The sequence below is a fragment of the Xyrauchen texanus genome, chromosome 25, assembly GCF_025860055.1.
Source record: "Xyrauchen texanus isolate HMW12.3.18 chromosome 25, RBS_HiC_50CHRs, whole genome shotgun sequence".
NCBI lineage: Eukaryota > Metazoa > Chordata > Actinopteri > Cypriniformes > Catostomidae > Xyrauchen > Xyrauchen texanus.
In genome coordinates this window covers 27,795,480-27,867,568 of record NC_068300.1, presented here as the reverse complement: position 1 = coordinate 27,867,568, position 72,089 = coordinate 27,795,480, and the positions used below count along the sequence as shown (strand labels likewise).

The 72,089-nt window shown below is 38.4% G+C and overlaps 1 protein-coding gene across 1 annotated transcript; it reads left to right on the top strand.

The window, feature by feature from the left end:
• The first annotated feature begins 19,561 nt into the window (after positions 1-19,561).
• On the top strand, positions 19,562-62,622 carry LOC127619120 (solute carrier organic anion transporter family member 4A1-like). Its single transcript, XM_052091884.1, has 11 exons — positions 19,562-20,073; positions 21,903-22,275; positions 29,131-29,221; positions 50,543-50,664; positions 50,771-50,882; positions 51,562-51,716; positions 54,362-54,577; positions 55,535-55,689; positions 57,221-57,396; positions 58,007-58,220; positions 58,475-62,622. The coding sequence occupies exons 1-11, from the start codon at positions 19,666-19,668 to the stop codon at positions 58,565-58,567; spliced, it is 2,115 nt and encodes a 704-aa protein (XP_051947844.1). The 5' UTR covers positions 19,562-19,665; the 3' UTR covers positions 58,568-62,622.
• Positions 62,623-72,089: the final 9,467 nt, after the last annotated feature.

Below are 72,089 nucleotides of genomic sequence, written 5' to 3'. Positions count from 1 at the left end.
TCAAACAAACACAGAATACAAGTTTACTTTCCATATACATACACTGTGTATTTGCGGAAAAACTCACCAAACCTGCTGTTGTGCTGCTGCTGCAATGGAGAGAGAGACTGGCTAAGTGCTTGTCATTTATGTCTAAAATACCTGTTCAGTCTTTTCAAACACATGATAAAATAAATGTATGTAACAGGCATTCAAATAAACACAGAGGTATTAGAATACAAGTTGCAAATCACATGAAAGCAGCAAAAATAATTGAGAAAAACGATCACCTTTCAAACGTAATGTTTTATTCACATGAAACTAATATTATGTTTACATGCTCTGGACACTGAAATCTGCATTGCAATGTAAACAAACATAGCCATGTTCACAGCCTATCAATAATTACATTTATCTCGATAATAATATGATCATTATAAAAGTTCTATAAACACACGCTTGACATATTTGAGAATCTAATAATTTTTTTTTTATGTAAATAAGATGTTTTGTATAAAAACTAAGAATCTGAAATAAAGGGTTGACATCAGTAATGCTTCATAGTTTTCGGGGTTTTTTTATGCTTCGTAGTCTTCCTTTTCCCCCAAGTGACAAGTGTCACAGCATGCCACTTTTACCTCAAATTTGCATTGACGCTCATCACAGATTTTAACATCAATTCCTTCACTAATTGCATTTACAGTTTTATTTACACAATACTGAAAAAGAGGTCTGCTTTTATAAAAAAAACAATTAACAGATTAGATCAGAGAAATATATATTTTTTTAATTCTGAAGATGTCTCAGCCACTGGTTCATTGCCTGCACACACCACACCAAAGAAGGTGGAGGACGTACGCTCTTCCTGCTGGAGGGTTACCAGCAATTTTACCCCCTCCTGGACCTCAAAGTCAGACCCCACCTGCATCTCCCACAGAGGTCTAATGATGAGGAGATCAGGAAACAAACTGCTATTCCGCAGAACAGCTGGAGAAAACACCACCTGGAGTGAAAGGAAAGTGGCAAAGTGGGTTCTGACTAATATAAATGAGAAATGAGAAATAGGATGAGAATGACCATGATCACCTGAAAAATGACCAAAGAGAAAGCATTGTAAAGTAGTAAGGTACTCACTGAGTACATGAGAGCTGTGCAACACTTCCTTTTGTGTTAGCCCATGTTTTGAGGACCACACACTGAAGCATTACTGAGAACTGTAAAATAAAATAAGCATTAGTTATGGGTATTTCCCCATTGTTATGTATTGTAAATTGTGTATTTTGTCCTTGTAATTGGTTTATAATCTATCAAATGTGTGCATTGTGGGCTTTTATTTACCACAAATAGAATGTAATTGAATGTTATGAATGCTATTTAGTAGTTGTTATGTTTGTTGCTCTTATTTTTTTAAATATTGATATTGTTACTCATTATATTTATATTTATTTAAAAAAGTTGTATTATCTATAAAGAAATGCATATAAAAAGCATAGATAAATATACAATTAAATGAAATCTAATTTTAAGAATAATTGTAATACAGAACGTATCTCTTGTCTCTCACAGAGCAAAGATATATTTTTTTTCTCTATATTCCCTATATATTCTAGTAACACATTTGAGCATCTAATGGCGATGGAAGGAAACGGTGTGACTATACTGCATTGCAAAAGTCAAAAATAGTAACTTTGCCAACACAGAAACAAAAACAAAAATGGCTTCAAACTTTCTTTTAATTGCCCAGCCAATTGTCATACTCTGTTTGTTGGAAAATGAGCATTGTTGAGCCAAACCCATCTGACACAAGACAGATCATAATCCAAGAGACCCGATTTCAGTCATAACTCAATTTTGTAAAATGTGTATTTTGCCTTTGCAGAAGAGTTTATTGCTGATGAATTATATATCATGCTAATTGCAATTGAAACCATTCCTAATACTAGCATTAGAATATAGGCTATACCTCACACAATAGCATTTGATCAAAGTGAACACAAAACATTAGATATGTGCAATATGCCCACAACATTACACAAGAAGTGAACAGCATGCGCATTACATAAACTACATCAAAGTACGATAAATACAGATCATAAACATTCATGCATTTATCATGGTCTACACATGTTTGCAAACAATTTTCAACAATTCTCCATTGAAAAAGACTTGAAATGTACTCACCAGTAGCAATCCTGAAATGCGTAGGCATAAACGTTGCATGTGGGAGCGAAATTCAAAGCACGAGAAAATAAAATAAATAAATGTCAATATAACCGTTGGTTAAAACATTTATTATAGTTTATGCACGTTTTAAACCAACGAGGAATGTTTTAAAGAGAAGAAAAAAGCTAAATATGACTTGCAATGCTTACCTATAATCCGTCCTTCAGCTCCAAGCGAGACGAGTCAGCGGTGAACCGTCATGTGACTGCCCAGAGTGTCACGTGACACGCTTGGTACGTCACACTGGAGTTTAAAATTTGATACATTGTAAAATAACTGCCGGAAAAAATAATAAAGCTAGGGGATCAGTTAAATCATTTAGAATTTATGTGAGAAAGGGTTAAAGGGGCAGGGCTCAAACACCATTGCCAATCATAAGATTGGCATTATTATACAAGGGCTTCAACTAGGTCGTGGGAGAAGAAATTCCCCAAAAGCATTTACCGCAATGTCGAGTGAACTGAATCGATAGGGAACCATCCAATCTTTCCCACTCCTCAATACAAACTAGATTATCAACAGAATAGAAATATACCCAGAACATTTGTTCAAACAAGTCAGACGTGCACCTGCTTGCCTCAAGTCATAAAGTACTTAGTAGTCAGCTTATCAGCACTGAGAATAGCTCACTTGCTGAGAAAAGAAATGTCTCACATGTAGAGATAGAAGCAGTCAAACCACTAAAGTGGATAGATGTCTCTCTTGCACTACATAAACTGGGCCATAGACAACCACAAATTGAGCAACAGCTATTTGAGTTACATTGTTTACTGTACAAATAAAATAAAAATAAAATATTTACTGAAATCATCAAACATTCAAATCAACAGAAACCAGAGAACACTTTATATGACACAGGTGGAAAATAATACTACCCTCACAAAAAATGACCATGCAATCATAATAGTTACTACTGCACATTTATTGCTGCTGTCATAAAATCTCCTTCAAACAGAGTATATTTACATTAATTTATTTATACTTTTTTTTTTTTTGTCCAAATATACCATAGGTTATCTCTATTCTTAAATATAAGAATACTTTAGGAAGGTTTTTTTTTTATATATACATAATAAAAAAGTTGTGTATTGAGAGTGCAATAAAGAGGTAGTTCATCTAAAATGCAAAATTATGTCATCATTCACTCCCCCTCATGTCGTTCCAAACCTCTATGACTTTCTTTTGTGGAACACAAAATTAGATGTTAGATTAACAGCCTCAGTCACCATTCACTTACATTGCATCTTTTACCAAACAATGAAAGTGAATGGCGACTGAGACTATCAGTCAGTAACATTCAGCCTAATATCTCATTAAGCCCATTTACATGCAGACCAAAATGCTGTTAACTATCAAAAATCGTATTTAAAAAATCTGACAAAAGTTTTCTCTGCTTTTAATGTCAAACCGTGTAGAGATATGCGAACAACACTTGCATACATAGAATAAGTCAGTAAGAATGCTGGTAAAGGTGTTTACACGCAACGTGAAATAGTGGTAATTGCCAAAAATCTACCCGCATCGTTCAATTTATTCTTAAGCATTTACTACTGTACACCGATAAAGGAACAACATTTAATGCGTTTACATTGTCACAGACATTGTCGGCTTATGAAGAATAATCAGAGTAAGAACGTGCATGTAAACGCACTCAGTGTGTTCCACAAAAGAATAAGAAAGTCATACAGGTTTGGAGCAACATAAGGGTGAGTGAATGATGACACCAATTTTTTGAGGGAACTATCCCTTTAAAAATGTAGTCAAATTCTCACTTTTTGTTATGAGTGACATCTGATACATTTACAACATTTAAATGTAGTAACAATAACTGTAATATCTGGTAAATTGGCGGCAACTATGTTTTCCATGGTACATTATTGTAAGGGTTTTACTTATAAGACATAAATGAAATGAGGAACAAGAGATACGGAGAGGAGAGGATCACAACCCATACCAAACCCTTCTGATTGAGGATGCTGGTTGTCAAAGCGTAAAAAAAGTGGTCATGCAGCCGCTAGTAACAAGGTTTAGTACGGATGACACCTATTGGTTCAGCAGCATAGCGCCATGGGGGGCGGACTCTCATTGGGTGACAGCTGCTTAAGCTGAACGATGAGCATCTTACAACATCTACAGCCTAAGCGTTTATTCATGGGTCCACGGATATAAACAACGTGTAGAGAAAAGCACAGCAACCCGAAATGCATTAAAGACCTGTCTGGACTGGAGGACTCGTCTGAATCCTCGGTAGCGTGAAAACGTGAGTAGCTTTCATGACATTTCCATGTTGAGACAGCGATGAACGCAGTGAAGGTAGTAAACTCTACAGTAAAGCAGCACTTGACAGACAATATCTCAAAGACAGCGAGCCATATGGTTGTACAGCTAGGCCAGACTGATGCAGTCTATCCATTTATGTCTGTTTATTATGTATCACAAAATCCTTTTTAGTCGTGAGCAATGCAGACGACAAAGATTAATAAATGAGTCTGTAGTGCGTGTTTCCTCCACCTGTTTGCAGCATGTTCCTGAACACACATGCTCAGTTCACTTCATAACACACATGTGCGTCCCATCCGAGAAAAAAAAAGATTCCGATAGCGTTTGTGTTTTAATCGAGCAGCGTTTTTTTATTTTTAGGTATTTATGTGCTGTATCATGCATTCGAGATACAATATCAATTACGTTATGTTTAATAATCAACAAGTTGAAGTAAAGGCGTGTCATTTTAAACCGTAGATTTAAGCGCTTTGTTCCTCTGAACAGCATATTCGTTATACACAATCGCACAACACCGTTTGGTTTCCAATAATACGTTCATATTGAGTATGTTCTGTTATTGTAAAGGTTCTCGCGCAAAGCTACCATAAAAACCTTCGCGTCCTCACGAGTTTCTTTTGTTCTGCAATTGTATCTATATTATTTAATACGATTAGCACTCTTGCGCAGTCCATGACTGCTATTTAGGATGGGATAATATCATAATTGGTATTCTCAAATCCACGTGCAACTGTGGCCCGCAGGCAGGAGGTGCTGAATGCTAAGCAGTTATGTTTTTTGAAGTCTACATTATTCAAAGTATCAATTAGGCCTACCTAAAGTTTCAGGTTAATGCAATGGTTATGTGTGAAAAATAAAACCTAAAAATGAACGTTATGTATGCATTCTGTATGGGTTTGTCACTCAAAACCTCTCTGCAATGCTATGGGAATGTTTGTTAATGGTTATTAAAACTAATAAAGAAAGTTCCTAGAACATTAAGAATTACTTCCCCAAAAATGGAAGATCAAGTGTTAGCCTAATAAGCATACAGTATGATGGATCCTTGTCACTCATTTAAGATTTATGTGGCTGTTATACACTCACCTAAAGGATTATTAGGAACACCATACTAATACTGTGTTTGACCCCCTTTCGCCTTCAGAACTGCCTTAATTCTACGTGGCGTTGATTCAACAAGGTGCTGAAAGCATTCTTTAGAAATGTTGGCCCATATTGATAGGATAGCATCTTGCAGTTGATGGAGATTTGTGGGATGCACATCCAGGGCACGAAGCTCCCGTTCCACCACATCCCAAAGATGCTGTATTGGGTTGAGATCTGGTGACTGTGGGGGCCATTTTAGTACAGTGAACTCATTGTCATGTTCAAGAAACCAATTTGAAATGATTTGAGCTTTGTGACATGGTGCATTATCCTGCTGGAAGTAGCCATCAGAGGATGGGTACATGGTGGCCATAAAGGGATGGACATGGTCAGAAACAATGCTCAGGTAGGCCGTGGCATTTAAACGATGCCCAATTGGCACTAAGGGGCCTAAAGTGTGCCAAGAAAACATCCCCCACACCATTACACCACCACCACCAGCCTGCACAGTGGTAACAAGGCATGATGGATCCATGTTCTCATTCTGTTTATGCCAAATTCTGACTCTACAATCTGAATGTCTCAACAGAAATCGAGACTCATCAGACCAGGCAAAATTTTTCCAGTCTTCAACTGTCCAATTTTGGTGAGCTCTTGCAAATTGTAGCCTCTTTTTCCTATTTGTAGTGGAGATGAGTGGTACCCGGTGGGGTCTTCTGCTGTTGTAGCCCATCCGCCTCAAGGTTGTGCGTGTTGTGGCTTCACAAATGCTTTGCTGCATACCTCGGTTGTAATGAGTGGTTATTTCAGGCAAAGTTGCTCTTCTATCAGCTTGAATCAGTCGGCCCATTCTCCTCTTGACCTCTAGCATCAACAAGGCATTTTCGCCCACAGGACTGCCGCATACTGGATGTTTTTCCCTTTTCACACCATTCTTTGTAAACCCTAGAAATGGTTGTGCATGAAAATCCCAGTAACTGAGCAGATTGTGAAATACTCAGGCCGGCCCGTCTGGCACCAACAACCATGCCACGCTCAAAATTGCTTAAATCACCTTTCTTTCCCATTCTGAAATTCAGTTTGGAGTTCAGGAGATTGTCTTGACCAGGACCACACCCCTAAATACATTGAAGCAACTGCCATGTGATTGGTTGATTAGATAATTGCATTAATGAGAAATTGAACAGGTGTTCCTAATAATCCTTTAGGTGAGTGTATATGTTCTTGCTCTCTGGAAAGTTTTTGACTTTAATATACTCTTTTCCCCCAGAGACCATTCAACGTATATCATTGCATGAAATATAAATAACCTGACATATTACACAGGTGATGCAAGAGATTAAATCAACTGACAATCCCTACAGACTCTTTCTGCCCCACCTCCTCCCACTAAAACCTCCTCTGCTAATCTAAAAGCAAGACCAGAGTTTATACGTGATCACTGTTAATAAGATTATTATTATTATTATAATTATTACCTTTTGGCATTTTTTTACAGATTATTTGAATCTAAGCCCCATTATTTTTGCCATCTAATAATAATACAATTAAAAAAAATGATATATACATTATCTTATATTGAAAGATCCATAAGCTTTATTATTATTTCTGTGGTACTACTTTTATTCACAAACCTTGCTGAAAATGTGAAATTTCTGTAGTTCCATACAGTACCTAGCAGATACAGTTTGAGAGTCTGTATGCAGGCTATTAGATTTCCAATGAAAATCTTTATGGTCAATGGGCCCTATTTTAAGTGTGCTAGTGCTAAGCACAGCGCTATGCATAAGTCATACATGTAAAGTCAATGGGCATGGCCATGAATTTTTGGTATTTTCGTGCAAGGATGGAAAAATCTAGTGGCAAGTGAGTTTGGTGAAAATGCGCACGCAAACGCTAATGCAATTTAATAATAGTGTCCTATTATATAGCCCATTCCCTATCAAGCACCAGCAATATAAACAAAGACAGCACATTTTAAGAAGTTGGTTGTGTAAATGGACTGTATGCAAATAATTAGAAGAATGGAAATATGGAATTACGTTCTTTTGTGCATTAACTGCATTCCTGTTGAATATTCAGGCATACTTCTATGATAGTGACGCATACATTTGTTTTTATTTACTCGCTCAATTATTTAATTACGAACCAAAAAATAAATAATTATAATTTTCCATAGTGCAGCTTTTCTCTATAGTTTTTTTTCCTCATTTAAAAACTTTTCTAATTAAATACATTTTAATTTTGTAATATATATGTTGTTTTATTTTACATGAAGAGGATCCCCTCAGGGGGGTTGCCATGTTATGGTCACATTACAAACAGCATACTACTTGCTTAATCTCAGTAACCACCCTATTATTGGACACTTTCACTCATGGAATAAATTAATCATGGTTGACTGTGAATGGTGAATTCCTAAAATGGCAACGATAAGTGAAACTATTGCATTTGAATGATGCTGCATCCAGGACCCTAGGTGTCAATGCAAGTCCAAGACAACATATTCAAGAAATCACTGAAATGTGAGTGTTCCTAGATTTTTATATAATTCTAATATATAAATATGTATTCGATTAAAGGCTGGCATCGAATGTGCTCAAAGGGCAATACGAGTGGCTGTATTTTATGACACTCAATGTTAACCCACATTTCCAGTGCCAGAGGCGAAACCTGGTGTGCAGGGAATCTGATTGGCTGCGTGTCTAGGTCATTCATTCCACTTGGTTACATCTACGTGCAGACAAGTTTAAAGATGAGAAAAGCCGCTGGAGATATAGGACACATGGTCTGCACACATGGCCCTAAGAAAACATCTAACAGCAAACACATAATAAATGATATGGTTGGAGTCCAACTATTCATCTGAGCAGGTACAGGTCAGAAGAGGTTGCCATGTCACCTACTGTACATTAGTATAGTCAAAAGGATAAAAGTCAACAGTCTAAAGGTCTCAGCAGTCAACAGAGTGTTATAGTTTAATATGGTTGTCTACTTTGCATGTGAGGCTTTATCTGGTGCATATGTGTATGCTTATTTGCATGTCTGTGTCTTCCTGTGTGGTCCGTGCTTGAAAAGAAGGGTTTCCTTATATATGCAGGATGTAGTGAGATCAGCAGATATTACTGGTTCAAAGACTCCCTTTATCTGGTCCCATCAGATCACTTTAGTATGTCTAGAGTCTGTATTCCACAAGGCCATGCTGTAAAACCTTGGTGATGGAAGGCTCTGTCCAAACTGGGTTGTTTGATTTATTAATAGACACACAGACAGATGCATACATACATGACATGTGGTCACCATCACTGGAGGTATCCTATTGCTAAAAAAAAGAAGAATTCATGTTCAGTATGAATAAGCATTTTGTTCTTGGAATTGTTTACTATAAATATTCATCAAATATAAATAAGAATGCACACAGTATCTTAACAGAAATAGATGATAAAACTGAAAAAAGGGCCTTGATAACAAACTCAAGGCTTTGCTACGTTTGCAGGTAAACAATTTGTAGGGTCCACTTTGTTAAATTTGCAGAACGCAATTCATTTGATGGCAGTCATCATGTGACAAATAGATGTGCATAAATGGGGCAAGGGTGACTAAAACACTAATTTATAGTGGTGGCCACACACATTCAAGTCTATACTCTTTAATTAAGTTTACCTTAATAAGGGCAGACAACTGACAGTATTTTCTGCTTGTCATTGTTGTAATAGAAGAAGACCATTGCTCGAAGTAGGGAGATCATTGTAAGGCACCGTTCATGCCTCTTCAATTTTCTTAAACAAACAGGCATTCCTTTAAATGCAGGTTTGAATAATCTGGGATTCTGGTAACTTCCTCATTCCACACAAGATGTAATGACTAGTACTGCCCACACCTATAAATATCATAAAGTATTTTGTATACAGTGTTCAGTTGCTCTAGTGGCTGGTTTTGTGATGGTTGTAGTTGTGCTTGTTTTACTAGAAAAATCACATTTACAGGAAAGATCCTAGCTGCTTCAATAAACTAGTTTGATTTCATTTTCATCTAGGAAACTAGGTATATTTTTAGCAGCTACTGACTGTTTAGCTGTTATCCATATTGGATTTGTATTAGACTGCAGTATAGTTTGCTTTGTTTGCTTTGCCATAGTCTATGAGCGGTGAAACTGCTTTTCCGTTCATTTTTCAGATTTGTTACCAAAAAGGCTATTTTAAGAAGTTCTGTATGTGTTAATTATATAAATATTAATTTATATATATTTTTTACAAATCACATAAATCATTGGTTAGTCCATTAATGTATTTTGCTGCTGTTAGTTTAATATGTCTTCATTATTCTAATTTTGCACTCAATTCTGATATGTAGAAATTAGCGTAACATTACAGAGTGGTGGAATATATAATATATCTCACTTTTGATATTTTGTATCTAATGCATAAATGTTTTATTTAAGGAAATACAAAACACTGTAGTTATAAATGGGACATTTGTCTCTTTAATTTTGTAAGAAACATCCATAATTATCCATTCATTATGCACCCTGCTCCTGAACTTTACAAATTTACGTTTGTAAATGTTTAACAGATTCCTTCCTTAAACCTTAAGTGAAAGTGTGGTCTTGCATTGTTTGCTTGTGTCTTCTGTCTGTAATTCATACCTTGCCCTGTGACAATCCAGCATGGTTCAAAGTTCCCACCACGAGACTCTTTGCTCTTGCTCTTGCTCTTGCTCTTATCCTTCCCTCCTTTTGATCACACTTTTAAAATTAGAAATGAAAGGGTAAATAGAACACAACAACATAAAGAGTTTTTCATTAATCTCATAGGGAAATTTTTTTTATTCTGAACACAGAACTAAGAAATGACTAATTCACACAGCCTGAACTGCACCACCAACACCCCTGATTATAATGTCAAGCCACAAATATACGTTTTTCAAGCATATGTACATCATTCATTGATGCAAATGAGTCAGACATGGAAACTTCCAGATTTTAAACAATACAAGGCTCAACGCCCGGTTGGGCCAGTGCTTCAGATTTTTGATGGCCCCGACAACATTTTCACTGGCCCCAGCAATGGAGGAGATTATGTTTTTGGTCACCAGTTTAGTCATGCTGTCATGCAACAATTGGACATGTGTAGTATTTTCACACACAGGATCAAAGATTTAGTCACTGAGTTAAAGATGTGATAATTAGCTGAATGTATAAACATATGAATCCCTGAGAGAGGAGACTTGTTACTAATTTGGTTGTGACTGTGTAATATACAGTAGGTAGATTTGCCTAATCTATGAATTAAGTATGTGGATATAAACATAAATTCAGATAACCCAAACAAGACCAACACTGACTGATATACAAAGCAAAAAAACAAAACAAAAATATATGTATGGTCCAGAAATGAGACATGTAACAAGTGTTTTATGAGGATGAAATGAAGTAGACTGTTTCAAATGGTAAATGGTCTGCACTGTGACTCATTCACACACACATTCATATAGGCGCTAGCCTGCCATTGGGAGCAACTTGGGGTTCAGTGTCTTGCCCAAGGACACTTCGGCTTGTGGAGTCATGTGGGCCGGGATTGGAACCACCAATCCTGCGATTAGTGGCCGACATGCTCTACCAACTGAGCCACAGCTGCCCTTACTTACATTTTGGATACTGAGCAGCTCGTGATTTCCAGGCATGTGTATAATCAGGGTTTAACAAATTGTATTATGTCTCGTTCTGCACTTCATCTCTAAAGGCAAATTAATGAGAGAAAATTAGCTTTTTTTACAGTGGGAATAAAACTAGTGCTCTGTCCCTTTACAAGAGCACTAGCATGTTAAACAGACTATGCTGCACGGTGAGAGATCCATTGTATGATTTTGCGCACTATGAACATGGAATGTGCAGGGACAGGCCTACTTAAATTGTTGCACAAGACATAAAAAGTGCTAAAGTGTTTTTTCATGCTTTTTTTCTTCACATTGGTAATAGCTGCTTCTATGACACTTAAAAAAGAGTGAGGACTGTGCTAGGAGAGTGTGCTCTGTGTTTGCACGCTCTTATGCATGCACGCAAAGTGCCTTGGTGCGTCCAGTGTATATATACTCTCATGCATCTTTGCGAGCTAAATAGAATCGCACTTGCTCATTGGTTACAATACTTTGTTTGCTCAGTGTAATTTTTGTGCTCTCTCGATTGTTGCACTAATGTTATAAATGCAGCACTGGCATGATCGGGCAAGTGACAGTTCTAGCAACTAGCCCGAATCGCTCTCACACTGGCCCTGGGCCATTGGGCAGTCCTTATTGTCAAGCCCTGCAATGTTTACAGTAAACTAGGGATTGCAATAGCATGGACTGAGTTCCTCTAATGTAAAATAACATTATTTAATACATAGTGAAAATTTGCCTTTGTGTACATTTATATTGAATGTAAATCATTTCACCATCAGGCCACGGTTCTGTGCAGATTGAGTAACGGTACTAATTGTAGCATTTCCTTTAGAACATGGTTTGGGACGGTATGATTACAAATCATTCCCTGCTCGAATTTCTTAACCGTACTTAGGACAGAAAACCGTGCTGGTGGAACGGCTTTAGTGATGTGCCGACTCGCGGTAGGTCACTTGCCCGGTCAGTCCATTTTAATCCTGATTTCGCAGCACCACAATGGAAAAAGAAACTGTAACTGTGTCAACGAGACCCGGATCTGTACAGAACGGCACGATTCATCAACTGTTAAGTTTCAGCCTGATGGTGAAAATGCAGGTATTTGGGCACTTTCAGAGTAGAGATTCAGTCGTATGGTTGGTGTGAACATAGTATTTCTGAACCAGTGAACTGAATTATAATCCACTTGAACAGGTGGTCTGGGTTGCTGTTCATGTGACCCCCAGTACAGTTTGCAATTGGGATAAAATTAATCTGCCCTATCACACAGAAGTGAACCTAGTCACATACTTTATAGTGTAATTCATTTCTCATTCTGTTGCTGCTTTCTTCTGAATAAATTATATTTAGAGAACAGCTTGAATTCTTCGCATCTATTGCATCCGTGGCAGGCAAGTACTATTTATATGTGTTAAGGATGGAGCAATATCGAATTTCAAAATATCGTAAAACCAAAATAATCGAGGCAAAGTCCATATTTTCAAATTTGCAACATTTTTTTCTGTCCATAGTTTCATAGTATCATAGTATCACCATAGGATAGTATCATCATGGTATTTTGTACTAAAATCATAAAAACCACAAAATAAAACATGGTTACTATATTGACACCATATTACTGTTGTAACACCATGGTTAATTGCAACAAAACTATGGTTACTACAGTATTACTATGGTAAAACTACCTTTTATATTAATTAGTATTTATTCATGTAAGTAGTATTAAAGGAAATATTAAGAGTGGAAGTAGGAAACAGAATGGGAAAAGAGTGAGACAAAGGCAGAATCGGACTTGGGTCGCCCACATGACAAGTAACATTTGCACCGTCATTACGACCCACACCAATGCAGCTAAATTTAAATTGCAGTATGTTTTCACTGGACTATTGGGGTGCAAAAAGTCATGCTGTGTGGCTGGTGCTATTTACACCTTTGTGCAAATACATAAATAAAAAATTACCCATCAAACATTAAAATGTCTCTTTCAGTTTTACTTCACTATTTATTGGGTTTGCACAAGGTCCTTGAAGTGCTTAAAGTTCTTGAATTTAGCTTTTAGAAATGTAAGTACTGAAATACCTGAAAAATCAAGTTGTTTTGTTGAAAAGTGCTTGAAATTGAAATGGAAAACATGTCCATCAAAGATGAGATCCACACATACATTTTATAAATTTTAATCAGTTTCCCAACCGTGGTTCGGTAAGCATTTGAACCATGGTTCATCTCTAGTTTAATAATGCATTTGGATCATACAGTTTGGCAAAGAAAATAAAGCGCCAAATAGACATGCGCAGTTGTAACCTCTGCTAATGCACCTGCATGGCTCTGTAGATGGACACACTCCGCCTGTGTTTCACATGGGTCAAATTTCTACTGAGAGAAGCTATCTGTTAGTATATTAAATCAGTTGATGACATCACAGGTTGCACATGTTAGTTGGCAAAATGGCAAGCTGAGAAAACAAGCTGCAAGAGAGAAGCCCCTGGGAACCTTTTATTTTTGCAGTATATTAAATCAGCGATGGTCAAAAAAGTTTACAAAACAGGCACTGTTTGCAGACATTGCTTGACGTGAGTGCTGTATACTGGTAATACATCAATGCTTGATTAGTTATTTACGCTAACATCACCCGAGGATATATAGTGTGCGGAGCACACAGAGCCACATGGGCCGGTTGCACCAGCTACAGTATACGTAAGTTAAAACTTAGCCCAGTTGTGGTGTAAATGGGCACTAAGTCACAATTTACGCACAACTAAATATTTGAGGGTTGCACCATTAAATTTACGTAGGACATAACCCTACATACAAACAAAATATTTATGGAAGATTCCGACCAGAAGTAAAGGATGGAATAAAAAAGCAGACTCCCTTAATGACATCAATGAGCTCATAATTGGTTGACAGGCTTCAGTCCTTTTGACATATATGATGATGTTGGCATTTACACTCGTTTACATTTATGGGAGAAAACATCATGTAAAAAAAACGTCTTCAGCATGAAACCGATCTAAAGCTGCACTTTCCTGTTTACGCCATCTGGTGTCACGTTTCAACATATACAAAATATATAAAATATTAAAGTGAATAAATGTCTATTGTATTAGTATATATTTATTATTCCTTATTAATTTTGGATACTGTTATTGAATATTGTTATTTACATAAGATATATCATTAAATCTTGTTTTATTACGTATCATATTTTAATGAGGATATCATTTATTACAGCTGACAGTTACGTGAGCAAACAAGGTTTGAACACCAACCGTAACAAGATCCAACTGAAATTCACAGCTTTTTAACAATACTGTGTACAAATTGAATGGCTGCTTATTGGATCAATACAAGAAAACGTCATATTATGCGACTACACATTAATTTACAGAGAGCTTATAAACTACTAGTTAAGTCTTGCCTTAAGAACAGGTGGTGCAACCAAATGAAGCATTGACTTAGTTTCAAACTAACTAGTAGATACTAAGCCCTTCGTGTGACCATTACGTCTCAACTTACATGAGAACATACACATATCTTGTGCAACCCAACTCAGGTGATCCCGAAAATGCACACAGACACACTCCCTTCTGTCTTTAAACAGGCACTCTGTGCTAATTCGGACAGACATGAAACAAGAACTGAAGCGATTAGGGTGTTTATAGCCAACGTTATGTTGGCCTTACGCCGTTGATGATGATGTGGGATTTCCGCGTATTATTAAAATATCTCGAGTTGAGTTACGACATCATTCTTGTATTCATTTAATAGCAAGTAATTTTTTTCTGTAGTGATGCACGTAAAAAGTATTTTTGAAGGGTTTGAAAGGCCAAGGGACAAAGTTGACTTGTTCTCCTCTTCCTCCATAGCTTGCTTGAAAAATGACAAAAAAAACAAATCCATTCCTGCAGCCACAATCGTAGCTTTATGATGAGACAGCTACAGTATGATGCTTGAGGTGCCGATTATCCAACAAATGCTATATAAGGTGGTGGTCCTTCAATGGAATTTGGAGGACGTGATTGGGTCCACATCACTGGGTTCCAGTGATATGAAGGATTGATAGGTTGATAAGTAACATCCCATTTTGGGGCTGTCTTGCTTGCTTCTTGTCTCTTACTTTCTCTCTCAGACTGTCTTAGACCAATGAGGTATGATGAGGAATTGAGGCAGGTAAAGGGAATGCTTTTTCTTATTCCTTCAGTGTATCTATTGTAACAGTTTTTGGCTGTAATGTGTGATGCATTTGTTTACACAGTGTAATGTAGAACATTTACACAGACATGCAGGGGACATTTACTTTTTTGAACGTGAGTCAATGTAGTACTGTCAAATGCAAGGGTGCACATGCTGATAATAAGTACAGTATAGCGTGAATGCACTGCAAGCCACTTAAGTGAACGTGTTTACCAAATTTGCAAATTCTAGGCAGTTTGGAGCTATACAGGAGATTAATTGATTTTTATAAAATGTTTACAGATATAATTTTATAAAGTAATCTTTGTGCAAGTATTGTTTGTAAATAATTTACGATACATGACCTGCTTGAAATACATGTGCCAATAAAATCAGAGTATGAGTAGAGATTATTGGCCAGGTTAATTGACACTTTGAAGGACTTCGTTCTAGTCCAAGTACTGTAGGTAAATATAAAATGTTATGACAATACGATATGAAATATAACAATGCAACACAATGTAAAATAAAATGCTATAAACTTAACAATTAATGGGTAGGATCTACAATGGAATAATGTGTAGATTATAGATAATTAAAATGTGGTAGTCATAATACAGTGTGCAATTGAAGGTCTTTAAGGAAACACAGGCCAAGATAATTTACTTAAATTGAGCTTAGGGTTAGACAGGGAAGTTTGAAAATCTCTTAATGGTCTTATGCATAAATGACGTGCCCACAATAATATGCTTGTAAGCCGTCATAGCTTTGAGAATAACCAACGCTTGTTAATTATGATGTTAACCATTGTCTAAATTGTTTCTTGTAAATTATATCAATGATACGTTATCATTTCCTATTCACAACTTTCTAAGAGAGAACTTAACCAATAAGGAGCTATTATAGTTTGCAAATGTATGCTGAACACAGATTGAGAATAAGTTTGATCAGAGAGAACTTGTAAACTCTAATTTATAAAGTGCTCACAGTTGATGTTTACAACTAGGGCTGAAACGATTAGTCAATGTTATCGTCAACATGGACAATAAAAAATTCTAGACAAAAATGTTTGTAATTTAATGTAACATGAGATCACTTTAAACTCTAATGATGAGAGCAGCACTGCAGCTCGCACCTGACTTAGGAGAGGAAGAATGACTCAGCTCACAGTCCAGATGCACACTAAACTTCCAAACAGCTTCAGGTGATGTAGATCGCAAAGTATGAGGGAATTATAATGCAAAAAATACAAAGTAAGTAAATTTAAGTAAAAACTTGCATGTTGAGCGTCTTTAAAAGAAAAACCCTGAAATTACATCTTAAAAGCAGTTATATTTAATGCATTGTAGCTTTTATTAAAGTTCAAATAATACAGAACAGATCAGGTAAATGATTACAAACTCCGAAACTGGCATTTTTCTGTGCGGTCAGCACCTCTTCTATGAGTTGCGCGAATGTCCCGATCTGAGGGGGAGAGAGAGTGAAACTGCTTCTGGCTGATGCGCACTCTGTCGCAGGGATGCTCATACCTCGAGCGCGCACGCTTCCTGCAGCTAGATTATAACGTATTGGCTCGCAACTTATTGAATCATAATATATGTCACTGTGCATTTCTTATCGTGAAGAAAATTGCCAATAATCAGCTTTATTAATATGAGAGAGTTTTTTTGTTGTGAGTTAAAGATGGATTGAAGTGAACGGAAAGGTGAGAGAGGGTAGACTTCGCCCCATTATACACTGCAACAAAATATGTTTTTGATTTGTTTTTGTTTTGGCTTGTTTTCCAATATAAATATGTCAAACTCCTAAAACAATGTACATTTGTTTGCAGCTATACTGCGGAAGATTTTTTTTTTTTATCTCAGAATGTTGAATATAATATTAAAAATACAAATATTTTAAAATGTAAAAAAAAAAAAAGATGCATTCACCTTAGAGGTGTGAATCTTCACTGGCCTCACGATTCGATTATGATTCAAAGGTGAACGATCCAATTATAAAACGATTCTCGATGCATCACGATGCATCTTGTCCTCTAATATCTTTCTATTTTCAGTTTCTTCAAAATAATGTTTTAATAAATGTTTTCCCTTGCAACTTTTTATTTAACAGCTGTTTTATTAATCAGAACGAGTCACATTACTTAAACAGAAAAAAATTATTAAATGAAAACATCACCAACATCTCCAGAACCACTGCCTCATCATTATTTTCCCCCATTGTGTGCAAATCAGTGCAATTATGGGTGCAAGCTCATCTTTAATGTTGTTTGTTAGCTTCTTATCACGAATAAACTCTCCCATTGCAGTGTGTGTGGGTTTGTGAAAGAATTTCGGGATCATTGTTTCATTCGGGCACAAATGGTCATATTGTTTGATACAGCTGGTCTGCAAACAGTTGTGTTTGTGCACTTGACTTTAGTGTATGCACTTAACTCGCGTCTTTGTTTCCAAATCTGCTTTGGCGCGCACCACTGCTCTGCTGTGATTTAAACTGAACTCCGAATTGATTCTGATTCTTTTGAGAATTGATTCAGATCTTTTGAATATGAATCGCGATGCATCGCTGAAACGATTTTTTCCAACAGCTCTAATTCACCTGAGAAGCAGCATACAAGATATTTTTACTTGCTTTTAGAGAATAATCTTGAATATACGTATATTTTGTCTTTACTGCAATTGCAGAATTATAACCAAGAAAAAAAACTCACTTATATACAAAATACACTTACTGTATATTTAAGATACATTCTCTGAAAGCAAGTCTAAATATCTTATATGCTGCTTCTCAATTAAATGTATCTTGTTTTAAGGATTTTTAGACATTTTTAAATGGAAAACTAGACAAGCACTTTTGCAGTGAATAATCGTATAATCATTCTAATAATTGTTAGATTTATCATTAGTTGCAGCCCTATTTACAACTCACTGAAAAACAGTGGTGTCTCTCTCCTGATGTGCTGCACAAAGCCATTACACCTGTCTTGCACCTACCACTCAATTTATCTTTTCCCATCATATAGTAATAATTTGCACAGTGTTGTATAGTACTCAATTCAAGTTTGAATAAGAAATATTAAACGTCTCATAACGACCACCCCTGGAGTGGCTGAGTGACTCCAGGCAGGTCTCCTAATCAACCAAATTTGCCTGGTTGCTAGGGATGGTAGAGTCACATGGGGTTACCTCCTTGTGGCGACTATAATGTGGTTCTCGGTGGGGCACGTGGTGAGTTGTGCGTGGATGCCGCGGAGAATAGCTGAAGCTTCCACACGTGCTATGAAATGTGCTCAACAAGCCACGTGATAAGATGCGTGGATTGACGCTCTCAGACGCAGAGGCAACTGAGATTCGTCCTCCGCCACCCGGATTGAGGCGAGTCACTACACCACCACGAGGACTTGGAGTGCATTGGGAATTGGGCATTCCAAATTGGGGATAAAAGGGGAAAAAAATAAAATAATGGCCCCATGGTGTTATTGTAGGTCATGCAGTCAATGGACAGACTTTATTGTAGTATTTTGGTGACTATGGGTAGAATGCACAACTATTCCCTGCTCATTACTGTTTTTCTAGGCCTGTTGACCAGTTGGAAGAGAGGTAAGTTGTGGTTAACATTACACTGGAGAGACAAGAAAATATTTTATGCTTTCAAACTTGCTACGACATTGTCGTTTCTGATGTATTCTGAGTAGTTGCTAGGGTGTTTTATGTGAAATACTAGGTCATTATTAGCATGTTGGTCACTGGCCCAAGTCAAAAGAGTCTACCCGCACATCGCTATAATATTCTGGTGCCTAGATATGGCCTGGGTCCCTCCTTCAATGTAAATCTGTTTATTTTTCTCTGTCTGATTGGTTAGAATTTTAATAGCTCACATCCTCCACAAACAAAAAAGTGCAAGACAAGTATGCTAAAGTGTAGTTGTTCCAAACACGTACAGTATATGACATGCTTTCCTCCTTGCATTAGCAAGTACACTAATGATTTACTGTTGCAGATTAAAATTGTGCCAAACTTTAAAATTGTGTCCCTTTCTCCCTCTTTTTTTGCAGAATAACATTTTCAGAGATCCATACAACTTTTACACCTTTGTTATCATTAGGATAAATTGCAAACAACAGAAAACACCCTTGTACAGAGAACATTGTCCATAGACTGCAATCATACCTCTGTACACAGAACATAGAACCAGCCTTTCCTGTGGAAAGCATTTGTGATTATTTCCTATATCCTTTTTAAAGTCTGTCGCTGCACCTCTATTGGGGCCATGCCCCACCTGATAAACAATGACTCCTCCTTCAGCTCCACCCAAGAGTTTCTGGTCCTACAGGACAGTCCACTGGGACCCAGTCCTGACACCCCCAGCCCGGTGGAGTCACAGGGCTCTGGTTCAGGCTGCTCATCTGCAGATGCCCACACTGTGATCCAAAAGACAGACAAATTAGGGGCTGAGCTCACAGAGCCACCCCTCGGGATAAAGTTTGTCCCCACAGACTCTGAGAATCTTTGTGGATGGGGATCATTGACTCCACAGTTTACTCAGATCTTCAATACCCCCCGCTGGGTTCTCTTCTTCCTCTGTGTGGCCTCCTTCCTCCAGGGCATGATTATCAATGGCTTCATCAACACCGTCATCACCTCCATCGAGAGACGTTTTGACCTCCGCAGCTACCAGGTAAGTTTGTCCAACTTAAAGTCAACATGAAATAGAAAATGACACACATACCACTGCATCACACAGCCACAGAAAGAAACATTCCAAGCTGAGAGTCAGTAGGTTTTCAATGGGGAGGAAAAAAACATTTTGAAATTTCTCTGCCATTTTCTGAAGACTATTTTAAGAATAAGGAAGCAATGATACTCTATATGACATGTTTTTAGTTCACTAAGCATTTTGACCACTGTATTCAATCTTCTCAGATACCCTCATGACATTATGACAAAGATAAATATGATCTTTTTTCAAATCTGACCAAGCGTTCAAAAAACTAATTTCTTAAGATTAAAATTAAAAATGGTGGAATGCTGATATCCAACACAACTGGAAGAAAGCATAGAGTGGATTTGATGTACACTGCAAATGCTCAATTGTTTACAAGTTGCTCCAAGCCAGCCTCGAATCGGTACCCTTTGATGTCAACAGCATACAGTTACAGTGTACTAACCTCTGTGCCACATTGCCACAAGCGTTACAGGTGATAAAGAGACATACCAAGTTTCTCTCCACCATTTTCTGAATATTAAGGGCCCATTAATACATAAAACATTTTGTTTATATTTTTAAAGTATTATGATCACTAAGTTCTATTGTCTCCAAACTGCTCAGGAACCCTCAAGACATGATGTCAAAGATGCATACCAGTTTCCTTTCAAATCCGACAAATCATTCAAAAGATGCATACATTACATTTAAATTTGTTTTTTGTTTTTTTTTAATGGTGGAGGGCTGATATGGCTGATATCAAACACCGCACCTTTGGTGCTTGGCCCCTAATAACTTGCTTATCCTCTGAAACAACTTTCTCTTTCCACTGACATCACTTAGGCCACACTGGGCTACAATGTTAACCAATAGCAAAATAGGTTATTTAAAGAATTGTTTTGCAAATTTGCATTTAGGTGTGCTTCCTTTTTGGTTTGTAATGGACATTTTTCACAATCCAGTCAATGCCAATGGATAATGTTAAATCCCGCCCTAAATTATTTCATATAATCTCTTCTTTTACTCAGATATGCAAAATTATAAAAGTAAAATGGTTTGGGACTCACATTGACTTTAATATATGTTTAAAATGGCAAAATTTTTCGTCTGAAGTTATAAAATGGTTTTACTAACATTAATTACCAACTATGTTGGCCAGTCAAATGTTTCAAGATGTTCTAAGGATAACCACACATTGCCAACCAACATGTCAATGTATGAGCAATGAAACATGTTTGTGGTTCTATACAGAACAAAAAAAAACGAATGCTGGCTAGAACAGTCTACTTCTTGGTGAAAATCTCTTATGGTAGTTAATTCCTCTGCAGCCCCAATCTAAATACAAATTTTAGGCTGAATCCCAATTTACAAACTTCTACTAAAGATAAAAATAAAGTTTTGTCCTGTCGATGATAAAGTATGTTCTTTCAAGTATCAAGCCATTATAACAGTAGTGATTGGCACATACTACAGTGTCATAAAATTGACTCTTGATTCTGCATCAAAGTACCTTTGCAAACCAGTCCTCTTCAGTAGAGCAAGATGTTGTGGGTAACATTAGTTCAAAAAGCATGTCTGAATGCATACTTCAAAAATCCACTTGAAATAGTACACAATTTGGGTATCATTGACATCAAACTACAGTTGGAATGTACTTTGATTATTGGCCCATTACTGTAATCCCAATCTTACCTACTATGGGACATATAAATTTGGTTCAGTTGTATTGTAAAGCTAGTATAACTAGTATGAAAGTATATTTCTCTGCAGTATTAACACTGTGTTATTTGTTGCATCTTCAGGCGGGACTCATTGCGAGCTCCTATGACATTGCTGCTTGTGTTTGTCTGACTTTCGTAAGCTACTTTGGTGGTACTGGCCATAAACCTCGATGGCTGGGCTGGGGTGTGCTGATCATGGCACTGGGGTCACTGGTCTTTGCCCTCCCCCATTTCACAACACCACCCTATCAGGCGAGAGTACCGGAGCGCATGGGACTGTGCTCAGCCAATCACACGGAGACATGTGTAGGTGAAGAAGGAGGGCTCTCAACTTACCGCTATGTCTTTATGCTGGGACAGTTTCTACATGGGGTAGGGGCGACCCCTTTGTACACACTCGGGGTCACCTATCTTGATGAAAATGTCAAGTCAAACTACGCACCTGTATATATTGGTAAGTAATTGCTGCATTTCATTAAATGTCTTGTACAGGGGTCTTCAACCTGTTGGAGGATGGAAAGACCAGGGACCCTCTGTTACATTTTGTATAAAACTGAGTGTAAAAAATGTAGCCTGGCATATAATAACATGTTTATAGTAACATATTAATATATTTATATACTTTATGGTGCTTACATTGCAAAGCATTAAAAATAATCACTATTGGTGTACAGGGTGATATTATTTAATAAATATTTATGTTGTCAAAAATATTTTAATGTGTATTTGAATTATTTATTTATTTATTGAAAACGTCATGGTTGCTGTTGTAACCTCTATTGTAGTGACACAAAGAGTCTCTTCTGAGAGCCTCTTGTACCTCTGAACTTAAACTTGAGAAAAGGCCAATGTCAAGTTGGCAGACAGAATTTGCATGCCCCGCCCTCGGACATACGGGTATAAAGGGAGTGGGCGAGCGAATGCCAGACAGGTTTTCACTGAGGAGCCGAGAATACAGTTACGGCGCATTACAGTGGTAGGGATAGTGACGTGGCAAGGTGAACACAACGTCCCTTTCCTTCCATCGGGGAATGGCGGTTACAGCAGTAACCACGACATTCCCCTTCTGTCACTCACTCGACGTTGTGTCGATTGTAGTGACAAGGGTTCCCACTTAAAAAACGGCACGTACTAACCCGTGTTACGTGGCAGCCGAGCCAGGTGCAAGCAGGCTGTTGCGTGCTAGAAGCAGCTGGGTCAGCTGCACGTAAACCCTCTCCAATGCCCCCAATAACAGGTATCATATACCGCTCTTAGTTTCCCCGTACCCGTATGGCAACAGGCAACGTGACTTGCAGCTGGCCATTTCTCTCTATATGTTTCTCGTCATAGAGTTAAAAAGCGGCTTGGGCTATCTTAACGCTATAGATGCGTCGGGGAAGGCGTCCTTTTCCGTTCCTATTCTTTCAGATGTCTGCTAGGGAGGTGCCATGGGCCAATGTCCACGAGGATGCCACACTTCTTGTAGAGTGTGCTCGAAGCCAAAAAAGCGAGGGCCACGGCCTTGGTGTGATAGGCTAGGGGATAGCATCAACAACCCAATGAGTTAACCTCTGTTTTGAGACGGCGTTCCCTTTCCGCTGTCCACCAAAGACGACAAAGAGCTGCTCAGAACATCTAGGGCCCTGCGTGCAGTCCACATGGATATGCAAAGCACGTACCGGACACAGCAACGAAGAGGCTGGATCTGCCTCCTCCCAGGACAGCTTTGCTTGTAGGTTCACGACCTGAACCCTGAAGGGGGTCGTAGGAACCTTGGGCACGTAGCCCGGTCGCGGTCTTAGGATGACGTGAGCATCTGCCGGACCGAATTCCAGGCAAGTGTCGCTGACAGAGAACACTTGCAGGTCCCCAACCCTCTTGATGGAAGCGAGCGCGATCAGGAGGGCCGTCTTCAAAGAGAGGGCTTTGAGCTCGAAATCATGAATCAAGTTGCTCGAAAGGGGGGTCTCTGAAGGCCTGAGAGGACTACTGAGAGATCCCAGGAGGGGAACAGGCTTGGCCGGGAAGGGTTCAACCTCCAGGGGCCTCTTAAGGAACCTGATAATCAAGTCGTGTTTACCAAGGGACTTGCCATCTACTGCGTCGTGGTGGGCTGCTATAGCTGCAACATACACCTTCAAGGTGGAGAGTGACCGCCTCCCCTCCAGCTTCTCCTGCAGGAATGAAAGCACTGACCAAACTGCGCATCTCTGTGGGTCTTCAGATCTGGAAGAACACCAATTTGCGAACAAACGGCACTTGAGGGTGTAAAGCTGCCTGGTAGAGGGAGCTCTGGCTTGGTTGATCGTGTCTACGACTGCAGGTGGTAGACCACTTAAGTCTTCCACGTCCCGTCCAGGGACCAGACGTGGCGATTCCAGAAGTCTGGGCGCGGGTGCCAGAGGGTGAATTTGCCAATAATGTGCTGTCGGGAGGAGCTTGAAATCCGGGAGCCAGGTCCGAATGGGCCAGTAAGGAGCCACTGAGGTAGACACACTGCATGTGCCGAGGTGCCATGCCCATCTCGGGACTTGAGTCTGAAGCCAGTGCTGAACCGCTGTGCCTGGCTTGAAGCGAGCGAGGCACCTGAGCACTGACCGCGTGCGCTCAGTTGTGAGGCGTGCAGATATTGAGACTGAGTCTAACTCCAAGCCGGGAAAAGAGATGCTCTGAACCGGAAAGAGCTTGCTTTTCTTCCCAGCTGACCTGAAGCCCCAAACGGCTGAGGTGCGTGAGCACCTGGTCCCTGTGGGCGCATAGTAACTCTCAAGAGTGTGCTAGGATGAGCCAGTCATCGAGGTAATCGGGTATGCGTATGTCCACTTCCCGTAGCGGGGCAAGGGCCGCCTCTGCGACCTTGTGAAGACGTGAGGGGACAGGGACGGGCCGAAGGGGAGGACACAAGCGTTGGACACAAGCCATAGGGAGGGTCGACACCGAGGCAGAATGGAGACGTGAAATACGCGTCCTTCAGGTCTACCGCTGCAAACCAATCTAATGCAAACGCAGGTTATAATTTGTTTCTGCGTGAGCATTCTGAACGGGAGTTTGTGTAAAGTCCAGTTGAGAACTCGCAGATAAAAGATTGGCTGCAGCCCACCGTGGGTACGATTAAGTAAGGGCTGTAGAGACCCTTCTCCATCTCGGCTGGAGGGACAGGCTCTATCTCTTCTCTGAGTAGCAGGGTCGTAACCTCTGTATGCAAGGTGCTGGCATTTCCACCGCACATGCAGTGGAGTGAATACTGCCGAGACGAGGTGGGAGCCCGGTGAACTGAATCGCGTAGCTGAGTCGGATGGTCTTGGCCAGCCAACGTGACTTGTTGGATAGCGACATCCAAGCTCCATGCGAGGGGCATTAACTGGACGATTGTTTTTGACGTACCAGGTGGGGCTTTGCAGTGGGGGGGAGCAAGTAATAATGCATCAGGAGGCAGAAGCGCATCCCGAGGCTTGGGTGTTGAGAGAAACTCAAAGAACTTACCTCGCTCCGCGCACCCGGCAGGGGGCGGGTAGAGACCGAGGAGGAGGTCCTGTAGGGAGGTCTTCCAAACTCGTCAGCACTGGCCTGCCGGAGCTGGACAGTTGCGGCTCCGGATGCCAGATGACTGCGTCCAGGGAGCCAGGACTGTAAGATTTTTGTGCCGGGGTGCCGTAAGAATGGCGCGTGCCGGCTAAATGACCCAGGAAGTGAGGAAATTGCTCTTTTATTAACAATGTGGATATTGCAGCCCGAAGGGGGTGCGGCAAAGAAGAATAAGGAAAACAAGGCTTTTCCTCCCGGAACCGATCGAGTAGCCTTGAGGGGGGGACAGAGGTTTCTAGTCCACCTCGTGCTCACGGCGGCCCGGGAAAGCATAGCGGACATCCGTGCGTCAGGCTCAGACTGGGCGAGCGGACCCGAAGGTGGCAGCCCAGGTGAGTCATCAGCATCAGACGCTGCTGTGACGCTCTCTGATGCAGCGGCTTAATCGTCATTCAATTCCCGGGGCTTGAAGGAGAGTGCTGGCTGGCCGCAAAGCAAGCCGCACTCATCCCGAGCTCAGATGGAAGCAAGCAAGCGTGCCGGGGGGCGGGTGGTTTCTGGGGTTTTACCCGGCGAAACCGAGCCCATCGTCATCCCCGAATCGCATTCGACGCCAGCTGTGTCGTCCTCAATCCCGTGGGAAGAAGGAACGACGTGGGGCAGCCGAAGTGGCTTTCTCTCGTGAGAGAAGAATGTTCTCGCACTGATAATGTGAACCATTCATAAAATGCTGCCTGCGTATGTTCGCAGCCCAGGCACACGAGAAGTGGAGAGAAATTGACCACATCCAGGAACTACACAGCGGCGGAAGGGCATCATTAAAAAGACACGTCCTGAAAAGGACGTTCAATGTTCACTTGTGTGTGTTGCTCTTTTACCAGAATCAAACTCTTTCAGAGAATCAACTCTTTTATAAGAGAAGCGCTGTCGAAGCGCCCAGGGGCACAGTCTGCACAGCGTGCAGAGAGGAGAAAACCGCTGGAATGCGCCGTCAAAGCCAACAGGAAAGATCTCTTGCAGAGGTGGGGAAACAGTCGTGCACACAGCTCGCTAAACACTCAACCGTTCGGCTCCGAAGAAAAAAATCTGTCTGGCATTCGCTCGCCCGCTCCCTTTATACACGTATGTCCGGCACCAGTACTAGAAGGCTCACTGGGGGGAGTGCTGTCTGCCAACTTGACATCGGCCTTTTCTCAAGTTCAAGTTCAGAGGTACGCGAGGCTCTCAGAAGAGACCCCTTGTGTCACTACAATCGACACGTCTTTTTTAAAAAAAATTTATTAAATTGAGTTGAAATTATCCATTTTGTGGAAATCAACATTAAGCCACAAATGCTGTCAATTGCGCTTAATACAGATAGAGCTTTATCTGTATTGAACCTGGAGTATTCTTTGAAATATTTTACTTGATTTACTTCACTTTGATCTTAATGCTCAAATATTTCCTCAGACCAAATAGATACACACCTTAAGAGCATTCTAAAACAACAGCTGTTCTTCAAATGGATTCTCGTAAAACATTTTACTAATGTTTCACTTGTAAGTTGAGGTCTGTCCTTTTTATCTACTGTATTTTTGTTTATTTATCATTTGTTAAAGGTTCAAATTATTCTCAGCCAACATAGTGAGGTGGACCATTGTATGATTGTGGATGTAGTTTTCACGCGTCAAGTTGTTAGCAAGACCTGTGAATAGGAGTATGCCTCCAATGAGGTTAATCCCAGATAGCAATAAGTCGGCGGGCCGCTGGCGGTGCTCCGGCGGCAGTAGAAGCGGCAGAATGGCGATATCGCAAACACGTTTGATGGCGCACCGCCGGCGGCAGCCCTTTTTTGTAAAAGGGGAGGAAAAAGAAAATAATGAAATATTGGTATACAGATTTTGGTTGATATATCATACTGTACAGTGAAATTTGCTATTGTTGTATCCCTACTCACCTGAAGGATGGATAGATCAGGCAAATCTCCAGTCAGGCCTTTGTAGAGTGTGTGCTCATGCATATCCACAAGTATTTTAATTAAAACATGCAACATATTGTAATAAATCTACAATATTCAGCCTTTACCTTACACCCTCAGTTGTTGCTCTACACTTTTATTATATTAAATACTTATTTATATAGCTTGCTCACTGTATAATCATGATAGCCTAATACTTATAACACAAGATTGCATCTTAAACGAATGACTGAGTTGAAAACTTGAATAAGAACGCATTTTACACAGAGGGTACCAGCTAGGGAAGCTTACCTGCCTACAATAACTGTTTTCATTTGATTTGAGTTACATTAAACATGAATAACCTTAGCCGAGTCCCCAGGAACATCGGGCTATTAATGTAACAAGCCTGTAACTGCAGTCTTATCAATTCTAGCTTCACCATACACTCAAACTGTGAGGTTTATCTGTTTTCCTCGTGGACCTGTAGCACAATGCCCTGACAGTGACTTCACCTGTGCCCTGATCTTTATTAGAAACTGAGAGGAGAGCAAGTTAATATAATTTATATTACAATTATCACAAAAATTAACAAACAGTCTGCTTTAAAACTAAGAAAAAGAGTAGAAATCCTTGTATTTCAAAGCGGCTTGCCGCTCACTATGTCACTATGTCAGTGTGTTACTGCATGATAATAAAGTCAAAAAAGTCAAAAGAAACAAAGAAAAAAAGAAAGAAATGGCACGCTGTATCTCCTAGATTTAAAATTTTATATAAAATGTTATCCAAGCACAATCGCCTGTATTGAAGGAACTTCAGGTGTTCATGCTTCTCATCTGTGTTGATATCAGATACACTGAAGAAGATCCTTGAAGCTTTTGTGTTTGTATCCCCTTTTAAAAATGTTCAGATCGGACAGTTATTTCCTGTTTAACCCCAATCATAATTGCCAAAGTTTAAACTCTCTTGTTTTAGCAGAGCAGTTTATCGACAGGTGAGGGGTGGTTCTTCACTACTACTGGGGCGCATAAAAGATGGATTACCATTTACACCTCAAATGCGATGTGGACACATGTGTTTTTGACAGCATACATATGTGGTTTTTGTGATCTGATCACACAACATTTTAGACCCTGTTTAGACCTGTATTTAGGGCTGACCATATGTGATTGAATCACCCTAAATGTATCTTATACCAGGTGGAAACAGCGTTTACAGGTCATCAAGTTGATCACTGTTGCATTTTCATACCTTGCTGTTGCATAAACTTGTGACATCATGATTCCATGCTGTTTACATATTTACTGTACAATGTTTAATGAGACTTAAAGTTGGAGGATTATCTATGGCCCCGTTTTCACCTGGCATTAAGATGAATCTCGGGCGATCCGATCACATGTGGTCAGGTGAGACTCATCGCTGCAAGGTTTGTTTGATTGTGTAGACAATCCAAAAGTACTCTGCACGATATTCTAAAATGCTTTCTGTATGATTTTAGCTTATTTATTACATGAAAAGTACTCAAGACTTGCTATTTGCATAACCCTGCAATTTTGTCCCACTCAAGTTTCGACACACCTAGTCATTTTTCTTTTATTCTTGATCGGTAAACTCCACTAGTTTCCACCTCGTACATCAATAAAAAAACCCTTTCGATTGTTTGTCTCTCTACCTTTAAGTTTTCAAAGGCCATTGAAGACAATCACTGCCTACCCTTTTGCATTTCACCAATGGGTCCTTTGATGAATAAAAAAAAAAAAACATGAATCCGTGTGACTTAGACCAGCTCTATAACACAATAGAGCAATAGAGAGAGTTACAGAGATCTACAATTCGCTTTAAATGTGCTATGTTCTCTTTTCCCAGGGATCTTCTACACTGCTGCCATTGTAGGACCTGCGGCTGGATACTTGTTGGGTGGATTCTTTCTGAACATTTACACAGAGATTGATCAAACGTAAGTGACATTGACCCAGTTAAAATTGGAAATAAACTCTATGCTCAGAGCAAACTTTCAAGGTGGGAGGAGAGAAGAAGGGCTCTTTTCTCATACTTGGATCCTAGTTAGGGCCCGAGCACTGAAAGTGCGAAGCCCTATTTTTCTTCTAAGGATTCTTCTTCTTCTTATTATTTTTACGCTTCTTTTCAAGGTTTTCAGTACTTTAGGAATACATAACATGCGTGAAAACTCTTGAAAGTTTGCACACGCATCGGAGTCGCTGGCCACTAGGGCGTGGCAGAGTTACAGGTTGGGGGGGTGCAGAAGGGCTTCTTTGGTGCCTCCTAGAACATGGGCATGTCCCGGGGGCTATCTAGCACATCCCTTTTGAGTTACAGTCACCAAAGTTTGTACACATATAGATCTCATCAAGCCGGACAACTTTCTCACTCACAGTCATTTGTTCTGCCCAAAAGGAAGTCAGCATTTTGGATTGTTTGAAAAGGCCATGCTGAGGAATTTGAAATACTCCTCCCAGGGATTTAATGTTACAGACAAACGGTGTTGCTATGGCGAAGCAACAAATTAACGTCAACAAATGGAATAAGGAAAAGTCTCATATCTTCTGCGTGCAGAAAATTGAAAACATAAAATTTTTGTCCTTGCGGGCTGATCAATTTGACGTGACTATTGTGGGTCACGGTCGTAGCGCCACCAACTGGTGTAAGGAAGTGTGTCACTTTTAACGGACGTTGAAAAATCCCTATTATGTTCTCCTGAATTGCTTAAAAGAATGTCATGGCATTGCACATTTTAAATTCCGAAGGTATCCTTGATATCTTAAATACTGTTGGCATGGCAACGCATTAAATGTAATCATTTATTTTTGTGCATATTTACATGTTTTGTGGTATTTGGCATAATTTAACTTTAAAGTTTAATGTTAATAAATACATTTATTACATTTTATATAAATAAAATATAGTAAAAATATCAACTGAAATGTAAAAATACAAGAAAACCCATGTCTAAGCCACTGTCTATTAATTTTCTGAGTGGCAATTACAAGAATTGTCTAATAGAGGACATCCAAGCTCCATTGTTGAATGAATTCCAACAGTTCTGAGTCTGAGTACAGAATGGGCGGGGGCTGAGTTCATGATTTGGTTGAGGTCTTTTGCAGTCGAATCCCATAAAAAAATGCAAACAATGTGTCCCCACTCAATATATACATCAGCTGAGGTGCGGATGCAATCTTTGTTAAGAACCTTTAACTCTTTCCAGCCAGAACAATTATACCCATGGTTCCTGTCTCAGTGTCTTCGCTGTCCGATCACCGATTTTATTTCTGCAGTCTGCCCAGATACCCATGACAATATAAGCTAAAGGCACATGTGATTGTTAAGGGGTTACTGTGCGTGAATAATAAATGTATCGTCTAGAGATGCACCGATCGACCTGGGACCGGAATTAGCCAATTTTCCGCATGCTCAGCCCGGATCGGTGACCGGCCGGTCAGCCTCACGTCTGTCCGATTCCAAGCCGGTCCGTTTTGTTGCCAGCGGCGCAGGCAATAACGTCACAGCCGCACGTAAACATGTCATTGCCGTGGAAGATCTTCACTGTGAGTGAAGGATACATAAAGTTCGAAATCTGGAATAATTGCAAGGCCAAAGTAAACCGTGGGGGAACCACAACTATAACTTTCGGATCAACAAACCTAATTAGACATTTATAACACCATCACCCAGCTGAAAAAGCCCATTTTAAAAAAGAAGCTAAAAAAGGGAAAGCGCCTAAAGCTAGCCAGAGCTCAGAGACAGCCACAAGTCAGCAGCCTCTCCTATCATTCCTTGGAATGAGCAGCGAAAATACCAAAGCAATTACGAGGTAAATTATGGAATTCATGGCCCTGGATGACCAGCTGTTCTCCATAGTTTAGGACAGAGGGTTCAGAAATCTGATAAATTTCCTCGATACAGAGTATGAGGTACTTTCCGAAGTCGCGTTGCCCGAATTATTTAATCTCGTGTCATGTCACACACGCAGCCTGTTATCTGTCAACATTTGGGTACACAAATCCGGGAGAGGGGAAGGGGGGTGCTAGATGGCACAGGCAGGCTAAATACATACAAATTGTGCCGTTGTGATTTAACGTATTTTTTCCCACCGTGTCCGATATTAAAATCAGTGCAACACACATTGCAAAAGGCGTGGGCATTGTCGATATGGCTTCGGGATATGAAATTCAATTCTTCCATCCAGCTGTTGGTAAATGTACATGTATATTTAGTTTTTTTTCACCGGAGCACCAGCTGAATCTTCTCCTCCCATCTACCAGTGATGCTTAATTTAACATCCCGCGTCTACTGCCTGCGTGGATATCAACAGCGCAAATGGGTTTTGGTTGCCAGATTGAGGTCACAAATGAGTTGTAATTTGTATGATGTGTCGATTGTGTGAGTAGGATGCGTTTCATTCAAGATCTGGCAACTGGACCACCTTGGAATAATATATTGATGTGATTATTCATATAATGTGGTTTGGGCCAAATTACGGGAGGTTTTTTTGGGAGAAATAACAAAACGGGAGACTCCCGGGAAAAACAGGAGTGTTGACAGGTATGAAGTTACAAGCCGTTCCCGAAGCAGTGCTCAGTTTTACAACTGATATTTGGACATCTAACATAAGTTGAGCATATTGGACACTTCAGTTTTTCAGATCTTTGGAATTGTTTTGTTAGACGAGTGATGTGAGCAGAATGCACAGAGAACACCAGAGCCCAGGTCAGACCACAGCAGGGCCCCTCTCACAAAGACTGAGGAAAAAGAGAGACCCAGCCAGGACCTGGACCTTCTAGCGCTCAAATCTGTTCCTCTTCTACAGGAACACTTCACAAGGCTGGAGTTGGAGTTTGTGCAGCTGGGAGAAACAGTGTTAAAACAGCAGCCTGTGCACACAGACACATGTGCCTGTCTCACCAAACTACAGCAGGATAACTGATTAAGCATTAAGACAGCAGCTACAGGATAGAGAGCAGTGCACATTAAAGCTAGAGCAACAGTTGAGAGAGCTACAGGAAGAGAAAGGGCAGCAGCGCAGTGAGCTCACAGCACTGAGAGAGCAGATAAGAGAGCTGCTGGAGACCAGAGAGGGACAGAAAGCAGACCCTTACAGCACCACTGCTGTCCCCCACCACTGAGGAGCCCAACTCAGACAACCCACTGATGCCACCGCACCCCCTGCCAGATAACACACAACAGAGCCAGCACTTACAAGACAGCAGCCCAAAGAAATTCAGCACAGAGAAACCGGAAATAGATTCAAATGGAAAATGTATTTGATGTAAATAAACTTTTCCCCCATCACCGAGCTGTTAAAGTCTGGTGCCCCAACACTAAGAAAGCCCTGGGACTCCTTAGCTGAGCCCTGGGACTCCTCTTAGGGAGTCCCAGGGCTCAGCTGCCCCAGCCACATCATTATACCCACAGCCACATGACCTGAGGAGCCAGCAGGATGGGGTGGCTGAGAGCTGTTCTGGAGAAAGCAAGACATTCATTCCCCACTTCAAAAATTATCTTCATCCCCACACAATCACCAAAATAAATGCCAGCATCTCAAGACACTGCACCCTACTGCCTAATGTCCACCTGGCACACCACACAGACCTGGACACAAGCTGTCTGTATTATCATGTTCATTTATACAGGAATGTTGTACATGTGCTGGCAAAAAGAATGAAAGATGTTGCTCTAAATCGGAAACAATCAGACAAGCCCCCGTTGGAGCAGAACAAACCCAAGCCCAAGAAATCCAACAAGACGCAGGTCATAGAACAATGTCCCATCCAACAAGACATCCAGAGCTACAGCACCCAGAGAGGAGCCACGTGGTCAGAGACTGCCCTACGAAATCCCCAAACACCCAGCACCTGCAGGTTACCCCACAGCACTGAACCACCCTCCGCAGCACACCACACCCCAGCCAGGTAAACTGAGCTACACCCAGGCTCTCAGTGGAGAAGCAAACCGAGCCAACACTGAACTTCAGGACATCAAGCACATGTTGAGCATCATCTGCTCACGCTTACTGTCCCACACTGGGCAGTGGTAGAAATGAGGAGGACATTTTTTTTTTTAATTGTGTAAGGACAGTGCTTCCAAAAATTTAAGGATCTTACATAATTATATTTTCACTATTCATTGTTTCTGCATTGTTTTTGGTCTTTTATGTCTTTCTCTTTAATACAAATGGGAAACAAATCCAACAGATTATCTTTAGATGAAATCATTTTGCATTTCCATGTTGAATATACAAGGTCTGAGCTCCTCAGCTTTTGGCCATCATTTCATCAGAGAATTTCAAGAACATGATGTCATTATTACAAGAAACATGATGTCATAATTACAAGAAACATGGAGTAGAGGTGAGGAGCACACTGGTTGTCCCGCAGGGTACAAAGAAATAGTTTTACCATCAGTAAAACTCAAATCAGTTAAACAGGGTAGAGACTTGGGAATCCCTTTAATCCAGTTAATCTGGATTAAATCTGAACTATCCTGTGCCATATAATTAATAAAAACTGAACAATACCATTTTATGGCTAAAAATAATAAAAAAAAGGCATAATGTCAACATCAAAATCTGTCTTTCTATGTGCAATCTATATCCCCCCTCTTGAGTCACCCTATTTCCAGGAAGAAACCTTTCTTATCATAGAGAGAGAAATCAGTCATTTCCAGGGCCAGGGAAATGTGCTGATTCTGGGTGATCTGAACTGTAGAACTTGTGTAGAACTAGATTTCATAGACACATGCGTTGACCGATTCATTACTGGAAATGATGTTATTTTTCCCTCTCATGCCCCTAGACCGAACAATGACAAGGCAACAAACGCCCATGGAAAGCAGCTGCTACAGCTCTGTCGTAGTCTGGGTCTGTACATCGTCAATGGAAGACTAAGGGGAGACTCATTTGGACTGTACACCTACAGCTCAGCTCTTGTTAGCAGCACGGTCGACTATGCAATGACAGATTTGGACCTTTCTTCTTTGAGAGCATTCACTGTCAAACCATTAACAGCTTTCTCAGATCAAAGCCAAATTACCCTGTATGTCAAACAGTCTGAATCAACAACCAAAACAACAATCACAACACAACACACAATGAGCAGAATACTATAATTTAATTGGACGGATAACAGTATCAATGACTACACAAATGCAATTACACTTACAGAAATACAATCTCTCATACTTTCTTTCCAAATACAGAAATACACTAAAAATGAAGATGGTGTAAATCAGGCAGTAAAAGATCTAAATACCATTTTCTACAAAATTGCACAAAGGAGCAATTTGGCACAAATCAAACCTAAGAAAAAGAAATTAGACACAGACAAATGGTTTGATTCAGACTACGATTCTGAGGACGAACCTCCGAAAATTATCCAACCAAAAACACAGACGACCAGACAATCAAGGCCTACGTCTCTGCAGTGGTGGACAGTAACGAAGTAAACGTAATTCGTTACTGTACTTAAGTAGCTTTTTTGCGTATCTGTGCTTTACTGAAGTATTTAAATTTGGGGAGACTTTTACTTTAACTCCACTACATTTCAAAGTCAAATATCTTACTTTTTACTCTACTACATTTTCAAAATCAGTCGTTCCTTTTTATTTATGAGTGGATAAAAACGTAACTGGTCAAACGAGCCACCAATCACAGTACAGCTGCGCTTTGTTTTGAACTTGCCTTGGCGGCATCTACTAAGCGCGAACCAGGGTGCGCTTCCCAAAAGCATCGTTAGCCAACTGTGGTCGCAAGTTCCGTCGTTATCATCATAGTTCAACGAGTCGGTGTTTCCTGAAACCATCGTTCCAACGAACATTCACAAACAGCATCGCAGAGTTGTGTGGTTGGAACGACAGCTCTCGACCTGTGGTTAGAAGCAGAGTTTCTTGTTATTATAACATGTGGGCTTAATAAATTATTATCTTGAGCCAAATAAGCAAGATGACATTAAGTACAATCAGTGTCTTTTATTTAGAAGACATGCAAATGTCCTTTATGTCTTTTAGTTTGTCAATAGATTTAAAGCACCGTTTTTGAAGAGTGCGCATGTGTGAACGTGTCTAGTGCGTAAGAACGAGCCTATGATTGAATCTGGAAATAAAGCAAATAACTGAGAAAAATATGAGATAGTCCTCAGATGACATGTCCGTAATTTATAGCAAAACATCTAGCATTAATTCGATCGCAAACAGATTCATTAAAAGTAGTTTTTACTCCACCACTTGTGTGACATCATTAACCAACGTGGTTGAACAACCAATTTGCGGTTTCGGGAAACAGTCGTGACTAGCAAGTTGATTTCTTCAACAGTGCATCGTACTACGGTAGTGGAGCAGCAAGTTACGTCGTTGTACGGGAAGCGCACCCCAGAGCCGTTACATATGAGAGTTGCGAACATAGACGGTTGCGACAGTGATCTCGCCGCCAGGCATCACGTGATTCGTGTAGCTCTCAATAGTTCCAAACAAATTGCGTTGCCAATTATTTTAAGCGGGCAGAGAGCAGCAGCTATTATTGCAGCAATTATCGGTAAATATTGATGCATAATGTACATTGCTTATTATGTTGACACTAAAATGACTTGCATATAATAGCATTTTTTCTGGGGAGTAGCAGAAATACTGCATTGATACGTTTTTGTGTTTAATTTTGAAGGAAATTGGCTGCTCCCATAACATAGAATATATATATATATATATATATATATATATATATATATATATATATATATATATTCTATGTGTGTGTGTATATATATATATATATACAGTGAGGAAAATAAGTATTTGAACACCCTGCTCTTTTGCAAGTTCTCCCACTTGGAAAACATGGAGGGGTCTGAAATTGTCATCGTAGGTGCATGTCCACTGTGAGAGACATAATCTAAAAAAAAAATCCAGAAATCACAACGTATGATTTTTTAACTATTTATTTGTATGATACAGCTGCAAATAAGTATTTGAACACCTGAGAAAATCAATGTTAATATTTGGTACAGTAGCCTTTGTTTGCAATTACAGAGGTCAAACGTTTCCTGTAGTTTTTCACCAGGTTTGCACACACTGCAGGAGGGATTTTGGCCCACTCCTCCACACAGATCTTCTCTAGATCAGTCAGGTTTCTGGGCTGTCAGCTGACAAACACGGAGTTTGAGCTCCCTCCAAAGATTCTCTATTGGGTTTAGGTCTGGAGACTGGCTAGGCCATGCCAGAACCTTGATATGCTTCTTACAGAGCCACTCCTTGGTTATCCTGGCTGTGTGCTTCGGGTCATTGTCATGTTGGAAGACCCAGCCTCGACCCATCTTCAATGCTCTAACTGAGGGAAGGAGGTTGTTCCCCAAAATCTCGCAATACATGGCCCCGGTCATCCTCTCCTTAATACAGTGCAGTCAGCCCTGTCCCATGTGCAGAAAAACACCCCCAAAGCATGATGCTACCACCCCCATGCTTCACAGTAGGGATGGTGTTCTTGGGATGGTATTCTTCTTCCTCCAAACACGGTTAGTGGATTTATGACCAAAAAGTTCTATTTTGGTCTCATCTGACCACATGACTTTCTCCCATGACTCCTCTGGATCATCCAAATGGTCATTGGCAAACTTAAGACGGGCCTTGACATGTGCTGGTTTAAGCAGGGGAACCTTCCGTGCCATGCATGATTTCAAACCATGACGTCTTAGTGTATTACCAACAGTAACCTTGGAAACGGTGGTCCCAGCTCTTTTCAGGTCATTGACCAGCTCCTCCCGTGTAGTTCTGGGCTGATTTCTCACCTTTCTTAGGATCATTGAGACCCCACGAGGTGAGATCTTGCATGGAGCCCCAGTCCGAGGGAGATTGACAGTCATGTTTAGCTTCTTCCATTTTCTAATGATTGCTCCAACAGTGGACCTTTTTTCACCAAGCTGCTTGGCAATTTCCCGTAGCCCTTTCCAGCCTTGTGGAGGTGTACAATTTTGTCTCTAGTGTCTTTGGACAGCTCTTTGGTCTTGGCCATGTTAGTAGTTGGATTCTTACTGATTGTATGGGGTGGACAGGTGTCTTTATGCAGCTAACGACCTCAAACAGGTGCATCTAATTTAGGATAATAAATGGAGTGGAGGTGGACATTTTAAAGGCAGACTAACAGGTCTTTGAGGGTCAGAATTCTAGCTGATAGACAGGTGTTCAAATACTTATTTGCAGCTGTATCATACAAATAAATAGTTAAAAAATCATACATTGTGATTTCTGGATTTTTTTTTAGATTATGTCTCTCACAGTGGACATGCACCTACGATGACAATTTCAGACCCTCCATGATTTCCAAGTGGGAGAACTTGCAAAAGAGCAGGGTGTTCAAATACTTATTTTCCTCACTGTATATGTGTGCGTGTGTGTGTGTGTGTATATATATATATATATATATATATATATATATATATATATATATATATTTAATGGCGTTGTGCAGGTTTATGTGAATGTATCATAACATTAGGATGTTAATAATTATGACCATAGACACTCGAGAAAAATATATACAGTAAATACTGTAAATGTATTATACCTTATGGGAACAGTCCCTTCCTCCAAAATTAAACACACAAAAAATGTATTCAATTCAAATATATATATATATAAATCTGACTAATTAATGTAATTTTATTAATAGATTGGTGTGCCAAGAGTGACATTAGTCTTCATGTAGAATGAGTTAAGCAAGAGTCTTGTGACAAATTATAATAGGACATTATGGCCATAAATAAAATCATAGTACTTGGATACTTAAGTACATTTGAAGGCAAATACTTTTGTACTTTTACTCAAGTGAATGTTTAAAGGCAGCACTTCTACTTTTACTTGAGTAATATTTTACCTTGAGTATTTTTACTTTAACTCAAGTATGTGTACTTCGTCCACCACTGCGTCTCTGTTACTGTGAGGCACTAAAATAATATAAATACACACTCAGAAGAAAAAAAGAACAGTTTTTACAGAGCCAGCTTCAAGAAATTGAAGAATTAGTAAACTCAAATTCTGAGATAAATGGAAATCACTATATAAATCAAATGAAGAATTGGCAATACAAGATGGAGAGCTGTGGAAAAATCATTTCCAAGATCTATATAGCACAACCCAAAATCATGATCTAAGTGACATTATTAAAAAATTTGAAGAGTTTGAACCTCCTTTATCCTTTAAAGAATACCAAAACCCATTAGATTTTCCAATCACAATGAAAGAACTGGAAGACAAAATTGGTGTCAAGAGTCCAAAAAAGCATGTGGTGTAGACGGCATACTCAATGAGATGCTGAAACACATGGATCACAACTTTAAACTGGCAATCCTAAAACTGGTCAATGATGTTCTGTGTGTGTGGGTTATTTCCCTGAGATCTGGAATCAAGGACTCATCAGCCCCATTTATAAGAGTGGCGATAAATTAGACCCTAATAACTACCAAGGCATCTGTGTGAACAGTAATCTGGGGAAGGTTTTCTGCAGTATTTTAAACACCAGACTTTTAGACTTCCTTATGAAGCACAATGCCTTGAGTAAATATCAAATATCACATTTTCACCCGACAGACACTAATTGATAAATATGTACATCAAAATAAAAGACAAATCTTCGCTTGTTTAGTAGATTTTAAGAAAGCGTTTGAGTCAATCTGGCATGAAGGATTATACTTTAAACTTATTGACAGCGGTGTAGGGGGAAAAGCTTATGATGTGATCAAATCAATGTACAAAGCCAGTCAATGTGCTGTTAAAATTGGCAACAAAAGAACCAGATTTTTAATTTAAACGGCGAGGAGTGAGACAGGGTTGCAGTTTAAGACCCACCCTCTTCAAAATATATATCAATCAGTTGGCACAAACTATTGAACAATCTCCTGTTCGAGGTCTCACTTTACATGATATCGAAATAAAGTGTCTCCTTTACGCAGATGACCTGGTTCTCCTGTTGCCCACTAAAGAGGGGCTGCAGGACAGCCTGAATCTTCTGGCGGGTTACTGTCAGACCTGGGCCCTGTCAGTCAACCACCAAAAAACAAAAGTCATGATCTTCCAAAAACGATCCAGATCTCAGGGACTAACAAACATATTTTCGTTATCAAACAGAAGCATTGAAATCACAAAGACATACACTTACCTCGGCCTAAAAATCAGTTCTACAGGTAATTTTACTTTGGCTGTGAATGAACTCAAAGAGAAAGCAGAAAGGGCATTTTATACCATTTAAAAAATCCATTAAAATTGATATTCCAATTCAAAATATTCAAATCGTCAAAGAAATTGACTTTTTCATGCTGTTTTTACTCAGACTGAAGTTGCTGAGATATGCAGCTTTACAAACCATCAGGGGTGGGAGCTCATCCTAAACTGTAGCGCTACCAACTGGTGGAAGGAAGTGTGCCACTTTAATAGTGTTGTCATGGCAGTGGATTAAATTACATGAAGTTGTAGTCAAACTGGAATGGTGGCATATATCTATTACACATTGTATGTTTAGGGTCCATGTTTAATGTTGAGTTGTTGCTGTGTCAATCATGCTTTGTTTTCCGAAAGCCACCGAGTGGAAATGGACCCATGGTGCTTTGGACCGTCATCGCTGTTTGCAGCTATATTGGGGGTTTGTAAAGTTCGCTTGGAAAGATTTGAACTGCCCCCATACTCCCTAGCGCTTCCATCCAGAGAACTCTGTCACATGACCTGTAATATATTCATTTGTGCTCTTAGTTGTATATTGTCAAACATAAAGTCCTTTTTTGTTGTTCTGTATATCTCCTTTACCAAACCCAACCAGACATTAGATAATTTATTTATTTGACTTTTTGACACTTTAAATTTAAGTAATTTGCTATTCTGCCATTTCCTTCATGGCTGTATCATGGCAAAAATGTTTTAAGAAGTAGGTAGATGTTCTTATCTCTAACTGATTTAGTGCAGGTGGCTGGAACAAAAGTAGAAATACTCTCTGTTTGGTGAGAAGAGAACGCTGAATTGCACCTCCGGTTTGCGTCAGAGTTCGGTTGGTGTTTTATTTTGCGAAAATTACTGTATGACTGCTCATTATCCAGCTTATTACAAGACTACTTGCCAAATAAATATATAAATGTACATACAGCTCTGGCAAAAAATAAGAGACCACTGCAAAAGAGTTAAATGAAATTTTGTGTGTGTGAATTTTCAAAAATGAAAATTTCTGTTTTATTGTATAAACTACTGACAACATTTCTCCCAAATTCCAAATAAAATATGGTCATTTAGAGCATTTATTTGCAGAAAATGATAACTGGTCAAAAAAAAAAAAGATGCTGTGTTTTCAGACCTCAAATAATAAATAATTTTTAAACAACACAATATTAATGTTTTAACTTTGAAGTGTTCAGAAATCAATATTTGGTGGAATAACCCTGATTTCCAATCACAGCTTTTTTGGCATGCTGTCTACCAGTCTTTCACATTGTTGTTGGGTGACTTTATGCCACTCCTGGTGCTTTGTTTGATGGCTTGTAACCACCCATCTTCCTTTTGATCACATTCAGGAGGTTTTCAACAGGGTTCAGGTCTGGAGACTGGTCTGGCCATGACAGGGTATTGATCTGGTTCTCCTCCATCCACACCTTAATTGACCTGTCTGTGTGGCATGGAGCATTGTCCTGCTGGAAAAAAAAATATTCTCAGAGTTGGGAAACATTGTCAGAGCAGAAGGAAGCAAGATTTCTTCCAGGATAACCTTGCACGTGCAGATCTGCCAACCTGTACACATTTTGCGTAGCTGGTACCCATTTTGACCTCAAAATACGCTGGTACAATTTGTCACTCTAAACTACATAAAAGCCTGGTGACGCCTCTATGCACGCGCAGTACTCAAATCAAGCAACAGCAAAAGAAGAGCTCGACCAATCATAGCACTGGGTTCATACCCCAAATAGCAATCAGGTATGATTGACAAATGCTCCTATCATTAAAAAGAGACTGCAAATCGACAGCAACACAATCCTGCTCGATTCCCCTTCCACTCCCGCCATCTTACTGATTTCTTAAGCGAGGACAGTACAGTAGTCACTGTACCTCTAACTCCTTAAGGTAAACGGGTTGGGGTGGTTTCTGGAAAGTTGAAATACTGAATTGAGTTAACTTATCCTCTGGAGTCGATGATCACTCAGGCGTGATTGCATGGATTAATTAAAAATACTCTGTCATTCATGGTCACTCGGATTAGAGGAAGACAAAATTCAGCCATACAAATTATAAAATGCTCAAGTAATGCTGAACAATAAATGTAAATAAAATTGAAATCGCTATATGGCTTAGTGATTATGCAAGTGCTGTGATTGAAATATTTTGATGCGCCGTGTGTTCCACAGTGAAGAGTTCCAGAATTGTTCAGGCGCGTGATCTGTGCTCACACAGATGTGTGTGTTTTTCCATCTCAGAGCGGCTCATTTCACTGCTGCTCCACACAAACTCATTTGGTGTGAGTTTGTGCCACTTATAACGTGCACTTGACCACAAGATGTGCAAACATTTCCCCTGATTTGTTATGAGAATTGTTTATAAATCAGCGCTTACGAAAATTTACTATGTACTGTACTTTATTAAGTGTGGTTTGTTTTTTTTGGGCAGAATGAAGAAATTAAAGACTGACATGCAGTAAATATGGGTGTTGTCCTAGTTTTGGTTAGATTATGACCAGTGTTTACTCTAAAATACTGCCTTAACAGGAATAGCACAAATATGTGTGTGACTGAGTGCAGACCTGGTAAACTTTGGAAAATATTTAACATTAATAACGTTATCCTAACGGTACGTAATTCACATGCTAGCTTGCTTGTTCACCTGGTGCCTGTTGCACCAGCTTTGTGTAAGTTAGAACTTAGTGCCCATTTATATCACAACTAGGCTAAGTCACAATTTATGCACTACTAAATATTTGAGCGTTGCACCATTAAACTTCGGTAGCACGTAACCCCACGGATAAACTAAATGTTTACAGAGGCCTCCGACATGATGGAATAAAAAAGCAGACTAATATTTAATGACATCAATGAACTCATGTTTTGACATTTAACCATCAAGTTAATCAGGTAATAATTCAGCTATCTTGGAAGGCGTACATTTCTAGATATTTTTTAAATGAAGAGGATACATTTTTATTTTGCCTATTTCAGGATGTGATTATAGAAGCTGATTTAGTTAAACAAAATGGAAATCCTGAACTCAAACTTGGGTTTTACTCATATCTCATTGACAGTGTTTTACATCACAACATAATTGTTTTTATTATTATTAAAACATTTTTACATATGTAAATTAGGGATGTGCGAGACTAGTCGACTAAACGCTACAGCTGCTATTATTCAGCATTGGAATTAAGTCAACTAGTCTGTTAATATTAAATTCCCATAAAACATTTTATTTACACATTTACACTTTGCGTTATATTGTTTTTATCATTACTTAAAAAATATTTATTAACACAATTATTTAATAAGCGTTTATCTGGAGGATTATTTCATGCTTCTCTCTTTCACTCACGGTATGAACAGAACAATGTCCTGATGAGCAAAACATGGTATGTTATCAAACCCTGTGCCCCGTCACACTGATGGTACTCAAAACATTTTTCCAAGGTTGGCAGGTCTGCATGTGGCTTGATTTATGTGTCCTTCACAAAGACGAATCTGCCCGATTCCAGCCTTGCTAAAGCACCCCCAGATCATCACCAATCCTCTACCAAATTTCACAGTGGGTACAAGACACTGTGGCTTGTAGGCCTATCCAGGTCTCTGCCCAACACCTGGTCATCTAATGGTTCGACGAAGCTGAAAATTTAACTCATCAGAGAAGATGACCTTACTCCAATTCTCTACAGTCCTATCTTTATTGTCTTTTGCAAACCTCAGCCTGGCTCTAATTTGCTTCTTTGATAAAGGGCTTTTTTCTAGCTTTGCACAACTTCAGCCCTGCCCCTAGGAGCCTGTTTCGAAAAACCGACTTTCACTGTGCACTTCACCCCAGCTGCCATTTACCATTCTTTTTGTAGGTCACTTGATGTCATCTTACGGTTAAGTGACATTTGAATGAGTTCAGTGGAGAGTTGTTTTCACCCTCTGTTGGTCTGTAGCTTTGTTGTCCCAGTGTCTGCAGCTAGTGTGAGCCAAGGCTATCAACTGGCCAGCTGAGGCCAATAGCCTCGGACCTCAAGTAGTGAGACCAAAATCAATCTGCGTTCCCACCATCGGGCCAATAGCCCCGCAGCGTTGCCCAATACCTGCCCTTAATGTGCCAACGTTACACACCCTGCCCATTTCACAAACAAGAGGGAATCTCAAGATGAGCTGTCATGTTATCAAGTTATCTAGTATATAATCTGTGTTTATATCATATGTAAACATTAGCTAGATATCAAGATAATTTAACATTGACAACTCCACCGATGATGTCCCATATACTGTCCATGATCTCGAACCATGGAAAATTCTTCTATTGGCCCCCGACGCTATAACCAAGGCTATGAAGAAGCCTTGAGGCAAGATGAAGCCCCGGAAGTAATGGTGGGAATGCAACTGGCCCTGGCGGGCACTAGCACACCCTCATTTGGCACAATAGTGGAAAGACGGCTTATGTATGCCATCTTTGCATCTGAAATGAGAAACAGCACATTGCTTTGTTCACACACAAGCTGCAAGTTGCTGTCAAGTCCAGTAAAGTAGTGATTCCCAACTGGGGGTACATGAAAATAATTAGATTTTGATATGTTGAACCTAACAAAGTCACATGTATGGCTTCAAATAAAAACAATAAATTTAGGGATGTGTAAAAATATATAGATTTTCCAACTTAAGCCCAAAGTATCATTTGGTACAGGACGCATGATGCAAATCTCATAATTAGCAGATTCCTTGAGCACAAAGCGTGAAGCCCAATTTTTCTAAACGCATGTCTTTGAACGTGCAGACTGCAATTGCACCTGGAATTATCTATATGAATTAGTGGATCCACAAGTTGGCAATACTTACATTTGAGCCATTTGCTGTCACAAAGAAACACTTGAAGACACAATCGCCGATAAATTACAGGAAACGAAGGTACAGTGTGTATCCATTCAAAATAGGCTTTCTACCGCTGTGATTACCGCGTTAATGGGTAATTCGCAACTCTATTCCACTAAGGGTCACTATAACCATAGAATTTCAATAAGCCAGAGCTGAATGCCTCCAGAGCTCTTTCTCCCAAAGTAACAAACATTAAGTTGGAGGCGGTAAGGGCAAGTTAAGCTTGTTTTGCTATCCACAATAAAAAAGAAAAAAAAGAGGAAAAAGAACAACAAACTTAAAAACACCACAAAATGTATTTTCTGGCTAAACGTTGCAATGATAAAGACTTTACTGCAGCATTCAGCATTCATGAGGATGCCCACGCATCAGACAATTATTTGTTTGAATTTATACATTCACATTTCATTAGAGAGAATTATCATTTGTGAGTGTTTTACACATGCGCAGACGTTATGAGCAAGCATCATTAGACCGCATATTCAAACAATTGTGACTTCCAAAAACTGTTAAGTCTCTAAACCTGTACTTTCTTTTAATGTGTCTATAGGCTAGCCCCTCTATTTTTAAACAGGATTATCAAATGTGAAGTGATTAATTTATATGTATACCACTGTGTTATATTTTGTTATATTCTCCTGGCAATAAAAACTAAAGAAACATTTTACAGAATCATTATTTATGGGAGCAGAATATTTATCAAATGAAATATAAAAAATATTTGAAAAAGAATCCAAATTTTCCATTACATGAATTAGGGTGGAAGTTAGGACTGTGACCACATTATTTGTATAATATTTGTCTCAATACATGGTTAAGAGTTTTACGCTGCATATGTAATTGTAGGTTACCAGCTTTGTTATTCATTATCGGTCGTAGTATTTTATTAGTAGTTAATATTTGCTATTAACCGATGTTGCCCCAAAGCTTGATAACATTTGATTATATTTCAGAGTGATTATTTTTCAGGGCGACTATATGATTTCAGATGTAACCCCAATAATCTATTGGCAACAAAGAAATTAGGGCAGCAACTAAGGATTATTTTGGTAATCGGCTAATCTAATGATTATTAGAACAATTATTTGACTGTTCAGCGATTATTGCAATGATTAATCATTAGCTCTTATCTGACTATTTAGCTTGTGCCACAATTAAAAAGATTGTATTAAACGTGCTTGCTAACAATACAGAGGACAAAATCATCTTTTAAAAATACGTTTAAAAGACATTCACTGAATTAAAGGAAAAAAATGCATTAAGTTGAATTCAGTAACAAATTCACTGCAAAAAATCCTTAAAGGGGTCATATAATGGTACATGCACTTTTTCAAGTTGATTGTACTGAAATGTGTGTTGGCTGTGCCTGTACACAACCATCCTATTATGATAAAAATCCATCAGTGTTTTTGTTTTAATCTCCTTATATATTTTCCCCTGCCTCAAATCGAGCCGTTCGACCGCGTGACGTCACACGGTCGGACGCCCCTCCCAGGATTGTTGATTGACAGCAGTGTTTCAACACAGACCCGCCCTCGCTTGTGAGCGAGCTGTCAATCATAGTCCGTCATCATTGTTGATACACTGGAGCAGAATGGCGCCTAAGCGATTGTGGTGTTCTGTTCTTCGGTGTAATAACGAACACAGCAGTCATTTTGATGTTCCTAAATCTGAACCGCTGAAGACGCAGTGGCTGAGTTTTTATTACGATGGGAATATTCCCCACGAGCAACGTCAATGCGTTTATGTTTGTGCGAATCATTTTTCACCAGACTGCTTTATAAACGAGGGTCAGTATAAAGCTGGTTTTGCTAAGAAGCTGCTGCTGAAAAAAGATTCGGTACCAACTATTTATATTCCCTCTGCACCTCCAGAAGAAGTAAGTGTAACTTTTTATTAACCTTTATATTAATCTTTGCAAATCGCTTGCACGCTTCACAATGAATGTGGCTAATGTTTACACTCAGGGTACATTACGGCATGTTTTCCATAACATTACGACATTCTCAATATAATTTCATAATCCCACGTTTATAATGAACAACGCGTTATGGTTATTGTGTTATTAAAAACTGTGTACGGAGGGGCGGGTGACCAAAGCTCATTATCATTTAAAGTCATATGCTCTGAACGCAGTGCTGAAAACAGAGCTGTTTTTGAGCAGGTAAAATTAGTGTTTTCTTAAAATACTAATGAGAATTTTTAATAAAAGTATATTACAAAGTTTTCATTTAGACCCTAAAGATTCATATTAACTTGTACAAAAATGGCATTATATGACCCCTTTAAAACAAGATACATTTACTTGAGAAGCAACATTTATGATATTTAGACTTGCTTTAAGAGAATGCATCTTAAAAATAAGTTATTTTGTATATATGTGTATTTTTCACTTTGTTATACTTCTGCAAGTGCATTGAAGACAAAATATTCTTATATTCAAGATCTATTCTCTTAAAAGCAAGTATAAATATCTTATATGCTGCTTCTCAGGTGAATTCATCTGTGGCAGGGCGGAGGGCGGGGCCGGGTCGTGATCCTGTGCACCCGGTCCCGTATTAGGCTAATTATGCCTCCGTGAGGGGTAAAGGTCTACTGTAGGGGTTTGTGCGGGAGAGAGAGATTGTTTACGGACATGTCCATCAGGTGTGTGTTTGTGTCGTCTTTTAAGTTTACCATTAAACTATTATTTATATTGAAAAGCCGGTTCTCGCCGCCTCCTTCCCGGGTGAACGAGAACCGGCTTTCCCCCTGCCACAGCATCTTTTTTTAAAGGATTTTTAGATATTTGAAAATATTTGTATTTTTAATATTATATGCAACATTCTCCGATAAAAAAAATATATTCTACTGTATATCTGCTAAGGTAAATGTATGTTGTTTTTAAATGAGTTTTAGATATAATTTTTATAAAACAAGCCAAAACAAATCAAAAACGTATTTTGTTGCAGTGTATAATAGGGCGAAGACTACACACTCACCTTTCTGTTCATTTCAATCAATCTTTAACTCACAAAAAAACCTCTTTTATTAATAAAGCTGCATATTGCCAGTTTTCTTCATGATAAGAAATGCACAATGACACCTATATTATGATTGAATAAGTTGTGAGCCATCACGTTATAATCTAGCTGCAGCAAGCATGCGTGAGATGGATGAGTGTCCCCACAACAGAGTGTGTATCACCTGGGTGCGGTTTCAATCTCTCCCCCTTAGATAGGGACACATTGCTCAACTCATAGAAGAGGTGCTGACCGCACACAGAAATGACAATTTCAGAGTTTGTAGTTATTTGCATTACCTGCTTTCTTATTATTTGAACTTTATTAAAGCCATAATGCATTAAAATATAACTGCATTAAAGATGTAACTCCGGGTGTTTCCTTTAAAGACGCTCGATGCGCAAGTTTTGTTTTAGCTGAGTGGCAAAAGGAGAGTGCTTCTGTATTTACTTATTTTGTATTATTCCCTTATACTTTGCAATCTACATCACCTGAAGCTGTTTGGAAAGTAAAAAATGCATCTGGACATCAAACGACTATTCGACAATGACAAGTTTTTCAACATTTTTTATTGTTGCCGTTGTTGATAACGTAGACTAATCGTTTCAGCCCTAATAGAAATGCACATCAAAGTTTGTTGAGAGGGTCGCTCCAATGGCGTGGAGCTTAACACTTAGGCGGGGAGCTTAACCCTGTGCCTGTGTCTGTATGACCAGGGTTTGCTTCTGCATTTGCTTCCTGTAGCACTTGCCATAGATGTGGCAAATCTCTTTCTGTCCTTGTTAGAGCCAGATGTCCTTTGTCTTTGAAGACTGTAGTGTACACCTTTTGTATGAAATCTTCAGTTTTTGGCAATTTCAAGCGTTGTATAGCCTTCATTCCTCAAAACAATAATTGAATGAGTTTCTAGAGAAAGCTGTTTCTTTTTTGCAATTTTTGACCTAATATTATCTTTAAGACATGCCGGTCTATTGTGGCAACTCAAAAGCAAACACAAAGACAATGTTAATCTTCATTTAACGAACCAAATAGCTTTGAACTGTGTTTGATATAATGGCAAGTGATTTTCTAGTACCAAATGAGCAATTTAGCATGATTACTCAAGGATAAGGTGTTGGAGTGATGGCTGCTGGAAAATAATAATTTTCAAATAGTGATGGTGCAGTTTTTTTTACATCAGTAATGTTCTGACTATACTTTGTGATGAGTTGAATGCCTCTTTGGTGAATTAAAGTACCAAATTCATTTTGAATACATTGTTCGAAACTTTTGGATGTGTGTGTGTGTGTGTGTGTGTGTGTGTGTGTGTGTGTGTGTGTGTGTGTGTGTGTGTGTGTGTGTGTGTGTGTGTGTGTGTGTGTGTGTGTGTGTGTGTGTGTGTGTGTGTGAGCGTGTATTTATCACTTTGTGGGGACCAAATGTCCCCATAAGGATAGTAAAACCCGAAATTTTTGACCTTGTGGGGACATTTTGTCGGTCCCCATGAGGAAAACAGCTTATAAATCATACTAAATTATGTTTTTTGAAAAGGTCAAAATGCAGAAAGTTTTCTGTGAGGGTTAGGTTTAGGGGTAGGGTTAGGTTTAGGGGATAGAATATAAAGTTTGTACAGTATAAAAACCATTATGTCTATGGAAAGTCCCCATAAAACATGGAAACACAACGTGTGTGTGTGTGTGTGTGTGTGTGTGTGTGTGTGTGTGTGTGTGTGTGTGTGTGTGTGTGTGTGTTTATATGCGCACTACCGGTCAAAAGATTTGAAACACTTGACTTAAATGTTTCTCATGATCTTAAAAATATTTTGATCTGAAAGCATGTGCTTAAATACTTGAAATTAGTTTTGTAGACAAAATTATAATTGTGCCACCATATTAATTTATTTAATTTTAAAATTAAAAAAAGAAACGTTTTTGAAATTGATGACTTTTAGAAGCCATTAGTTGCCCAACATAGATGGAAACTCCTTCAATACAGTTTAAAAAGCATCACAGTGTGATACCTCAAGAAGTTGGATGAGAAAATGTCAAGAGTACATTTCTGGCAAAGGGTGACTACACTGAAGATGCTAAAATATAACACCGTTTTGATTTATTTTGGATTTTACATAATTCCCATAGTTCCATTTATGTTATTCCATAGTTTTGCTTACTACTATTATTCTAAAATGTGAAAACAAATTATAATAAAGAATGAGTAAGTGTTTCAAAACTTTTGACCGGTAGTGTGTGTATGTGTGTGTTATTTAAATATATATATATATATATATATATATATATATATATATATATATATATATATATATATATATATATATATATATATATAAATCAAGCTTTTGAGGGACTTGTACACAACTATTACACAAGGTGCACACATTCATTGATGCTCAAGAAGACAACACACTACTATATGTAAACATCTGTAAAGTTGATTCTGAAGAGCAGTATTAAAAAAATATTTGATCTCTTATATCTTTATAAATTATGAAAGGGGTGTGAATATTTATGAGACAAAAGGGAATGCAAACTTTTCTTAACTATATATACTGTTTGTTAAACCTTCGAATAATGGGTAATCATCAGCTGACTTCTTTTTATTTGGCTTTCTATCTTGTTTCTGAACAGCAGTCTAAATCAAGAAATTCTGTGATTTGGCTACTAAAAACAGCCATTTGTTTCCTTTATGTTTCAGTTTAGGAGCTTATGGCTCCTAAGTAATTTTTTTAGTCTGGAGCCCTGATATTGTAAAATGAAGATTATTGTAGGAGTGCACATTTTATATCTCTTTATATGAGCAACTGGAAGCAGTGAATGCAAGCATTTCAAAATAAGAGTACCCACTGTATTTAAAGTTAAAGGTTCCACGCTATGATTTTTTTAAAGTGTTTAAATAAGAGTCTGTGATACATATTTTTTTTTAGATCATGTGGTTTTGTTTTGGTATGTTGATATTGTATTAATTTTATTTGTTCAGGTCTTGGAAAAAGGTCTTAAAAAGTCTTTAATTTTATTTGAAAAACTCTGCAGCACAATGTACATAGTGTAGCTTTAAAATACACAGAAATCTAGGAGATGATTTGATGGCTATTATAGATTTTTATAGAGATTTTTTTTCATACATTCCGTCAACATACTAAATAGATAAGGGTAGTTTCTGCATTAACAGTAACAACTGACTTTTTTGGCTTAAAAGTATCTCTTTCTCTTTCAGGACAGAGCTGACTCCAGAGAACCCGCTTTGGGTGGGGGCTTGGTGGATTGGTTTCCTGGCCGGAGGGGCTGCAGCTCTGCTTATTGCATTGCCTCTACTGGGTTACCCACGGCAATTACCAGGTGCTACCCGCAAGTGCAATTTAAAAAAAGACAAGTGACTTATGAACAGTACTAATCTCAATTGTGTTAGTGTGAATAACTGTCTTCATCTCACATTCTCTTGCAGGCTCTCAGCGATATGTGGCCATGCGTGTCTCAGAAGCCCACCACCTGAAGGATGGCAGCCAGCTGACCGCGTCTGATCCTCAGTTTGGAAAAACAGTGAAGGACATGCCAAGGTATGAACACATGAACAGAGAGAGAACATTTGCTAGGGCTGCTTTCCCCTGCTTTTGTTCAAAGGTATTTAAAGTTTGCATTTCTTTGGTTATCTACCACATCACCCTGTCTGTTAACAACCATTTGGTTAACGTTAACATCTGATGTGTTTCTATTTAGTCAGTCAGTTGATGGGAAGGTGCTGAGGTTGTCATTATCTAGTTTGCCAAGTTCTGCCAATTCTGTGAAGGGTCCCTAGATTATTAATCTTTAAAGTTCAGGGTATTAGCACCTTTCAATGTCATTTTTGTCTAATTGTGTCAGACTAAAAACTGAAACAAAGTCCTGTTCACACATCTCCCATCCATACTTTGGTGAACTAATGCTGCATAGGCTGTTGGGTAGTAGTTATTCTCAGCCTCAGATCCCCTCGGACCATCTGATCCCATCGCATTCCCTCTCTCTACTACTGTACATTTATCAATAAAAAGTAGAGATCATTGGAATACCATGGTAACTGTGATCACTGGGTAGTAGAACAGTCAATAAATACTTTTCATGCAATTTTGGCTTAACATTCTCTAAGTTAAGGAAATTTATTTTGTTTATTTACATTTACATTCAAGTCTACATCTCCCTCATTTTCCACTTTTTTTATTATTATTTTTTGTATTTCTCCATATCTCTTTCTCTTTTTAGATCAATGCTGCTTCTCTTGAGGAACCCTACCTTTATCTTTTTGTGTCTTGCTGGAGCCACAGAGGCCACGCTCATAGCTGGGATGTCTACATTTGGCCCCAAATTTCTGGAGTCTCAGTTTAGCCTGAGTGCTTCAGAGGCAGCAACTTGGTTCGGTAGAGTCACAAAAAATGTCAGCCAAACCCACTGCCACAGCCTCTTACTCATATTATAAGCTTATAGTTTTGGGGAGATTGAGGTTACTTCTCACACAGGGAAGTTGTCACAGGGGCTATACAGTATCTCAGTAATTCTAAGGTTAAAAGCCCAATTATACAAATGTGTGTTAACTCTAGTAGTAGTTTTGAATGTTGCTCTCAAAAACCTTTTTCAAAACCCTCTTAAATAAGAGTTTTATATTCCAATTACATTATATTTTTGTTATAGCTCTTGGGTAAACAAGTAAAAATACTAAAAGCACACTGGCATACATTAAGTTAAGGATCAAAAGTATTCTTAAGACAAGGGTATTATCCACATATGTAAAGTCAGGGTAAGCTATCATACTTGTTATAACTTTTATAATTTATTAGCAGTATTTTTATAAAGGAAAATTGGCCACAACTAAGGTTTAAAACCTGTCTATATTACATTTTTACATTTTTGCTTTTTCATCAATTGTTTTGAGCTTGTTTTGATGTTTACAGCATTTGTGGCAATGTTGATTACCACAAAAATGTATTGACTTGCCCCTCATTTTCTTAACCCTCTGGGGTCTGAGGGTGTTTTGGGCCTTGGAGAAGTTTTGACATGCCTTGATATTTGTGCTTTTTTCAGTTGCTTAAAAACACATCAATGGCTAAAGTCTGATAACACTGTATTCAACACAAACTGAACTACAATAATATGTGAGCAACATGTGTGTACATGTTTGTATTTTTGAGAAAATAACATTTATGCGTGATTTTTGAAAAACAAAATGTTTAAGTCATTGAAATAAGGCCATATAACACATACTAAACATTTGTCTACAAGACTTTTGAGAACTGGATCTTGTAGCCTAGAGTTTTTGCTACAAAATTATGTGAAAACCATCATGATCACTCAATATACTATATATTAACAATATAGTAATTTAACTTTTGTAAAACACTTTTAGTGTTTGAAAGGTCATATGCGAGGAGGCGTGAACTATCATGAATATGGATTGTAATTCACACCTGAGGAGACAAAAGACCCCTCCCCTGGGCCTATCAATGAGGAATGTGACAAAGAGAATGAATGTGAGGAGACTTAATGATCAAAATCAAGTTTTAATTTAAAAGAATTAATCTGACTATACATTTTCTTTACATAAAACTTTACTTAATTTTAGACCTACACTACCAGTCTCTTCTGCTCACCAAGACTGCATATATTTGATCCAAAATACAATAAAAACATTGATATTGTGAACTCTTTTTACAATTTAAAAGAACAGTTTTCTATTTGAATATATTGTAAAATGCAATTTGTGATCAAAGCTGAATTTTCAGCATCCTTACAGCAGTCTTCAGTGTCACATGATCCTTCAGAAATCATTACAAGATGGTGATTTTCTAATATGGGCATATATAAAGGGCATTTTACTCATTAACAACTGAACACATATTTGCAAGCACAAGCTTTGTTGATGATAATGAGGCAGCATAATCACTTGTCAAAATATAATATAAACATTCATATTATTTATAAATCATAATACATATCATATTTATATCATACAGCATACAATATAAATACCTGCTTTAGCCAAAACAGCATTTAAATGTTACTAAAACTTGCTTATTAGGACATATTTCAAATGTCAATACTCTGAAATCCTGGCTGGCAAGTCTTGAAACAGTCCCACTAGTAAAATATGTACATATATAAAATAGCATGTCAACTAATGAAAACTAAATGACTTACTCATCTGAAATTGTATCCTCGGCTGGATCAAGTCACTCTTCAAAATACAAACGTTCATCGGAGTCCCGCTCTTCTTCTGAGGAAAATTTTAACTCTTCGTCACTATACAGGAGTTTCCTCGCATGTGTATCTTGAGGTCTTTCAAACGTGCAGATAAGTGAATGAATTTGTTGTTTTTAAGGCACAGTCAGGGGCATTTCCCATTTGCATTGATTGTCTTAGCACATTAGCGTATGAATGGCGTGCTGTGCTGTTGAGTGTGATCACATTAGAGATAATTAGCTGAGCCAGGAAAACTGTAAATCGCTTTGTTTCATACAGATTATATTGCAGGAGAATATTTGTTTTAAATTTGAATTGTTTTATTTAAAAGTAGACATTTTAAGCTTTCTTTAGACACATGTTTCATGTTTGTGTGATAAGTATTCGCGTAGTTTCAGTTCATTTTTGTGACTTGTTTGATATATTATCGCAAACCCAGAGACTGCTGAAAGCTCACCCTTTTTATTTTCTTTATTTTACAAAAGCACAAGATTTTGTTGTTATTGTGAGTGTACACAAATAAAAGTAGACCCTTTATAGTCTCTAATGATGTCTTGCACTTATCTGTATGCCCCAAAATGCCAGAGAATTTTATGTTGTTTCCGCTGTAATGACGAAAAAAATCCAGCAGGACGTGCCGGCGCATCTGTCAACACCAGAGGGTTAAATAAAGCTAAAATCTGGGTTCCAGTGTGGCACTTACAATGGAAGTGAATGGGGCCCAATTAGTAAACATTAAAATACTAATTGTTTGAAAAGTATATGGTCGTTGCTCACAGGTCAAACTAAACAAATATATTGAGAACCCCCCTTTTTAACTCCATTCTAGGGTATATGGTGGTGCCAGCGGGCGGTGGTGGCACCTTCCTGGGTGGCTACATTGTAAAGAAGCTAAACCTCCGCTGTCGTGGGATCATCCGTTTCTGCATGCTGTGTGCGCTGGTCAGTCTGATGGCCATCTTCATCTTTCTGCTACACTGTCCTAATGTGCCCATGGCAGGAGTGACTGCTCCCTACTACAGCAGTTTACCTCAAAACCACTACAGCTCCCCCTACCTGCAGATAGACAGCCAGAGTCACAACAGCAGGTACTGATCATTTCACAGGGCCGCAAAACGATACAATCAACTGCAAAAATGCACGAAAGCTAGCTTATCATTTATAGCTTCTATTTATCACCCAGAGCAGATATTATCACTACAGATAAAGAGGCTGGATGGATGTGGATATTTAGGGATTATCTACAGCTAGGGGGTCATTATCTGATAAGTAAACCCTGGCTGGGTGATCAAGTTTTGTATCACACTGAAGACATTTATTTAGCAATAATGTCTGGTTGACTGTGCATTATTTTACACATCTACTTACCAAAGTAAATAAATGGATATCAAATATTGATTTGACTTGAAATAATATGAGAAGAAAGAGACCACAGAGTGATTTAAGAGATAGGTTGCCAGGAACAATGGTAAAATACAGTATACAGTTTAGTAGTCTATATAGTAGTTTAGTACTGAATAACACAGGAAATGATTTAAATTAAATGAATGTTTCGTGTTCAGTACAAGTTAAGCTCAATCAACAGCATTTGTGGCATAATATTGATTACCACAAATATAAATGTTTAATTGCTTCTCCTTTAAAAAAAAGCAAACATTAATTAATGTAAGTGCTTTTATAAAATTATAAGCTCTACATTTCTGCCTTTTTTAAACCCTCCAAAAACTGTAAACCCTTCCATTGTAAGTGCCTCATTGTAACAGATTTTTACTTATTTCAAAGAAAAGGAGGGACAAATCGAAATAATTTTTTTGTGGCAATCAACATTATGCCACAAATCCTGTCGATTAAGCTTAACCTGTATTGAACACGGAATATTCCTTTAATTCTAGAGTAGGAACAAGGGAACTGAGTGACGATGTATTATTGATTATTGAGGCATAAAGAAATTTAAAATAAACATTCTTCTCTTTTTATCTCTCTCTTTATCTCAGCCTGTCAGAGCCGGGCAGCCTGACCGTGGGCTGTAACGTTGGATGTCACTGTGTTAAGGATTTGTTTAACCCTGTGTGTGGTACAGATGGAGTGATGTATTTCTCTCCCTGCCATGCCGGCTGCAGGTCCATTAACCACACATACAGCCCCAGGGGTAGACAGGTACACTGTCTCACTTAAACTCATTTACCAACATGATCACTCTTCACTCCTAAAATATGTAACTGTATTTACTTGGGCTGCATTTACACTGCAAGTCCTAATGGTTTTGATTATCTGACGTGGACGTATGTGTTTTTGTCTCATCTGTTTACATTCACTTTATACAAACCGACTTTGCTTACATGAATACCAAAAAAATTCAGTGCTGTGCTGCCCAAATTGATATTTACCACACTCCCAGTTGAGCTCTATCTGTCTCAAAGTGTGCAAGTAATGGATTCCCTTGTTGTTATACATTGGCTTTTACTAGATTTGATCATAACAGGCTGGGAGACTACAAGAAAGAATAGGTACAATAATAAAAAATAACAATAATGGGTCATTTGACATGCAGATGCAAGGGATTTCAGTATTATTAATATAAACAACAAAATAAATGCATAGAAATGTTGCTTTCGCTCTTATCGTTTACTTAAACGTGTACTCCATTATTTACATGCAACAATGATGAAAACTAAAAGAATATGTCACCTGCTACATCGTTTTGAGATCTACGTACTAAAGTGAAAAGGAGCATTTTAACGAAATAATCAGTGTTGTGCAAGTCACTTAAAATGGTAATCCACTACCAATTACTAATTGTTTGTCTTAAATTGTAATTAGATAACTTATTACTTTATTGTAAATGTAATCACATTACTAATTACTTTTAACTCATTTTCTTAAACACTTTTCTGCTTAACAAATTTGTTCCACATAAATAATATATTAGAAATATACATAACCATATAATGTACTTAAAAGTAATTAAATTAATTGAAAGTAACTGTAATCTACAATAATTTAAAATGTAATGCAGTACACTATTTTGGCTAAAAATAAGTAGATGACAGTAATTTTTTAAGTTGTAATTGTATTACATCCAACACTGGTTGTAATTTACATGTTTCTATCCCAAACCGTTTCTGAGATACAATCATTTGATAGAACTGGAAGATTCTTCTGAGCTAATGATGGAGGTTGCACATCCACAAGTAAAAATACTTCTACTATATTCAGCGTTCCCATTTAAATTGACAGTAGACACACCACATTTAAAAACATTTACTGTATAGTTTAAACTTAATTATAACATTGGTATGATTTTAAAGGTGACACTTTGTTTTATTAAAAATAATAGGAAGCCCAAAATGGCCCATTGCGACTTATGACTCATTTTGATGGAGCGCATATGTCAGATAAGGATACGAGTGTTTGGATTTAAGTCAGCTGGCCAGATATCACATACGTATCGGATTTTAACCATATTTGAAAGTGGCCCAAATCAGATGCTAAGAATTCAGAATTTATGCATGCTACAAGATCGGATCTGCGCAAGATGTCTGTGGGGGGATTTATTGGTTGACAGTGTAAATGCAGACTCCGATGATTAAATGAAAACATGGAGACATTAATTGTATTAAATTCACCGAAGATCAAATTAGTCTTATTCTTAATTGAATTTTGTCCATGTGTATTTATGCATTCACAGGTGTTCACTGGTTGTAGCTGTATAGTAGGGAATGTGTCATGGGGAGAGGAGGGTTTTGCTGAAGAAGGGAAGTGTGTGTCATCCTGCAATCACATGCCAACCTTCCTCACCTTCTTTTTTGTTGTCATCTTCTTCACGTTCCTTTGCAGCATCCCTGCACTCACTGCCACGCTCAGGTATATATTATATACAACCAATATATACACTCCCTAAGCACTTAATAAGGAACACCTGTACACCTCACATTCATGTGATTATCTAATCAGCCAATCGTGTGGAAGCAGTGCAATGCATAACATCATGCAGATACGGGTCAGAACCCGTTAATGTTCATATCAACAATCAGAATGGAGAAAATAAATGTGATCTCAGTAATTTCAACCGTGGCATAATTTTGCATGCCAGATGGGCTGGATAGGGCAGAACAGTCTCTAAAGTTTACTTTGAATGGTGTTAAAAACTAAAAACATTCAGTGGTCAACAGTTCTTCAGACAGAAACGTCTTGTTGATGAGAGAGGTCAACGGAGAATGGCCAGACTGGTTCGAGCTAACAGAAAGGCTACGTTAACTTCAATTACCACAATTGTATTGAACAGCATAACATCTCAGAATGCACAACACGTCGAACCTTGTGGCGGATGGGCTATAACAGCATATAATGTAACTGGATGTAAATTTTTGAACAGGATGATTTGTGTAAATTTCTATAATTATTATTCTATGATTTTTATTATTTTTAATTTGTCATTAAATATCAATGTCAAGTTCTTTGTCTTCCCCTACAGGTGTGTTCCTGACAGTCAAAGATCATTTGGACTTGGAATCCAGTGGATTGTAGTAAGAACACTAGGGGGGATCCCTGGACCCATAGCGTTTGGTTCAGTGATTGACATCTCTTGTCTGCTGTGGGAGGAGCAGTGTGGGGAATATGGCTCCTGTTACCTGTACCATAACTCGGCTATGAGCCAGTACTCACTCATTGCAGGCATCATCTACAAGGTTGCAAAAATTACTCTTTCTCATTAGCTTTAATAAAACCGTTTCACAATGTTCAATATTTTTGTCTGTGTGAGTACCTTATATGCATCATTTTGTTCGGAAATGCTTTTGCATCATCGTACCACCAAAACAGGAAACCCCCCCCATTCAAACAGACTTCAAACCTGGGTCAGCACAAAAAACCTGTTGTGTTAGTGACATACTTCATCAGTTCTCTTGAATTGTGTTTAATCTAATTCCTCTCTCTCACTCAGGTTTTAGGCACTCTATTCTTCTTGCTGGCCAGCGTACTTTACCAGCCACCACCTGAGTCTCCTCAGAGCAGCTGTGAGAGCACAGATGTGTGAGGACATGACCTGCCAATCAAAGACCTTCCCCCTGAAATCATCTCCAACCCACATGCCAAGTTATGGCCCCAGACTGCTAATACACTGACACCTAAACTGAAAATGTGAGAGTATACATTTGTGTGTGTGAATAAGATCAAACCATTATGGTTCACTGTGCCAATTTCTTTCCAGCTCTACACTGTTCAGACCCTTCATGCAGTTATGTGCCTGTAATTCTCATATACGTTCATCTCCTCACCAGCCTAAGTGTCTTTTATTAAAAACAAGAGACATAGCATCTTTTATAGCCTCTCTGTCACAATGAGTGACCAAAGGTCAGAGTTGAAATGTCGCAATGGGACCAAAAGTGCTGCAGGGGTTATTTGTGAAAGGTGTTTCAATTCTAGATTGTTTTAAATACAAGATCTAACAATAAAACATTTCACATTTTCACCACATCATATGAGTTAAAAATGCATAGCCTACCAAAAAAAAACAATATTAATTTGAGAAAATACAATGGGTTTATAATGAGATCATGTTGTTTAGATATAATAAAAAAAAAATTTTTTTTAAAAATGCAATTTTCTAAGGCAAAAGCCATATAGTTGAATTCAGAAGTTTACATGCACTTTGTCATTAAAGTAATTAAAACCCATTTTTTTATCCACTCCACAGATTTAATATTAGCAAACTATAGTTTTGGCAAGTCATTTAGGATATCTACTTTGTGCCTGACACATGTAATTTTTCCAACAATTGCTTACAGACAATTGTTTGACTTTTTATTGACTATATCACAATTCCAGTGGGTCAGACATTTACATACACTAAGTTAACTGCTTTTAATCAATTTGGAAAATTCCAGAAAATTATGTCAATTAGCCAATTAGCTTCTGATATGCTAATTGGTTTCAATTGGAGGTGTACCTGTGGATGTATTTTAAGGCCTATATTCAAACTCAGTGCCTCTTTGCTTGACATCATGGGAAAATCTAAATAAGTCAGCCAAGACCTCAAATAATGTGTAGACCTCCACAAGTCATCCATGGGAGCAATTTCCAAATGCCTGAAGGTACCACGTTCAGCTGTACAAACAATAGTATGCAAGTATAAACACCATGCCATCAGGAAGGAGATGCATTCTGTCTCCTAGAGATGAATGTAGTTTGGTGCGAAAAGAGCAAATGAATCCCACACTTTGTGAAGATGCTGGAGGAAACAGGTAGGCAAGTATCTATATCCACAGTAAAACAAGCCCTATAGCGGCATATCCAGAAAGGACTACAGTTTGCAAGTGCACATGGGGACAAAGATCTTTCTTTTTGGAGAAATTTCTTCTGGTCTGAGGAAACAAAAATGTTACTGTTTGGACATAATGACCATCGTTATGTTTGGAGGAAAAAGGGTGAGGCTTGCAAGTCTACTTCACAAAATAGATGGCATCATGAGGAAGGAAAATGATGTGGATATATTGAAGCAACATCTCAAGACATCAGCCAGGAAGTTATAGCTCATCCCAAATGGTTCTTCAAAATGGACAATGATCCCAAGCATACCTCCAAAGTTTGGCAAAATGGCTTAAGGACAACAAAGTCAAGGTACTGGTGTGGCCATCCCAAAGCCCTGACCTCAAGCCGTTAAAAGAAATTGTGGGCAGAACTGAAAAAGCATGTGCGAGCAAGGAGGCTGACAAACCTGACTCGGTTACACCAGTTCTGTCTGGAGGAATGGGCCAAAATTCCAGCAAATTATTGTGAGAAGCTTGTGGAAGGCTACCCAAAACATTTGACCCAATTTAAACAATTTAAAGGCAATGCCACCAAATACTAACAAAGTGTATGTAAACCTCTGACCCACTGGGAATGTGATGAAAGAAATAAAAGTTGAAATAAATAATTCTCTCTATTATTATTCTGATATTATACATTCTTTTTTTTTCTCCCCAAATTGGAATGCCCAATTCCCAATGCATTCTAGGTCCTCGTGGTGGCGTAGTGACTCGCCTCAATCTGGGTGGCGGAGGACAAATCTCAGTTGCCTCCACATCTGAGACGTCAATCCTATCATATGACTTGAGTGCGTTACCATGGAGATATAGCGTGTGTGGAGGCTTCATGCTATTCTCCATGGCATCCACGCTTAACTCACCACGTGCCCCACTGAGAGCGAGAACCCCTTGTGACTCTACCCTCCCTAACAGCCGGACAAATTTGGTTGCTTAGGAGACCAGGCTGGAGTCACTCAGCACGCCCTGGATTCAAACTTGCGACTCCAGGGGTGGTAGTCAGCGTCTTTACTCACTGAGCTACCAAAGCCCTGACATTTCACATTCTTAAAATAAAGTATTGATCCTAACTGACCTAAGACAGGAATATTTTTTACAATTAAATGTCAGGAATTGTGAAAAAACTGACTAAGGTGTATATAAACTTCTGACTTCAACTGTTTATGATTAGAAAAAGAGCACTTATTATAAATATGATGAACCGAGATAAATAATATAAAACAGTACAGGTATTAAACTATTAAAAAAAAAAATTAAGATGGACTCAAATGTTGCTGAATTACACCTAAAGAAAAAGATGATAATTGGTTACAAACTGTGCCTTTAAAGAGTTTAGCACCAGTTGGTATGACTATAGATAAAGAGATTATAGTTCAAGAAAATATTCATTGTATACTTTGTCACCAAATTTGCAAATCTCTCTAAATTGAACTTTAAAACATTCACTTTACTCATGGAAATATACAACATCTTAACCATGTACAGCATTGAACTATGTGCCATTAAGTCAAGTTTTGTCCTGTAATGCCACATTAGGCAGTTCTAGTCCAGATTCTGCCAGCATGTGTCATTCTTGTATTTGATTTCATACATTTTGAAAATCTTTCACATTTTATTTTAAAATGTGCCAAAATACTGTAGCTCAGGACTGAGAGGCTTTGTGATGTGAGATCACATAGAGATGCAAATGAGAGATGGAGGAGGAGCAAGTTTTCAAATGAATCTTTTGTACTTCTATTGCACGTTGAGTCCGATATTGCATAGAGAAAGAAAGATACTCTCCAGGATAGGATATTCCTGAAAAGCATTTCACCTTGAGATTACACAGAAAATTATTCTAAGAGCTATTCAGCTGCATTTTTGTGAAACAAAAAATGTGTTAAGCTAAATAGGAATAATCTCTTTGTGATTATTAATGGAATAGTTCGCCAAAAAATGAAGATTCATAAACATATACATTTTTCTTTCTTATTTGGAACACGATGATATATATTGAACACAGCTTTTTTTTATATATATACATTAAAGTGAATGGTGACTTGAGTTCTGCCTAACATCTCTTTTTTTTATCTTCTGTAGAAAAAAGTAATATGGGTATGAAACATTCGGGTAAAAGATGACAGAGTAGTCCCTAAAACAGCAGAGTCTGTTGAGGTTTGCTCTGGTTGAACATGGCACTACCCTGTTTGAAATAAGCAGTCGAGCTGCTTGAGTCCAAATATGAGAAGCATAACTGATAACGGCTTAATAAACATAATTTCCTTTAATTATTTAAGTGCTATTAAATGCATCTCACCAATGATACTTTATGTGAAGGTTTTCTATTTATTAAATGCCTTGGTTATAATACATTTTGTCAGATTGTACCAGCCTGAATGAGTGTTTATTATTTTGCACATTTTTGAATTTCCCTAATGTGAAGGATTTCTGCTTAATTTACATTGATGGCATACCATGAATGAAAAAGATGCACTCGAAAATTGAGGATTTGCACAGTTAATTCAAACATGCAACAATGAAAGACTAATGTGATGCTGAATGGTATTTTAATTTCTGTTGGTTCATATATTGGATTTTTTACACCAATGACTGAAAGAAACATGTCTCCTAAATTACTTGTTTTGTCCCAAAAAAGGATTTTGTGAGTTGGCCTGTTATTGTCTTTATTGATATATGTTCATATGAATTAAGATTTCTTGACACTGTTTCTAATCACAATGCAATTAGTTTTGGTACTTTCTTTGTCAAGTAATTTTTTATGCAAATGTTTCAAATAAAAGTTGTAAGTAACAACACAAAAGCAAAACAAATCTCATGGGTTTATTGAGAACTGTGTACATGTTTTACTCAAAACACCATTGCATTGTGGATATAAGTAAGACTAAAAAATGAATTGTGTAATTGGCTGTTGGATTATATTTCTTTTTTGTTGGTACCACTAGATGTCACTGGTGATTCAGTGCTGTCAATTTTGCTCAGCAACTGAACTGACAAGGGGTCACATTATAAGGAAAGAAAGGGATGTTTCACAAAATGCAAAATGTGTGACTACACAGATAAAGATCGTTTAAAATCATGCACTGATGTGTAGATATGTTCAAAACATGGATTATGTTAGAAAATGCCATATTGAAATGTCACAATGTGGGTGATTTACTATGATGATGGTCTGCAATTCTCTCTTTCACTTTCTTATCATTAGATTATCAAATCTATTTGAAATCTAAATGCTGAACTATAAATATATTACACGTAAAGCAAAAGTTAGAGCTGAATATAAATAGTACCTGTGATCAGACCAAAAAATTCCTCTGAAGTAAGAAATATCAAAGATGGTGGATTTCGTAGGTCATTGCAAAAGGGATGGATAATCTTTGGAAGTAGGATGAGAAACATCCTCAATGACTTGTATTAACAATATAGGCTAAATTTAAGATGTGTGGTTTGAATTCACAAGCATGATTCACATTTCTGTATATTGGAGTAGACTAACAGCCTGTGTGGAATGCAGTGAACAAGGACAAGCAAAATAATATTAACCGTCCCAGTGCTCTTATACTAAATATCATCACCCTTAGTAGTTTGCAAAAAATAAATATAAAAACAGCCCCAAAACATTAAAGATCCAGCACCACATTTAACCGTGAGCATTGGGTACTTCATCATTTCTGTGTGCGCCAAACCCATCTCTTTCGCTGCCAAAAAGCTTTTTTTGTTTCATCTGACCATAGAACCACATTTGAAGTTTCAGTAGTGTCTGACAAACTGTAGACGCTTGAGTTTGTTGTTGGATGAGAGAAGAGGCTTTTTTTCTTGAAACCCTCCCAAACAACTTGTGGTGATGTAGGTGATTTCTGATATTTTTATGAGACTTTCTGACCCCAAGACCCAACACATTTCTGCAATTCTCCAACTGTGACCCTTGGAGAATTTTTGGCCACTTGAACCATTCTCCTCACTGAGCATTGGAATATTGTAGACACATGTCCTTTTCCAAGCCAATTGCTTTGGCAATTTTCTTTTAGCCACTTCCTATTTTGTGAAGCTCAACAACATGTTGCCTCGCATCAGAACTATTCTTTGGTCTAACCCACTGTGATTGATAATTAAGGGAATTTGGCCTGTGTGTTACCTCATATTTATACCCCTTTGAAACAGGAAGTCATGGCTGAACAATTTCATGATCCTTGGCACCCAGTTGCATTAAAACAAATGTTTAAATACGAATGGGAATATACTTCAGATATATTTTACTCATATTAATTTCTAGGGCTGCCAGTAATTTGTGGCAAATGTGTTTTGGAGAAAAATATTTATTTAAAAATGAGATATTTCCCCTTTTTCAATTGTTTTTCTTCAATTAAAGGAATGAAAGATCAAAAGTATAAACAATGCAGTTTTTTCTTCACAGCCTTCTTTGCTCATATTTAACAAGGGTGCCAATATTTTTGGCCACAACTGTATATATATATATATATATATATATATATATATATATATATATATTGCAAACATATATATATATTTTGCAAACAAATATATCCTGTATTCATTCCTTGTCTTCTGATATTTTCCCAGTGAAACATGATCACACATAATGCCGTTAATTGAGCATTGCTTGAGCATAACTAATGTTTTTACAGCTTAGCAATATATTAAATTAAGGTTACAGGTGGATTATAATATCCATCAAGTGAGTGATTCCACAATCAAAATTTCCTCACTTTTATTTTTTAGAAAATATTGCTCTGATAAATTTTGAATGAGAGGCTTACCTGAGAGGCACAGACACAGTGCGACTGAATTACATATATATCACCTGCTCAGCATCATTGCTCAAGGCAGACACTTAATGAATCAATCTGCTTTTTAATGCAAAAAGTAAGTTTAACACTATTAATGATGCAAGCATGTATACACAATAATTGCAAATTAATCTTCCCCTAAAAGGATTATGAGCGAGTCTTAGTTTGCAAGTGTAATTGTATGTATGAGCACGCATGTATTATTTGAAACTGATTTAATCCATTACTAGGTTATTTGCATTAAATGCACTCTTTGTGTTTTACTTTACCAAGTATCACATTCATATATTTTTGGGGTGCTTCAATTTGGTCAATTCCAGCCCTTATATCAGCCTGCAGTAAGTGTACACTAGACTAGGGATCTTGATTTAAATGCCAATTGTGCCTTTGAGCATTGGTGTAGAATACAATGCTTTGAAGGGGATGAAAAGCCCCCTTGAAATAAATTGAGTATGAGATACCGGTAAGGCTAGCAACGGTGTGACGTGAGCCTGTTACAATCAGGCAAAGAACCGAAGCCCCCCTCAGTTGTACATACAAGTTGTACAAACACACATCATTACTGCTGTTTCACTGCACAGTGAGGACAAGATGAAGAGTGGTGCTGCCCAACAGACCATTTTTCATTATTGGTCGAAGAGGAACTGAAAAAAACAAAATAAAACTTGTACTCTTAAGGAGGTAGGATAATACTGTCAGGGGCAGAGTTATGATTTCCGAGGCCCCAAGCAACTTTCCAACGGGGGGGGCCTGGGGCGATAGGGCACAAAAATTATATCTCACTATTTTTCAGGCTGTTGACGATATTCTAAACGTATCTTGATAATTGTCCATTAGCTCATTTTAAATCAGATTTTTTTTTTTCTTTTTTCATTCTTACAGCCATTGTAGCCAGGCAGATTCAGAGGCAGATTTCAAAAACTCTCCATCCCTTTTGCAATGACCTGCGAAAGCCACTGTCTTTGATATTTTCACTTCAGAGGAATCATGTTTTAGGTCTGATCAGAGGTGCTATTTATATTCAGCTCTACCTTTTGCTTTATGTGTAATATATTTAGGGTTCAAGATTTAGGTATAGATTTGATAATCTAATGATAAGAAATTGAAGGAGAGGAGAAGTGCAGACCATCATCATAGTAAATCACCCACATTGTGACATTTCAATATGGCATTTTTCTAACATAATCCATGTTTTGAACATATCTACACATCAGTGCATGATTTTAAATGATCTTTATCTGTGTAGTCACACATTTTGCATTTTGTGAAACATTCCTTTCTTTCCTTATACCTTGACCCCTTGTCAGTTCAGTTGGTGAGCAAACTTTACAGCACTGAATCACCAGTGACATCTAGTGGTACCTTCCATGAGCGTGTGGACCTATGATCTCACCCAAGGATTCCCACACACTCTGTATTGCCTCGTGGTCAGACATACACAGGCTGCAGTTGCAAATCCCCAGAGTTGCCCACACTTTTCCCGGTTCGTATTCCAAGTTTTGGAAAGGAGGGGGTGGGTCGAATAGTAGGGATCCCCCAACCCAGCTGCAGGAATAGCGCAACTGTTTAAAGTTTCCACCGATCTGCCTCCTCTCTTTGAATCTGCCCCTTTGGCAGGGGACATGGAAGAAGAGGAAGAGGATTTCAGTGATGATAACCTTTTGGAGGACGAAGGTGAGGAGGATGAGGATAATGCCATTCTCCCGCTCATTCTTTTCCGGGCAGCGCAATGGATGCACCCCCTCCTGTCCAGGGAGAGCTGGACCTAGTTGAAATTTGTTGATGGGGGGCAGCCAAACTCTCCATCGATTGGCCTTCACAGCAGGTGGGCTAGCGTGCAGAGAGAGACCTCCGGTCGAGGCATCAGTGGTGAATCACCTCCACCCCGAATGTCGGTCAGCTTTTCAGTCCGCTCCCCCTTCATTGCTGGGACAGATGGAGAGATTGTTGGCTTCCATTTATCAGAAGATCTATCCAGGTGTGTGGATTTGCAGAACCTCAACAAACACCTCAGAATTTACAACTTCAAAATGCTCATGCTAAAAATGCTCTCTCGATTTGTTCATCCCAGAGACTGGCTTACATCAGTCAATCTGAAAGATGCATATTTTCATATTGGTGTTTAACCGTTACACAGACAATTCCAAAGGTTTGCTTATCAGGGAGTAGCCTATGAATTTTTGACGGTACCTTTCGGACTGTCATAAGCACTGAGAGTGTTCAGCAAGTGTGTGGAAGTAGCGCTAAAACCGCTGATATTAACAGTCTCAGAGTGTCTGCTTACATAGATGATCTACTTCGCTGTGCTCCAAACGAGACAAAGAGCTTTCTGGTGCCCATGCAGGAAATAATATAACTGGGTCTCCGATCTGTATCGAACGTTTCTGTCAGAGGAATGCATCGGATCGATTCGCAGCTGTTTGTCCCTTTTTCAGAAAGGGAAAAAAGTCTTATTCAGACTGTGTCTACAACGCCTATTGGGTCTGATGGCCTCGACGTCATCAGTCATTCCATTGGGACTTTTTCCTTCACAGGGGAATCCCTTTGGGAGCTGTCTCTCTGGGCAAAGTGGTGATGACAGATGCATCACTCACAGGTTGGGGCGCAGTGTGCAAAGGCAGAATAGTGAATGGGGTTTGTCCCGCGACACTATGCAACATGCACATACAATTTCAGGAGTTACTGACATTGTTCCTTCAAGACCACAATATCCTAGTCAGATACTAAAATAAGACAACATTTGCATACATAGACAAGGGGGCACACGTTCACAGCGACTTCACAGCTTGGCACAAAAGCTGATTGTGCTCTGTTTGAGCCCTTGGCAAAAGTCACTATAAGTTTCTGACTTTAAAATGGCCATCTAGTAGAATTAGCATTTTTTAAAAGGGTTGGTGATTTTCATGCCCTGTCGATCAATCCCTTATGTATGTATTTTGCACTAGGGTGTTTAAGACTGGTGTTAAAACCTCATTTGGGCTATTTGCCCAGGGTTGTTTCTACATAATTTTGCTCACAGACTATTAATTTTAAGGCTTTCTATCCTCCCCCAGTTGAGTCAGAGAAGCATGAAATATTGCATATGCTTTGCCCAGTTTGGCCTAAGTCAGAAAATTTGTTTGTGTGCTTTGGTGTCCGCAACACCAAACCGGGGTGTTCCGGTGTCCAAGCAAAGGTTGTTTTATTGGCTTACTTCAAGCGCTTATGAAGCATGCGGTTTACCTTTGCCTTCGGGTATTCGAGCCCATTCTACGAGGAGCATTGCATTCTCATGGGCTTTGGCTAAATGTGGATCCTTGGAGGACATATGTAAGGTGGCAGGGTTGTCCTCTCTGCATACATTTGTTCGATTTTATAATCTGGATAAGGGGTTGACTCCTGCTTCCGAGGTTCACTTTGTTAGAACAGGAGTAAACTCATATATTTTTTTTATTTTTTATCAAAATGTATAATTGTTTTATTCAGATGCATTAGCTCGCTTGTGTGCAGTGGTGGACAGTAACGAAGTAAATGTAATTCGTTACTGTACTTAAGTAGCTTTTTTGCGTATCTGTACTTTACAGAAGTATTTAAATTTGGGGAGACTTTTACTTTAACTCCACTACATTTCAAAGTCAAATATCTTACTTTTTACTCTACTACATTTTCAAAATCAGTCGTTCCTTTTTATTTATGAGTGGATAAAAACGTAACTGGTCAAACGAGCCACCAATCACAGTACAGCGCATGCTTTGTTTTGAACTTGCCTTGGTGGCATCTACTAAGCGCGAACCAGGGGTGCGTTTACCAAAAGCATCGTTAGCCAACTATGGTCGCAAGTTCCGTCGTTATCATCATAGTTCAACGAGTCGGTGTTTCCCGAAACCATCGTTCCAACGAACATTCGCAAACAGCATCGCAGAGTTGTGTGGTTGGAACGACAGCTCTCGACCTGTGGTTAGAAGCAGAGTTCCTTGTTATTATAACATGTAGGCTTAATAAATTATTATCTTGAGCCAAATAAGCAAGATGACATTAAGTACAATCAGTATCTTTATTTAGAAGACATACAAATGTCCTTTATGTCTTTTAGTTTGTCAACAGATTTAAAGCACCGTTTTTGAAGAGTGCGCATGTGTGAACGTGCTCTAGTGCGTAAGAACGAGCCTATGATTGAATCTGGAAATAAAGCAAATAACTTAGAAAAATATGAGATAGTCCTCAGATGACATGTCCGTAATTTATAGCAAAACATCTAGCATTAATTAGATCGCAAACAGATTCATTAAAAGTAGTTTTTACTCCACCACATGTGTGACATCATTAACCAACGTGGTTGAACAACCAATTTGCGGTTTCGGGAAACAGTCGTGACTAGCAAGTTGATTTCTTCAACAGTGCATCGTACTACGGTAGTGGAGCAGTAAGTTACGTCGTTGTACCGGAAACGCGCCCCAGAGCCGTTAAATATGAGAGTTGCGAACATAGACAGTTGCGACAGTGATCTCGCCGCCGCGCGGTCACATGATTCGTGTAGCTCTCAATAGTTCCAAACAAATTGCGTTGCCAATGATTTTAAGCGGGGCAGAGAGCAGCAGCTATTATTGCAGCAATTATCGGTAACTATTGACGCATAATGTACACTGCTTATTATGTTGACACTAAAATGACTTGCATATAATAGCATTTTTTTTCTGGGGAGTAGCAGAAACACTGCATTAATACGTTTTTGTGTTTAATTTTGGAGGGAAATTGGCTGCTCCCATAACATAGAATAGAATATATATATATATATATATATATATATATATTTATTTAATGGCGTTGTGCAGGTTTATGTGAATGTATCATAACATTAAGATGTTAATAATTATGACCATAGACACTCGAGAAAAATATATACAGTAAATACTGTAAATGTATTATACCTTATGGGAACAGTCCCTTCCCTCCAAAATTAAACACACAAAAAATGTATTCAATTCAAATATATATATATATATATATATATATATATATATATATATATATATATATATACACCTAACTAATTAATGTCATTTTATTAATAGATTGGTGTGCCAAGAGTGACATTAGTCTTCATGTAGACTTATAGATTTAGAGTTAATCAAGAGTCTTGTGACAAATTATAATAGGACATTATGGCCATAAAAAATCATAGTACTTGGATACTTAAGTACATTTGAAGGCAAATACTTTTGTACTTTTACTCAAGTGAATGTTTAAAGGCAGCACTTCTACTTTTACTTGAGTAATATTTTACCTTGAGTATCTTTACTTTAACTCAAGTACATGGTATGTGTACTTCGTCCACCACTGCTTGTGTGCCGCTATATGCTTGCCACACAGGCGTAGACATTTGGCAGCTACTGTTTGCATGGTGTGAATGTATATCATTCCCAAAGCAATTATTACTCAGCTTGAGTTTCTACGAAAGGGAATGTCTCAGTTATTTGAAACATAACCCTGGTTCCCTGAGTGGGAATGAGATGCTGCGTAAGCTGGCCATACACTCTAACAGCTGCATAGGCTCGTGCCTTCCTGCATACAATCTGACTTGATGGCGCCAAAGTGAGCACTTTTATGGAGCCCGTGACGTAGCTACCAAGGGGTGTCGCTTAAGTGCCACCAGCCAATAAATTTGACCGTACAAGGGCTTTAGACAATGTGACAATCAGGACATGTCCCAATGCGATTATGCAGCATCTCGTTCCCCCTCAGAGAACCAGGGTTACGTTTCACGTAACCGAGTCGTTCTTTTTGGTTGTTTTTAAAACTGAATTTTGGCTTGCAATTGTAAAGTAACATAAAAATAAATAAATAAAAATAAATAAATGCAAGAGTACTTAATACCTTCGCTGGAAAAAGACAATATATTGCGATTTTCGCACTTCAGTGAATAGCACAACCATTTTAACTGTTCTAACTAAAAGAAATGTTTAACACATTTCTAAAAGATTATATGACACATTTTTCTTAGGTGACTGGAGAAATGGGGCTTGCCATCATGGGTAGAAATTTAATTATATTATAAATAAAAAAAATACAAATACAAATATTAAACAATAATAATAAAATGCAACATTTCATATGTTTTAGCTATGATTTTTGATACATTTAAAGCATCCTAGGTGAAGATAAGGATCGGTTGTTGTTTTTTTTTTTTTTTTCAAAAACAAAAATGTCTTAGTGTTCTAAAACCTTTGAATGTTGATGTGTAATGTAGAGGTATATTATAGATTATATCTCTGTAATCTTGGTCGAAACTGAACCTTCTGAACACATCTTCAAAAAAAAAAAAAAAAGCCAAATCTACTGGATATTTCACTTTATTTGAATGAAAGGGCATTTGCTGTCAGCCACGCTAAACAATGCCACCAGCATTGGGCGTTTGTGTTTGTCAAAATTCCAGAACAAATATTCTTGAAGAAGAATGCCAATACAAAAGGCACATTAATTACTTGTGGATGGTATTGTGAGAAAAGAAAATCTTACAAGTCTTCTGGTGCGTGGATTTGTGAATTAAGCTTGTGCAGATCTGTTGCGTGCATGTTTGGATCGGTTGCCCGTGGAATCCCGTGTCCATTTGTCGATTTGTTTCGTGAATGTGTTCTGGCCACTCACGTTTGTCACGTACTCCTTATACAGGGACAGATGGTCAGTCGGTTAAATAGAATACAGCTGACGATGCACATACACACAAAAACACTAATTTCATATGGTCATCGTCAAAGCAGGTTTTGTTAATGGTATTAGAGATCTATGGTGCTCGTGAAGCTGGCTGTAAAGGTCAGGCCTTTCATGTCAATCTAGCTCACAACAGCCTCTCCATATGTCATTGTGTGATCAAGATTAGAGAACATCAAGACGATAGCCAATGTCCCTCTGACACTCTCTTTCAAAAAGACACACAAATACACACACATACACATTTTCACACCTTCACTACCATGAACAAATAAAGCAAACCAATAGATATTTAAAGATTCATGTTCAGTTTAGACTTTCTGAGGGGTTAGTACTATGTTTGATTTACAGGAATGTTGTTTCAAAGGATGTTAATCCAGGAACACATCCTACTTGGCAAAACAGCCATTGTGCATGTGTAAAGAATCTCAGTAAATCAGTAAAGACTAAACTCCAGCAACAAATCCTTACATAATACACAATACATATTTTTTTTTATGATAATGATTGATAAATTCTGAGATTCTTGGCCTAAGAAGCTGCTGAGAAATCACAAAAAATAAACATCTTTTTCTGATTTGACCCATGGTGTAAATAAGGTGGCTCCTAAAAACTGCTTTTGTTTTGTTTGCAATAATGTCAATTGGATCTGAGTAAAGATTTTGTTGCTATGACAAAGCAATCTAAAGTTAAAGCATTACAAAAATATTTATCCTAGTGTCCACAAGCCTCTCCAAACAAATAAAACATAACAGTTGTA

Bases quoted from the DNA above. Each gene is read 5' to 3' on its own strand.
- LOC127619120 (XM_052091884.1), top strand. From the start codon at position 19,666: ATGCCCCACCTGATAAACAATGACTCCTCCTTCAGCTCCACCCAAGAG. The intron at 22,276-29,130 runs GTAAGTAATTGC...CTCTTTTCCCAG, and splicing joins CTACGCACCTGTATATATTG to GGATCTTCTACACTGCTGCC. The intron at 51,717-54,361 runs GTAGAGTCACAA...ACTCCATTCTAG, and splicing joins AGAGGCAGCAACTTGGTTCG to GGTATATGGTGGTGCCAGCG.